Source organism: Boleophthalmus pectinirostris, unplaced genomic scaffold (genome assembly GCF_026225935.1).
Source record: "Boleophthalmus pectinirostris isolate CB_2022bp ecotype Guang Dong unplaced genomic scaffold, ASM2622593v1 HiC_scaffold_13, whole genome shotgun sequence".
In the NCBI taxonomy this organism is placed as follows: domain Eukaryota; kingdom Metazoa; phylum Chordata; class Actinopteri; order Gobiiformes; family Gobiidae; genus Boleophthalmus; species Boleophthalmus pectinirostris.
In genome coordinates, this window is record NW_026571036.1 from 18,765,220 (window position 1) to 18,837,308 (window position 72,089).

General features: G+C 38.4%; 2 protein-coding genes across 6 annotated transcripts in view; both read right to left on the reverse strand.

The window, feature by feature from the left end:
* The window catches only part of ylpm1 (YLP motif containing 1), a 21,131-nt gene extending 8,188 nt beyond the window's left edge, over window positions 1-12,943 (reverse strand). Inside the window, exons 1-19 of one of the 4 annotated variants that reach the window (XM_055149227.1) lie at window positions 12,099-12,943; window positions 11,720-11,917; window positions 8,513-8,551; window positions 7,720-7,908; window positions 7,104-7,474; window positions 4,356-7,013; window positions 4,149-4,278; window positions 3,943-4,069; window positions 3,770-3,859; window positions 3,505-3,661; window positions 3,405-3,428; window positions 3,143-3,318; window positions 2,699-2,850; window positions 2,545-2,607; window positions 2,353-2,472; window positions 2,092-2,268; window positions 1,936-2,019; window positions 1,775-1,858; window positions 1,631-1,705 (exon numbers count right to left, since the gene is read on the reverse strand). In XM_055149227.1, coding sequence (XP_055005202.1) covers window positions 1,631-1,705; window positions 1,775-1,858; window positions 1,936-2,019; window positions 2,092-2,268; window positions 2,353-2,472; window positions 2,545-2,607; window positions 2,699-2,850; window positions 3,143-3,318; window positions 3,405-3,428; window positions 3,505-3,661; window positions 3,770-3,859; window positions 3,943-4,069; window positions 4,149-4,278; window positions 4,356-7,013; window positions 7,104-7,474; window positions 7,720-7,908; window positions 8,513-8,551; window positions 11,720-11,917; window positions 12,099-12,677 — 5,493 coding nt within the window. In that variant the 5' untranslated portion in view covers window positions 12,678-12,943. The remainder of the gene's footprint in view (window positions 1-1,630; window positions 1,706-1,774; window positions 1,859-1,935; window positions 2,020-2,091; window positions 2,269-2,352; window positions 2,473-2,544; window positions 2,608-2,698; window positions 2,851-3,142; window positions 3,319-3,404; window positions 3,429-3,504; window positions 3,662-3,769; window positions 3,860-3,942; window positions 4,070-4,148; window positions 4,279-4,355; window positions 7,014-7,103; window positions 7,475-7,719; window positions 7,909-8,512; window positions 8,552-11,719; window positions 11,918-12,098) is intronic. The other 3 variants (XM_055149229.1, XM_055149228.1, XM_055149230.1) reach the window with 3 other exon arrangements.
* A 16,278-nt stretch (window positions 12,944-29,221) lies between these two features.
* On the reverse strand, window positions 29,222-58,407 carry LOC110153364 (estrogen-related receptor gamma-like). Of its 2 annotated transcripts, XM_020917247.2 has the most exons (7): window positions 58,349-58,407; window positions 51,022-51,437; window positions 48,482-48,598; window positions 40,447-40,557; window positions 40,107-40,268; window positions 33,510-33,779; window positions 29,222-30,621 (listed from the first exon to the last, which is right to left on the reverse strand). In XM_020917247.2, exons 1-7 carry the CDS (start codon window positions 58,396-58,398, stop codon window positions 30,377-30,379), a joined length of 1,371 nt encoding a protein of 456 aa, XP_020772906.2. In that variant the 5' UTR covers window positions 58,399-58,407; the 3' UTR covers window positions 29,222-30,376. The 2 variants fall into 2 exon arrangements, with proteins under 2 accessions (XP_020772906.2, XP_055005378.1); XM_055149403.1 differs by lacking the exons at window positions 48,482-48,598; window positions 51,022-51,437; window positions 58,349-58,407 and adding an exon at window positions 44,135-44,269.
* Window positions 58,408-72,089: the final 13,682 nt, after the last annotated feature.

Below are 72,089 nucleotides of genomic sequence, written 5' to 3' on the forward strand. Positions count from 1 at the left end.
AAGATTTTATGGAGCTAAATTATTCCCTGATTGTGGGAAAGATGGACTGGCGTGGGTAGTGTTGTGTTTTTGTTTTTCCTCAAGTGATGCAGAAAAGAGGGAGCCACTGTCTTTGTAAATGTTCATGTATGTTTGTTACATGAACATAAACACAGACATTGTGTGAATGACCTCCTTCATTTAGAGAAACGAAGGAGGTCATGTGCTTCTAGTCAAGTTATATTCAGGTTTGACATTATATGGGATGTGACATAAATTAAATTTATAGTTAGTATGATGCCTAAACACACATTATATTGTTACCATACTTGTACTTTAGCTCATTAAATATTTAAAAACTTTTGTAATTTCACACACCATAATTTGTGGTAGCACTTACTATTTGTATTTGTACTTCAAATATAGTAAGCATAAAACAGAATTTAACTTGACATTAAAATCAAACTGATAAAATTATTACCTTCACTTATTAAAACAGTTTTCTGTCAAGCAAATAGCTAATTAAGTCAGAAAGATATTGGGAGCACGGAGTAATTATGAAATGAAATAAAATGTATGAAAGAGGAAACTGAGCTGACTGTAAAAAATCCTCATCATTAATCATCATACTTCTGTAAATGAGGACATGAAATGTACAATCAGACTGCTCCCTCTGCAGGACCAGACTCTGATTAAACTCAGGGTTAGAGGAATAAAACCTGCTCTGAACCAGGTTAGGTTCACAGAGTTAGTTAAGGTCAGTGCACACCAATCCACTGGTTGCTCGAAGGAAGCCGGCGGAAGGTATGGCGCTGTCAGTAATAAAAGTCTTTGATCCGGTGAGTGTCATTGGCCCTTGAAGGACGCAGTCCTGTCTCGCACGAGGAATTTCTGAATGTAATCATAAGAGGACTTGGTGCAACAGATTGGAGCATACTGAGTTATACCATGATGAATATTGAATATTTAGATTAACTCTGTTTGAAACTGAAAACCTGAGTTATGGTCTATAGTAAATAAATGTTTTATTGATAAATCTACATGGTCCTTTTTCAAATATTCAAATATAATAATTCTGTTTTAATTGTTGTAGGGTAAGAAATGTTGTAGTTGTATAAAAAAAAAAAAAAAAAAATGTAAACAAAAAATGATTATGACTATCTCCAACTAGATGTTTTAGCTCTAACTATCAGAATTTTACACTCTCTACGTTCCATGTGTCAACTGGGTGGGTTAGCTAGCTTTCTATCAAGAAAACACATTGTGGAACATTCAATGTATTTCATAATCTTTATGTACTGTTCATACTGTAATAACTGTATGATCTGATATGATCAAAAGAATTTTCACTAAAAATGCAGACAAGAGGTTGTATTTTTTGCCTTGTATAATATAAATAGCCTAAGGAAATAGCTAATTTATAGCTGACCAAAATCCTTCAATCAATTTGATTATAAAAGCCAAGTTCATATTTCATCATATTTACATAATCCTGAGGGCACCACAGTGGATTATCTGATTGGCATGTCAGGTGTATTATTTCAGATGCCTTCTTTTATACACTTTTGCCTAAATTTTCTTTTTTCTTTTTCTATAATTACAACAGCAGTGTAATAAACAGCAGTAATTAAATAGAGGATGCAGGTCCTACCTGATCACTCTCCTCTTCCTCTTCCTTTTTGGGTTGCTTAACTTCATCATCAGGATTAAAATCTTCCATCTCCACCTGTAACAAATGACATAATCAGTACAAATACAAAAATTCTAAAAGGTCTTAAGATCTTGCAAAACTTGCCTCCTCTATAGCAGCATCCTGCAGAATGGAACGAATATCTAAACACACCATATGACCTGGAGATGGCTCCCAGTTGCTGGCCATCTGTAAAACAGAAAAGATTTTTTTAAGAGGTCATGAAAAAATATATTTTTTAAATACTGGGAACTCCTCAAACTTACCTTGGTTATATCCTTCAGTTTGCGTCCATGGACATTTCTCTTTGCACATGTCTGAACATCAGCAGTGATTTCAGCAAGATATACCTTTAAAACAAAGACTCAAATTGGCAAAAAAGACAAAAACTGAAAAAACAAGAATAAAAACACAAGTCACACCTCAAACCCTTTAGTCTTTGCTGCACTCCAGAACTGGTCAAAGTGCTTCACTCGGTCATTAATTGTGTCTAATATTATGAAAGGAAAAAATCCATCGTCTAAGGTTTTCTTGAAGGTTTTAAGCATGCTACTCCGATAAATTTCTTCCATCTCTGGCTCATACTCATATTCCAGAACCTAAAGATGAAAACAATCTCACAATAAATATTGTTTGTTCAAGTGTCAAAGCAGCCTCTCATTGAAACAATTTGCAGAACTTGCCTTAGTTTTAACTCTCCTCCCAGTATCAGGATCTTTTTCAACTTTTTCAACTTCCGTCATGAAATAATCATCCAAAACAATAACCCGTGGTGGTGCACCTCCACAATGGACTTCTTTGTCCTTAACACAGAAGAAATAAATTACTAAAAAGCATGAATGTTTACACATTTAAACATTAAATGTTTGACTTACTCTAATGAGCTTTGCAACATGACTTTTTCCACTACCCGGGAGACCTCTCATTATGATGACAATCTATCAAAGACAGAGCAAAATGATAAACAAAAGAATACTGTTTATATACAGATCAATACAATAATACATATTCGTAGCCACTTAGTATTACCCTGTCGGGTCGAGACAATCTCCCAGGCATTTTAAGAATATCATCAATGTTCTTTAATTCTGGTTTCTTTTCAAGTCGAGTTGAAGGCTGTGCTGGAGATGGCAACAATGGAGCAGGGGGAGGGACTCGATCTTCATAGCTTCTTCGTTCCACTAGAAAAGTCAATAAAATACTAAAATACTGTACATTTTACAAGTGAATACTGACTGTTAGACTTTTCACTCTGTATTTCCTTACTCTCTTAAGTGTACATATATTTATAGACATTTTTTATGCATTTTATAATCTCATATTTATTTATCTATAATTCTGTTGCATAGACACACAAATTAACATATGTCAAACTAACGCTTTCTAAGGACGGTCAAAAAAGAAATTAACACATACCATGGTATCACTATAATAGTCGGTTGAACTGTATTACAATAAACAAACTGAACATACACTGGGGAGAGGGTCCATGGCTATAGCGCTCCCGTTCCAGACTGGATTGCTTGTAAGGTGCTCTGTCGTAGTCAGATCTTCCATAATGTTCACGGTCGCGACTGCTACTATGGTCTCGATCTCGAACATCCCTCTCTCGCTCCCTCTCCCTGTATCCTGAGCGTGGCACTGCAGATCTTTAAAAAAGGTTTTATAGTAAATACTAAATTCTAACAACACACAGGTGATTTATTACAGTGCATTACATAATGTGATTCAATACCTTTCTTCAGTCAAACACTGTGTGCTTGAATAAAAAGCAAATAAGAAACAATATAACAGAAGTATAAAACAAAAGGGTTTTCCATTTGGCATAAAGTTACCTGTCATCTCTTGGTGTATACCGCTCTCTCTCATATTTCTCTCTTTCAGGTAACTTTTCTCTGTACTCTCTCTCTCTGCTGTACTCTCGCCGGTCCAAATAAGTGTCCCGTCTTTCATAGAGGTCTCTGCTGTAAGGATCTCTCAAACCAAGAGGTTCTAGAATCCAAAATGCACAGAAAATGATCAATCAATTAAAAAGGTAGTATAACAAAGTCATTTATTACTACTACTAACTACATTCAGTATTTATTTTGTCAAAAGTACCTTTTTCATAGCCTCTTTCAGATGGCAAAGGATCTGGTCTTAAAATTATCCTTTCACCATAAGATATTTTCTCAACAGTAGCCCCAGGTTCTAAAAGTATCAAACCAAGAAACAACATATTCACATTACAAAGACAGTGGTTCCAGTAAGTCATTATGTGTCATTAATCTTACCATGTCCATGTGCATAGTCCACAGTCTTTGGGAGAACTGGAGCTTGAAGCGATAGTTGGTAATCAGTGGTAGCAGGCATGCCATCTCCAGACAGAGATTCTTTAGTTGTAGTTTGTGAAGCTATACCCTGAGAGAGAGTGAAAAAATGTATCAGTTTAGTTGGACCATTTTAGTAAATTACCTTCTTACACAAACTTTAAAAATACCTTTAACACATTTTTAATATCTGGTGGAATCTCCAGACCAAGAAGACCAGCAGGAAGCTCAGGTAAACTCTCAGGAGCAATAGGAGCAGTTTGGGGTTCCACACTAGACGGCTTTATTTCTTGCAACTCCCTGGAGAAAAAAATGGCATGCAAATTCAAAAGCTTAGCTAAAAGTAGGATAAGAAATGAACAGACTAATATAGTTACCTAATCATTTTAAGTTCTTGAGCTGCTTTTAAGATGATCTCATGTTGCCTTTGAGAAAGAGCCAGCAGACCTCCAGCACTAGTTCCTTGTGTTGGCGGTTCAAGTGAGCTTTCTGGTAAGTTTGAAACTGCCTCAAGAACAGGTGCTGGTCTTTCTAAAGGCAAATCTCTGTTTTCCTGATAAGCAGGTCTAGGTTCATAGTCTGGATAATGTCTTTCTGGAAGAGGGGATAGTCGAGTGCGTGCAATAGAATAAGAGGGATCGTCCTGTCGATAACGAGGTTCTTCCCCATATTCCCTTATTCGAAGTTCTCCTCTTGGCCGGTCTCGCTCATCATGAGAATATGGGTAAGCTCTATCTCTCTCTTCAGCCCAGGGGTCATCCCTGTACAACTCTGGTGGTAGCAAACGAGATGGATATCTCCTCTCAGGCAGAGGGGCATCTCTTTCCCACTGTGATTCATACACATCTCGAGGATAATCAGATGCTCTGCGATATGGTTTCTCTCCATGCCCATAATCTGCAACAAACCCCTCTTTTAAATCTTGTTCATATTCTTTGTCTGGAGGATATGTGCCTCTACCCATTTCACGATCGACAGGCCGCCTCATTTCATCTCTATCCATAATCTCATGTGAAGTGGGAGGAGGGCCATGGCCATATGCCATTTGCCTTTCTGCCTCTTCATCATACCACTCCTCCTGATGATGACCAATTTCGTGAGGGGGTGGTGGTGGAGCCCTCCCTCTTCCTGCTTCAGGATGCATTGGACGTCCATGAGGGTCATTATACATGGAGCTGAATTCACTGTCATAATGCTCTGGAGCCACTGGTCTATGAGCTGGATGAGGTGGTCTGCCTTGTGTAAAGGGTGGATGTCCCCGAGGTGGGCGACCTCGCCCAGGTGGAAATGGCGGTCTCATACCTCTCGAACCCATAGGAGGTCCCCATTCATCCCAGTATTGGTCTTCTTCTGGTGAATACTCTGCAAACTCGGAATCCTCCCAAATGCTTTCTGTGTGGGCTGTTCCAGCTTGTTGGCCACCTCTACCTATTGGTTTCCCTCCTCTACTCAAAGGTGGACCCCCTCGACCACGTGGTGGGCCTGCCCGAACCATCGCTGGACCTCCCCTGGGCATGGGTGGACCCCCCCTACCCATGGGTGGTCCTCCTCTACCCATGGGTGGACCTCCTCTACCCATTGGTAGACCCCCTCTACCTCCCCTGCCCACAGGAGGGCCTCCCCTACCCATAGGGGGCCCTACTCTCATGAAAGGCGGATGTCCTCTGCCCATCGGAGGACCAGCCATCCCCATGGGAGGCCCCCCTCTCCCCATTGGCATTGGTGGTCTTCCCCTCATTTTTGGGTGCCCACCTCTTCCCATATAATGATCCGCTGGGTCTTCATAATATTCTTCTTCTGGTGGGTAGTATTGCTCATCGCGTATCCACAACTCTTCATTGCTTGGTTCTGAACTATCATGAAACTCCACGTGTGAAGGATCTTGCCAGTGATAGTCCTGTGGCTCCTCAGGCAAGGCCAATTCTGCATCAGATTGTCCATAATCATAAGGCTGATCATCCATGTCCCTTTCAAATGATGAACTGTTTGGTCCTCTTAACGTTCTATCCTCCATTTGCCCACGGCCTCGACCCCGAATGGGTACCTGGGGCTGTCCATGACCTCTTCCAACTGAAGGCATTGAAGAATCTGCTTTTGGTGTGGCTGGCTTGGGTAATTTGGAATCTTGTTGCGATATGGTTGATTGATTTGACTGCAATTCATCTTTATGAGCATTTTGTGCCACAGATTTAGGTGCCACATCTGAATGTTCTAATACAGGAGAATTGTCATCAGAAGGTTTGGGTTTTTCATCTGCGGACATATCATCTTTTTTCTGTGTCTGTGGTATTGGATCTTTTTGAACAAAAAAGCCTGCATTTCCAATCATGCTGTCATCTGTCAAGTCATTATCTGATTTTGATGCACTATCCTTGTCATCAGTCTTTGGTTCCTCAACGGGTGGTTTACTAGCAGGTCCAGGCTTTGTTTGAGGACCCAGTTGTTTTTCTTGCTGTGGTATGGGTAGACGAGGTGTAGGAGCAGGTGGTCTTTGTTGTGGACTAATTTGAGGTTGGGGGCCTCGTGGTGGCTGGTCAAATCTTGATGGGCCATCAAATCGTTGCCTTGGAGCCTCAAATCTTTGAGGACCATCAAATCGCTGCCGTAGCTGGTCCAACCTTTGAGGTCCATCAAAGCGCTGTGGCCCATCAAAGCGCTGTGGCCCATCAAATCTCTGAGGCCCATCAAATCTCTGAGGCCCATCAAATCTCTGTGGCCCATCAAATCTCTGAGGCCCATCAAATCGTTGCCGAGGACCATCGAAACGTTGCCGTGGACCATCAAAACGTTGTCGAGGACCATCGAAACGTTGCTGAGGCCCATCAAAACGTTGTCGAGGCCCATCAAAACGTTGCTGTGGTCCGTCAAACCGTTGTTGAGGACCATCAAAGCGTTGCCGTGGACCACCAAATCTTGGAGTACCATCAAAAGCTGGACTGCCAAATCTTGGGGGAGCATCAAATCGGGAAGGACCATCAAAACTTTGCTCTGGAGCATCATAGGCTTCTTCAAATCCCTGTTGTGCTTGGTCAAATCTAGAAAACAAAAATTGCGGTGTGGTGGTTCTAAATTATCATGGGTTGGAAGATTTTTAAAAGACAGTAAGGTAAATAATCAAGACTCACCTTGAACCTCCAGCACTTTTAAAAGTGGAAGGATAATCAGTGGCATTTTGGTTCACCGACTGCTGATTTGACTGATCATGTTCAGGCTCAGGGTTATACTGCCTGACAGTCCCACTATTGTACTGAGCTGAAGCATAGGGAACCATTGCAGTTAGGGTGGCTACACGTTCCTGAATGTGAGCGTTTGTGGCATTCATCTGCTGCTGCCATTGCTTCCATTGGCTTTCATAGTCCTGAAGCTGGTCTTTGTGGGGATAGCTTTGGAACTGTTCATACCACAATATGAAGGTTCGATCCCACTCTTGATACATTGGAACAAAATTCTGCTGCTGTGTTTTATAATGTCTCAACTGCATTTCAGCCGACATAGTCTAGTAAAATAAAAATACAAAAATTATTATTTGTTTATGAAAAACACCATTGTTTTATGAAGTACATTTTATATTAAAATGGTCTGCAATTCACATCTGCATTATATTTAAACAAGTGGTAATATAAGTAACGGAACAACCTTTGTGAGCTTACTAAGTAGAGCCATAAAGAACACATTCCCACATTAGCCTTTATAATGCATAGTGCGTTCTCTTCATTAGGTAAAAAAGACAATAATGCAAACCTGGAGGTTTGGAGGTTGTTGAATGAGTTGTTGATATTGTTCAAGGACCTTCTGAAGATTCTCATGTTGTTGCATGAGAGCCTGGTATTGTAAACCAGCCCTCTGCTGTTGCACGTGCTGCCACTGAGCTGCAGCAGCCTGGAGCTGCTGGAGGCGCGCGGTCTCCTCTGGATCCTGAGGAGTTTCAGGCTTTGAATGGAAACAAGGCAAAGATAAACTGAGCATCTTGTACATAACTGTGTTACAGAGACTAACGACATTACAGATATTATGAACTACAATTGACAAATTTGTTTTAAAAGGGACATTTTTCAAACAAAATCGAACTGAAAAAACTGGAACTGGAATAGAACATGAAGTTTATGAAGATTTATAAATTCTATAGTTTGGAGTGACGAAGGTGCTTCGGACAAGATGAAGTGCCACTTACTATATGTTCATTAGAGCCTTAAACATATTTTCAAATGTAACTATTATTTTCCTACTTGTACCTTGCAATCAGGGTATTGTGATATAGAGACAGCATTTAAAGTACAAAGGAAAACAGCATTATTAATCATTTGCATTTTCCATTCTATTGAATTTTCTTAAAAATATGAACAAATCCACAAATGCCAAACCTGATCAAAAATATTTTAGTGCCATCTTCTTAAATAAATAAATATTTAAGAAGAATTGATGTGTAGTCAGAAAACTAAGAATCACTTCAAACTGTATTGTGAAGCAAATATGGAAAAACAAATATCACATATGAGATGAGTTGTGAAGATGGGACAGGGTTGGTGGGACTTACTTTGTCTGTAAGTGTAGGTGTTTTTTTGACATTTTCACTCTGAAAATTCATGCAAATAATATATATATGTTTATAGGCAATCACAATCATACATTTATTTTTTTCCAGCAGATATACTTCTAAAAAGGTGTTATTTTCATTATATGACATTTTCACCAGATATTTCCAAGAAGACCCCTAGTAATTCACACATGTCAAATCATCAAACCACAGACTATGTAATAATGTAAAACACAAGAAGAAGGTGCTGGGCACCTTACTGAAAATGATTCATTCAATAATTTGCAAAAACAACCATTTACTGGTACTGATACTTTAGAAGGACCGGACCTGAAAGCTCTGAGGGCCTTATTTTCTGTATTTTCCATTGGATACACCTCAGGTTAATGAGGTCCCTCAGTCATCCAGGTAGAATCCATGGCGAGGAGAAAATTCTGTTTGTCGACTGGACAAAAGTTAGTTTGGCTGAAGACGTTTCGCAGCTCATCCAAGCTGCTTCTTCAGTTCAAATCAAAAACAAGAGAACAACAGGTGTAGCCAGTTCAAGTCCAGAGGTGAGGAAGCTCCATTATGGCCATGAATTGTTATGCTAATTAGACACCACACCCTGCACAGGTCAATAGGCCTAACTAAAAAACACAAACTGTAAACAAGTAGGTGTGTTAGTTTCAGTTAGTTAGCTCCTCCCTGCAGATATAAGGAAATGTTCACCAGCATTCTGACCAGAACTGAAGAAGCAGCTTGGATGAGCTGCGAAACGTCTTCAACCAAACTAACTTTATCCAGTCAACAAACTGAATTTTCTCCTCGCCTCAGGTTAATGAATTATTGAGAGCCATTCTAGCAACGTGACTTTCTTTCTCTCTATCTGTATGTTTTTTGTGTGCAGTGCAATTGGAACGCTAAGCTTAAGTAAAATGTCGGTCTTATTTGACCGAACAATTGTATTTTATAGTCTTGTTAGAAAAAGTTTCAGTTGCCCTGAAGTTCTACATTTCCTTGACTCCAGGACAGGAAGGAGTACCTAACCAAGGTCACATTTTAGTGAAATCGTTACAGCCTAAGTATTCAGACATTCAGAAGTTGACGATTTACTATTCAGATTCATGTTGATAACATCTTTTGAAATAAATTTACTGAGAAAAACAATGACTAGCCCAAAATCCTCAACTAAAATATTCTGAAATTGATATTTTACAACACTTAAGACCAAAAGATACGTCTCAATTGTAAGTAAACATTGAAAATCTGTTGATTGTTTGTTGTTTTGTTTTTTGCAGTAATTACATGTTCCGTGATTGCACCAACTCTGCCAATGTAATTTGGAAACACCTAACGCCGATGTGTACCTTTAAATGTTTTAAAAGAATTAATCTACCTGAATCAAAGCACTGTGATATATTGATTTGTTGAAAATAAGTCTATACAGCATACAGTATTAAGGGCTGGACTTTCAAGAAACTCAGCCCAGACTTGCTCAGTCCCTCTTGTATGTGACACAGTTACAGTCAGTCTTTTATCAGCAACAAGATAGAGATGCAACACTGACAAGCATAATGTTTCAAATGTAGTCATTTGGAGAATGTTCTTGAAATCAAGATGCTTCGGCTGCCTTCAAGAAGCTATTACTAATCAAGGTACTGGTCCAAGGTGCAAGAGTTTACACTGTATGTATGTATTTGATGTCTTAAATGAATGTGACTGTGTAACTTTTCTGGTGGAGAGTCCATCAAATACTCTTCTCTGTGGAAATTTCATTGCTTTGTCTGAAATGTTTCACAATATGGTATAAAACCTTTCTATCTTCATGGAGACCAAACCAAGTTATAGGTCAGATTTGTGGAAAGGCAACCCCATTCACAGTCAGAATGTCTGTTTTGTTTTTTGTTTTTTTTGTATTTTTGAGTTATAAAACCACATGTAATTGAATAAATGTAAGGTAGAGCTGTTTAATATTATACTGCAGAAAATTTCAGGCAGAGCAATGACATATCCATAGAAACAAGCAGGTGCAGTAGTTTAATTAGCAGGATGTATGTTGACCGTATTGTATTGTTGCTCTAAAGGAGGACTGACGCAGGAGCAACAGGACGGGAGTGCCACAAACAGCAACAACAACAACAACAACAAAAATACCATTTTCAAAACAACAAATAGTAACATAGTGACCTCAATATGTTATGTGTTAGCAGTTAATGCCCCATAGTAAAATACTACTCTTTAAGGATTTTGATTATTTTCCAAGGTATTGTTCCACATTTTCGTATTCATTATATTCACATTCCAATAAAAACTGTTCAGGATTATTCTTAATTAGTTAATAATAAAAACAGCGCTGTGACGTGTTTGCTGGAGGAGGGTTCAAAGTTTATGTATCTTTAGATGCATCCAAATACCACACTTGGATTGAGTTTGTTTGTAAATCCATAGTTTTATAATCTGTTGAGGTTTGTGAACTTTACAGTTTAGTGCAGTAAGGCTTTGTTAGGTAGAAAATCTTAAAATACAATTTACATTCCTTGTAATCCATAAAAATCCCCAGCAGCTGACAGTATTTTGAGACTTCATGACACTAATTGTAGTCTAGAGCCAACTCTCTCAGTAAAAGCAGAGGCAGTCTCTACAGTTTTGTGTTTAAAATGGCAACAAATAATGTCAATTAATGTAGAATGGAAACAAGTCCTCCATTGCTGAGACTCTTCTGCCAAAACGAGGAATTATTACAGAATTATTATTATAGAATTATTACAAGAAACAATTGCATGGCTTTGGAGTCTAAAGCATTACTTTTTTTTTATTGCATTGATTTAAATTTATCCATATTATCGCCATGCACAAGGCATACATGTGTCAGGACAACAGTAATGACTGATCTAAACAGCATTCAACAGCTCTTAAAAAGGAAAATAAAAAAACACAAATTCTTAAAAAGCACTCAGACAGCCCTAGTAGGAGAAAACTCTGGAAATCAAACTGAATTCAGTACAGACTTTTACTTGATGTTGATATGATAGAAATAATTTTATGAATAAATAAATAATTGTTACAGCTGTATTCATTCATTCATTTTTGAAATTAGCAGTTGAAAATGTGATTTCAAGAAAGTAATTGCAAATACTACATAAATAAACTGTGTGCACAAATCACATCATGACAAAACAATAAAAGACTGGATGATTTTTGCAGTGAAGTTTAAATGTTGCCTACCTCTGAAGGTGGTGGAGGTGGTGGGGCCGGTGGTTCCTCTTTAGGGGGAGGAGGGGGAGGTGCTCCTTTGGGGGGCTCCGAGGTTGGAGGTGGCGGTGGCACTGTAGTATTACCACCATCCTTCTGGTTTTGTTTGGCTCTGTCTTGCTTCATCTTCAGGTTCTGAAGATGTTGTTTGTACCACTGTTGTTGCTGATCCTGTGGGTCATGTAAAATTGTGTTAAACAATTATTATAATGTTATTGGTATTATTAACGTATATGATATGACATATGTACATATATGAACCAATCTGAATACATAACATGCCCAGGCAGGCGCCTCATTAAAAGGTAAAGAGTTAAATAACAGGTGGGATGTGCCCAAGACATTATTATACCTGTAGAGATGTAGCTTTATCGCTCGCGAGTTTGGGTGCAGGGGGAGCGGGCTTGGGTGCAGGGGGGGTGGGCTTGGGTGCAGGGGGGGCGGGCTTGGTTGCATTGTGGTCAGGAGCTTTAATTTTCACAGAAGGGGGTTCTGGAGGTGGAGGAGCGGGTTGAGACTCGGTTGGGTGCGGCTGAGACGGCGGCGGAGGCTGGATGTCTTGTGGCTGGACAGGGGGCCCTCTCATCGTCAGATTGGCTGAGTTACTCTGAGTATAGTAGGCCGAAGGCCCAGTGGCACTGTCTTGAATGTCAGTGTTAAGGGGTTTCCACGAAGAGCCTGAATATCCGACTGAGGGCGCAGGGTTGTAGGCGGAGGCAGCGCTGGGTGCTCCGTGGTGCAGCACTGACTGAAGCTGTTTCTGATGGAGCATCTGCAGCTGCTGCATTTGCTGGAGGTGCTGCTCCTGGAGGCTGGTGAAGATGGAGGCACCGCCTGAGCCTCCAAACCCAGCGGCATTCCCAGTGTTGATACCAGTTCCATAATTTTGGGTCTGTTGTGATCCACCGAAATTCCCCCACGAAGGATACATTATGCCAGTGACAACGCGGCCTTTGTGCTCGTTCACAACCGGTGTCTGGCAGTTAGCAAGGCTAACAGCTAATGTTGACCTACCTACCTGAATTACCTACATTTTAAGTCTCGGGTTACAAACCCCTTTATAACCGGCATCGTATTAAAACAATGTGTGTCTATATAAAATAAAATGTATATGCCTTTAAGTTAGCTAATAAGAAAAAATAAGGTGCGAATCCAAATGGAGCTGGTGCTGTTAGCAGGCTGCGGTAAGCACGCCTCCACCACGGAAACACGTCACGACTCTGTACCGTCACGATTCTGTCCCTCTTTGTTTTGATTCCCTAATCATCCTTTACCAAAACTGAAAATAAAGTAATTTATAACATATTTTATATGTATATGTTTATATGTATTTATGTATTTAAATAGGCATATGACACGGGCACAAGACCTATGCATTATAAGATCGAAAGACACAATAATTCATACACATCCATCAATGGCCTGTTGATATTAACTATAGGTTTAGATTAATGCTTTACAAAATTTTGTTTTGTATTGTATTGCATTTTGTAAAGTTATTTTGTTGTTACCGGTATCAAAAGTCGTAGGTCTATTTCGTCTAGCCATGTTGCCGACATTGACCACAAGGGGGAGTCATGGATACATACAAAAACATGCTTATGAGGAGAATAAACAAATCTGGCCCTGTAGGAACTTGCTTGTTTGTTCACGCTGTTATACGGACAAATGTGGATCTATGTAATTTAGAAGTAAACAAGCCAAATAAGTTAATATTGTAAAAACAAACAAACAAACAAATAAAAACTGTAGTTTAGTGTCCATCATTTACCAAAATCAAGATTTGAGTTTTAGGCTCACACTACTAAAAGAGTCTATATTTTTTTATTTCAAAGAAACTGTAGATGGGACTGTAGGTTGCCCAATTTGCCCTTGAGATATGATGCACATTAGAGTATTTTCTTCCTTAAGATCACCAGTAAATTGGTATTAATTTTGACCAGAACCACTTAAAAAGAATCGTTAAAGCGGATTAATCAAGCTCGTCCTGTTTAATGTGTGCCGTTAATTAGTTTGTCAGCAGTGTTTTAATATCGTCTAATGACTTCATATTTCATTGATGACATTAAAGGAGTGTTAAAAGAGGGGAAATGGCCCATTCAGGATTCCGTTCTTTCGCTTAAGACGCCCTCGATGAATAAGACAAGGTCATAGAGGCCTAGCCTTTAGGGAGAGATACATTATCAGGGGATGGGGGTGGAGGAATCCCATAGAGGAAGTGCTTCCCTCTCTAAAACAGCATGACGGGCACAATGTGATACAGTTATGGCTCAGAACAATACACAAGCAGAGTACTCTTCAACAGCCTCTTCAGGATTGCCCCATAGTGCACATATAGTTCTTTTAGATTTTATGGAGTGGACTGATTAGTGTCTTTTTGTTGTTAAAAACTAAGAACAAAAAAACAAAAATGAATCTCTAAATATATTTTGTGGCCTTTTCAGTCCTTATCAGCACTTTCTAAAGCTCTCAAAGCAAGAACAAAGAAATCGTAAAGTTGTGGCTCTCAGTATTGAGGACACTGCATTTTCTCTGTGATGAAAATCCTATGTTAAACAAAATGCTCAATGGAGGCTAATGGATCCCGAACAAGTCCATGCACTGCTTCCAAAATGCTTTGTTTGACAAATCAATTTTCCCATAACCCGGTGAGGAGAAAAGTGATGCGGATTGATCGCCCCCCTGACTTTGTTTCCAGAATATTGTTTGATGGCTGGATAGATTAATTGGTATGACATTTGAAAGCCTTCTCTTGACTGTCAGCATCCAAGCCTCGATACACCAATCGAAGTGCGCTCTAATTGTCTGCTCTATAATACCTCACTTCACAAATTAGAGACAGGCCTCCATAAACCTTTCCCAATGTAAGCCCTAAACAGAATCACACTGACAATCACACTTGAGTTTGAATAGGCCGATGCTGCTGATAAGATAGAGAGCATTAAAGGGCATCAAACAAACAGCTGCGCCAGCACATTCCATGTCAGCGAAGTGTGGGTCTGAAACATACAAATCAGACCACATCTTCAGAGAAAACAAGCTACAGACATTAGCTGAGTATTCATGTGTTTCAGAGGAGTTCAGGACAATTACAGTAAATGGGACAGTGTCTGGATCAATATATATATATATGTCTGTTTTAGTAAAAGCTTGATTTAGCTTGTGTGTGTAGAAGTGTATGTGGGTGAAAAAGAAATCATTATTAACATGTTATCTTTAATTCCATTGTTTTTCTTCTCTTCTGACTTATCAATGAGTCTTCAGTGAGATCACTAAAATCACTCTCAATGACTAATTGCCTGACTTGGCTTCAATTTTGGGGGCTGGGCTGAGCTCAGAGCAAGCTGCTCGGCTGCCCACCTCCCTATCACACCAACACACCCACTCGCCTTTGAAAAAGTGTAATTGAATGAGTTTATGTCGTCAAATTGATTAATCATATTAATTTGTACTTATTAGCGGGGTGGTTGAAAGCCATGACAATTAGATTAATGAAATTAGTTAATTCTTCTACCCACACCACACCTCCAACTATATAACAGAAAACTGAGGCAGAGAATGGAAGAGTGTTATGACAAAATTGGCAATCAAGATTTGGTTGCTAATTGAATGTCTACTTTTATTAATGATGAGGTTTATAAAAAGACCTTGAGAAAAGGGGTATTAATTGATTAATCAAAGTTCTATAGGCTTCATGAAGCACAAGCCCAGACATGAAGACAAAAGTGAGGAGTTTCATTGCACCTGCATGAAAAAGTAAAATATTATTTAATAATATTTCAATATATGCATGTAAGCACAGCTAGGAGTCTCTCTTAAAATTTAATGTGCACAAGTAAATTTATGTGTTATTATAAATTATATAACAAAAAAACACCTCTGTTTTATTCACTAGATAACACTATAATAACACAAGATGAGAAGAAAAGTTCCAGGTTTTGACCACTGAACTGACCACAAAGCAATGATATTCAGTGGATCAGGTGTCACTGCGGGGCCATAATCCCACATTCATCATGCCTGTGCACCTCTGTGTAAAGTAACATTCACATAAATATATGTAAATACTGGTAAACAGAGAGAGAGATCCTTGCACAGATAGACTGCTTTGAATTTCATTACGCAACACACTGTCTGCTGGTTATAAACGAGGCTCATGAAAAGGAGGTGATTGTTGGCCATGATAAAGATGAAATGTAATAGTTTATGCCACCGTGAATCTGATTGTAACATCCACACTATTAGAGCGCCCGATAAGAGCATTTATGACTATTTGCTTTGTGTCATAAATGGAAGTGGGCTCTTTGATTAATTTGAGCAGCTGGCCAGTGCGCCTCTGCAGACTGTGATGTTGCATATAACTTACGGGGGCAGTAATGGCTGGCTTTACACTCAGCTGTGTCCTGTCACGCATGTGCGATAAGCAGAATTATGATGCCCTCCGCATTCACAAAGCGCCATTTGATATGCATGCTGTGTAAATGCAGGTGAGTAATGCTTTTGTTTTCTCAACCAGAATATTCACTTATGGCTGCTGATACTATCAGCTGGGCTATACATAAATATCAAATAGGTTCCTTTCCACATTCAAAAAACATATAAATCTTGTGTGTAGTTATGGATTACACCCCTGTTGCAGCTATTCAATCAAGCCAAGGGGTCAGTGGCTGTTTCACCCATAATACAGTATTTCTACACACTTTTATATGAATTTGAATCAATTTCAGTGGCTGAGAAAACATATTTGACAAACAATCTTCTATTTCATGAAAAATGTAACATAAAAGGTTTTCAGTTGTTACTGGTGAATTTTATTGTACACCCAACAGCAGTCGGCATAAATAAAATATGTGTATTTTGTGTAAGCTTCTAAACATTACTTGTAACTGTTAAAGCTCCTATATTTCACATAATTTACTCTTCTGAGCTTTAAGTTGTTATGTTAATATCACACATCTTTGAGTAATCCTTTATTATTAGCCTGTTTACATCATCAGTGCGCAAAATGTTCTGTTCCACCTTCTGATGCCACGAAGTAGTATTCTTCAAGTTAACTGCTCCCTGTTTACATTTTGTTCAGTAGAGATTGTCAATTCTAGGGCTGAAATTATCCAAATGAAAAACATTAGAACATAGACCAGAAAACTGTGGCCCTAAGTAAATGTGACAAGGCCGACACTAGTACAAATATAACAGAAATGCTGAATACTCAAAAAGACAAATTTGGTAGAACATACCTTACTTGTCCCCTTGACCATATCTGCCCCACTGATGTTCTATGTATTGACAGGCTTCAGTGATGGACTTGATCACATGCCCCACACAGTCAGGTCCCATCACTGGTCCCATGCAGGCCTCCTCATCGGCACCTCCTGTCTCCTCTATTTACACACTCTTAAACACAACTATTGATCCAGGCCTAGGTCACGGAGCTTTGGCATCCTGCAGAGAAGACACATGAAGAGAAGGATGCACTAGTTAGATGAGAGGTCTCCCTTGGGTGCCTCTTTTGCCCATTTTTCCTTATTTGGCATTTGACCCTGGTCTTGGCTCTACTACTCAATGCACAGGGCTCAGTTTCAGCACATAGTCAATGGTTGCCAATAGTTTGAATGTGGACTTGTCTTCTTTGTTCAACAGAGGCTTAAAAGAAAAAATACAAAGCAGATCGGATTGGAGGTCAAAGGTTAACTGTTATATAGACTTTTCTTTACAGTGTTGTCCATTTGATTTAAATTTGTTAAACATAAAACACTGCTCTGGATACTTTAAAGATGATATTTCATTGTTTATCAATTTTAAAATAATCAGCAAATGTCTTCTTTTGGTGCCCTTAGTTATTTTATTTTGGCACTTGTATCATGTGCTTGTGACCCTCCACTCGCAACTAAGGGAAGTGAAGAATGCTGAAATGGTTAATTAGCAGAAATAGAAACATGACAACAGAGTATGTAGTTGAGAAGTAATTCCAAAATGAATCAAGGTGAAGCTCTGAAACAGCAGGAAAAACAGAAGACTTCAAAAAGCTGATCTGAGAAATGTTGTTAGCTCATGAGGATGGAAGCATAATGAGTAGGGATGTAACAATAACCCAAATATCATGATATTGTATCGTCAAAGTTCTCACAATAATATCGTGGATCATCACAATATATCGAATTACAAGTTTCTTTGCTTAAATTAAGAGTTATGGTGCAGCAATAGCTAAAAAAAGACAGAGGGAACTAAATAGACCATTATCCTTTGCTCCATATCAGTGTAGACTAAAAGAAGAAATAACAGTTCTCAGCACTTTTAAGTCTTAGTTCTTTGGATTAAGTCTTGTCAAGGCATTTTAAGAGGAAAAACTAACATATTCACAGTTTTAGCTGTTTAGTCTCCACAAAATATTGCAATAAATATCGGACCGTGAGATGTACTGGTATGTTGTGAAAATATTGTACCGAGATATTTGGATATTGTTACATCCCTAATCGTCAGCCACCCCACAATATTACAGTAAATATCGTATCGTGAGGTTCATACCTTGACGATATTGTATTGTGAGACTTGGATATCATTACACCCATAATAATGAGGAAATTAAAAATATGCCTAAATGTGTGACATGATATTAAAGATGCGCTATGTAACTTTTCTGGTGGCAAAGCAATCTCCATTTCCACAGAGACAAGAAGGTAACACAGCTCTGACCAGAAAAGTTACATTTAAGCTCTATGTAAATGTTTTTCCCAATGTAACATGCAGATAATGACTCAGCGTTCACAGTAGAAGGACTAGGTGACTGTGGCCAGCCTGTTGCTCTCTCTGTTTCACAGCTCTGCGCTCCCCCCATTACAGTCAGTGCCCGAGCGGAGCCGATAAACCATCTGCTGCAGCTCCTGAAACAGATGAAACAGAGAGCAGCTTCTTAATGGAGTGAAAAAGTAAAAGCAATTAATGTCACATTAGCACATCACTAATAAGGCCTGCCCACACCGGGCTATAGAGAAGAATCATTTGGTTCACACGTTCACACTGACTCTGACATGGAATAGATTATGGTTTAGGGAATTCCTTATGCCTCATTTGACACCAGGCTTTTTTTTGCTACTTATTTTGAATGTATTATTGCCATTTATATTTTTTTCTCTTTGTTAGCTTTAACAATTTATAATTTATTTAATGAGACAGCACAATGTGCAGTTTACATTAACTTTAACAGGAGAGATGCATTGTACCAGGTTGTAGTACCAGTAGTCCCTGGGCAGGTTAATTGATTAATTGTATTTAATTGACTTTAACTATTCAGCTAAAGACCTATGTAGCATGTTATTATAATATGTTGTGATGTGTGAGCTACTGTGTCCAAATAATTTTGTTTGTGGATCAATAAAGTTTGTCTAAGTCCAATAATTCATATAAAAGATTACAGCAGAATTCCAGCGCAAGTGGATTTCGTTTGGATGTTAAAGCAAATACAACACAGATTTTTTTACAGTTGCAATTCAGAACACTCTTGTCTGCAATGAATGAATGAAATGAAAACTGAATATTAAAACATTTTTAAATAAAGTTACCGGTACAGTTTACATGTTTGTTATATAAACATACAAATGTGTTGAGATATTATCAACAGATTTTTGTGCTATAACTTTGTCTATAACTCAGCTCTCTAAGTTTACAACTCAAAATCTTAGGGGAACACAGTATTTTCAACTGTTTGCTTTCTGAAGTCGTTATGACCTACCTCACTTTTAGCCTTGCCTTTGAACTTCTATCCAAGTTCATCACAACAGCAGCCTCATCTCCAGAGCTTTACTCCAACAATGCATGCCCTTTATGGCTCTAAAGGCTTCAAATCTGCTTAACTGTTGTCATTTACGCTATTTAATTGCTTACAAAAACCCAAAGCTTTGTCATTGCGGGCTAATTTGACTGTGTTGTGCTAATTATGTTGTGTTAATAGGGCTCTTTCTGTTATGGCGTTACACTCATTAACTCACTGTGACACTGCCCTTAATTGGATAAGAGGCCATTAAGTTAGCCTGCTTTGATTGAAATTATAGCTTCCTTACAACCATCAAAACACATACAAACATGTATGTTTCATATGGCAGATATTTTATATAATGTATAGGTATACAGTATACTACTAACAGTTTTGAATTTGATATCAGTAACTATCAGCCATCAACAAAAGTGATATAAACAAAATAGACATATAGACACAAGAAATATCACCTGGTTTGTTTATTTATTGTTTATTTGAGAAGGGAAAGATACACAAATGAACAATTCTGTAATCTGATGCAGCTATCATTGTTTAGGTTAAATTGAAACACCATTCCCCAGAAGGGCTTTTAAACCGTTTACTAAAAAGCAGTCTGATTAATTGATAGAAAAAGTAATAAATACAATGAATGTGTCAAGAGAATCAAATATCACAATATCACAAACTCACACTTATTTTTCACTTTAAAGTACAGCCTTTTGTTGTTTATTTTTAACATGCTCACTCCACAGTTTTATGCAAGATTGTGAAATATATAACACAGTAAGGGTATTTTAGATTTATTGGCTAAAAAGTTACACAGCTGGGCTTTGAATAAATCTATTGCCACCTTTTCCTGTTTAACAATTTTACATTCAAATAAATTTTAAGTGAATTCATCTAAATGACAAAGGATGACATTTCATTTTTTGAGTTATCCTTTTTATCATTTTATTGTGATATTTGCAGCTTAATGCTTATTCTCACTTTTTCCACACTGTTTGTATTCAATCAAGTCATAACTACACGCTCATATATGAAAACACATATTCTGCTGGCCTTCAGTCTTGTATACGGCAGATCTCAAGTCAATAATACAGTGGATCACATCAAACAGTGCACAAATAACTCCACCACAACAGCGCTGTCCTGTCTGAATTCCTCTTAAAGGTACACGCAGATTTAATAAGGATTTGTGTGGAGAGAGGAGCTGTACGGCTCTGAACTAAAATGTCAGACACTGCAGTATCATCACTCACAGTAACTAGGCTTCTGTATTTGTTTCTTTGTTTCTATTTCTTTATTTCAAATGCTCCAGAGACCTACGCAGTGATGTTGTTCCACTGTGGTTCCAAAAATATACATTGTGTAAATTCAAAATGCATTCTTAAATATGTGCTTTTCTAATCATTACGATAAATAATTTGTTAATGACTGTTTCCATTTCAGCCATAATGTCTAAACCCCCTCTGTATCCAGCTGGTAAGACACTTCAACCCCATTGTTCAGTTCAGTTTCTATAACATCACTGGTTGGGATGGGCAAGGCACTCGGCTCAAATCACCAGTCAAGTTTTGCAGAGGTAACACTTGATGAAAAAACGAGCTACAAACGCTAAAAGTTACAGTAAAATGTTAGTAAATAATGTATTACCTCATATACCAAACTTTCAAATGCAGACTACATTTCCAAATGATTTTAGAGATACTATAAAAAAAAAAAATACTGAATTCTAACATTGTTGGGTTTCACATGACAATATTATATAGTTCAGTAATATTTCAGTCAATTTTCTTCACATGTAGATGTTTGTTGTAACACACTGAGTTCATGGGTCTAGTTACTAATAGAAATGATCAGGTTCAACATTTGTAAATTTACCTTTTGGACATTTCATGGGAAAATCAATAGCTTAAAACTGGCCTCTCATATGGGAGTGTGACATTATCATTGGGCTTCATGTGACAACACACCATTCTCTGGGGCAGTAATATTTAATGAAGATCTGAGGCATCTAAAATGAATACCAGTACTGTAGAACAACATTTCTGAATTATTCTTATCAATATTTCACATATAAATTGAACTTAATCAGTAGAGAAAACAGACTGACATCGTTACATTCTATACACAGCAAAAACTCAAATCTAGCCAAATTAAAATTACTCTTGACAAGTAAAATTAAGTATCTATGGAACAAAACTTTTTGTACTTAAGATAAAAAAAAAAAATCTTGCTACACTTACTACAAGATAAGAAAAACAACAACTCTTTGCACTTAAATAAGAAACAAAATCTAGTGTTGCTTGAAATAAGAAAAACACACTTATTCCGCTGGTAGTAAAGTAAAATGTTGACTGTTCTTAATTTAAATCATATTAACTTGCTTAGATCTTGCTTTTTGCAGTGTAGAATTTGAAAACCACCAGTATGGACCTCCTAAAAACGAACACTCCACACCTTATTTTAAAAACAGACCCAAGTGCATGTAGCGCTGTAGAGAAAGCAGCCTGACACAGCTCTGCCTCTCCAATCCCCAGTCCCCCTGTCCCCAAACCCACGCATGCCCTCAATTACCCTGTGAGAGCCGCATATGCAACATCATTAAGACCGTCCAATAATATAATGCCGCTTGCCACGTCCACCAACAGTGAGATTTGACTAATTACTGTAATTGTATTGGCGTCATGCTCATTAAATATGAAAATTGTGTTCTGTGAAATGAATGGGGCGTCATGATCACTCTTCTACACCGACTCACCAGAAATAAATTAAGAATTGGTTTCCGCGTTAGTACAATTAACTTGAGCACACACAGACTGCTGCCACACCCACCCTGGTTCAGCAATGGTAAATATATGGTTGGGTTTTGAGGGTGGGGGGGGTAAACTTGTTGCATATCATTCTTTATATTGTATGGAGGCATTCGTCTCTGTAAAATACAAATGTTATTACTGCACTGAGCATGAAATTGCGTTTGTGAGTATGTTTCAGTTTTCATTAATGAATAAGTCTTTAGGCTATATTTGGTTCATTTCGACAGTTTTTATTTTTTATTTTTTTCTTTAAAGGCGCATTGTGTAACTTTTCTACTGGAGGGTCAGTTATGGAGATGTTATGCTTTGTCTGGAATGTTTCACACTGTGGTATTAAACCTTTCTATCTTCGAGGAGACCAAACCAGACCAAGTTACAGATCAGATCTGTGGAGAGGTGACCCCGCTCACAGTTAGAATGCCTGTTTTTCAAGCTATAAAACCACATGTAATTTAATAAATGTAAGATAGAGCTGTTTATTGTCATATTGTGGAACATTCGCAGAGCAATGACATATCCATAGAAACAAACAGAACCCCCAAACCAAAAAGTTACATAGTGCACCTTTAATTGTGTAGTCATGTAGTACGGTTGTGCCCAAAATGCAGATGTATATTTATCTGTTATGAAAATGAGATTTATCATTTCAAACCAGACTGTTTCAAACACTACGATCTGACCTTTGACCTTGTAAAATGAGACGTGAATGTTGTGTATGCTCCCACACTGAATAAGCAATTGGGTAAAAAACGTAAATCAGCTCTCCACATTTACATACAATTCAATCCCTTAACCCTCTGCTGCAATCCCAGAATTACTTTTCTCAGATACTCCAAAAATTAGATATTGTAAAAACCCAGAACATATTTTATCCTTTTAAACCTGCTTTGTTATCAACACTATAGTGAGTAAACCGACCCTCAAGGAAAACACAACCTTAATTTTCATAAAACAACAAAAAATAAATAAGGCTTTACTGAGCTGTTGTCCTGTGTGAATGAACCAGAGCATATGAATGGACTAATGAGTCAGATCTTGTCATAGATTTGGACCAATCAGAGTCCAGAGAGTCTTTTTCTATGGGGCCTTCCGCACATCACAATCAACTCATCAGATCATCAATATCAGTCCGCACTTACGGCCTAAATAACGACACATTTTATGAATAAAACAAATATAAAACAAATAAAATAGACTACTTTACTGTCATCACTGATGTCAACACAGCGTTACAGGAAAGGAAGGGGCAAGAAACATCTGCAATTAAATAACAGATGATGATATACACAAATACTGGATGCACAAAATCTTAAAATCTGCATCATGTTCTCCAATTTCCTTCAAGGCATGTTAAAAACTAAAAACACAGTCAAATATTGACTGCTGTGACTGCCAGACTTTTACAGTATAGGCTACACAGTAGGTTAAATGACAGTAGCTTATAGATCTCTTTGATAAAACAGAGATTGCAAAGTGATGAGGTAGCCTTCAAGTAGCAGGTAAAAGGAAAACGATGTGAAGTATTTATTTTCATTTTAATAAGTGGAAACAGATTTTAGGATAGAATTCTACATTCCACAGTAAAATTTGTGCTGATTTGTTCTGTGTGTTTTCAGTGTGCACACATGAGAGAAAGATGAACAGTTTTAGTCCAACTCTGTGCTCCTAAACAGCGCCCTGACTCTAACTTGCCTCTCCTCCTCTCCCGCGGTCCTCCGGGGAGCGCAGCAGCTGTCAGGACTCCGGAGCCTAGACGACAGCGTCTGGGAGTGGCTCTGTCCCCAAGGACCCGCGGTGCTTTTCCTCCTCTCCGTATTTTTTAGTACTCAAGTTATGTGAGAAATCTTGCAATGCAAATGTGGTACTTACCTTTGCCGCCCAGTAACAAAACTGTGTCACGGGGAGAGGCCTGATTTAGACTGAGCAGATATGGAGGTAAAGAAAGGCAGGTAAACAAAGCATAATGCAGAGGTCAAATGGTAATGCGCACTGCGTTTGTTCTGTCTCTAAATACACAGACGCAGCTTCTGACGTTCCTAAACGCAATAAATCATCCAAATAAATACAGACTGTGCACCAATAAGAATATCAGGCTACAACCCTTTCATGTGACCTTATAGTCTAAAATATTTGTGTGTCCGAGTCCATTTTGAGCTCGGATCTGCTAAGTGGGTAATGAAAACCAGTAGCATAACGTAGCTTCTAGTGAATGCCCAACTTTTTCCCTTTTAGGTCAGATCCGAGTTTGCAGCTGTCGCGAGGCCTTCCCAAACCACAGCTGTCCCGTCCCTGTCTGTGCGTAAGAGAACACCCAGGCGCGCAAGTGACTGATGAGATGCTGAAAACAATAGATGAGATGTAGGCTTACAGTTTTTTTTTTTTATTACGTTGAGTCTGTGAACGTCTTCTCCAGTCAGCCTCTTTCAGTCACAGTTTTGGCCTATAGATGGCGCGCTGCTCATTGTAAAGTCCCCATGTCTGGCTGTCCATCACCAAAGTGCCACAGACCCGGGATGAGCTGCGCAGAAAAGGCACCCTTACCTGTCCTTGAGCCAGACGACAGGGGGAAAGTAGATTCAGTGCCTGTGTGTGTGTATGTGTGTATGTGTGTGTGTGTGTGTGTGTGTGTGTGTGCGCGCGTGGTCGCCGGGAGCCATAAATCATGACCTTCTTCAATTTACACAGCGAGCATATTGATGGTTTCCTATCTCCTTCGCTCACTTTCACCTAGTTACATGCGCTAAGACAACAGCACTCTAGGTAACCGTGACTGACACTTTACAATCTATTCTCAGTGGACTCTAGCCGCTGAATAATACAGACTATTCATGTACAGGCCAAAGCATAAGAAGGAGCAAAGGTGGTCAGTAGTTCTTGGCTATAGGAAACTTTTTCAGGAAAATTATTTATGTTTTTTATTAGCCCTATATAAAAATACATGTATCACATGTTATTATTATTATTATTATTATTATTATTATTATTATTATTATTATTATTATTATTATTATTATTATTATTATTATTATTATTATCTTATCTTGAAATGATTGAAAGTGCACTTAAAGGCCTAATTTTTAAAACTTGCTGATACTAAACTTAGATGGGATCTTATTCACTCATTTATAAATGTTTTGAAAATAATGATGTGTTAAACTAATAAAATTAAATGTATTAAAAATTAATTCTGACAAAGATACTCATATAGCCATAATAACCAACTGTTGATATTAATGGTGAGAAAATGTGTTCTTTTAGACTACACGCTACACCACACACCTATATACACACACATTAATAACTAACTAAAGTTTCTTCATGAAGTAATAGGCTATTACTGCTAATATTAAAATAAATAAAATCTACAGCAATAACAACAATAATTATTAACAATAATTAATATTTTCATGCTTATGTGGTTTAGAAAATTGTTGCATGAAAAAAATAAATAAAACAACTGTTTTGCAAGTCAATTCATTTGCCAACTGAATTCCATCATTCAGAGATGTTTTTGCATCATAAGTGATTTGGTTATGTGGCAGCCTGATTAAACACAGACCACCTCCCCAGCCCCCCTTGTATTGGTTGAAGTTGAAAGGGCAGTAAATGAAATGACTTCCACAGGATTGCTCCACAAAGAGAGGAGTGTGTCAGATGTGCATTCAGCCAGTGATGTAGACAACACAAGGTCAAATGGGACGCAGAGTAGACGGCGGACCAGCTGACAGCCGCGGGACAGGGGATGCCGTTACACGGCACGAGCAACGTCATGGCAACGAACACACGCACATGTGGACAGTCACAGCCACACAAAGGGTCACGTCATCCAGACTACATTCGGATAGATGATTCCATGTGTGACTGGTTTTCAGTTGATAGGAGTAATAGCGGAGAGTTGTGTGCACTTTTATGAAGTTTTTTCCCAATTCATACCATACTCCCTGCAACTGTACAGCAACTGATCCTTATGTAATGGATAACTCTATGCAGTGGCGTATTGTAGTTGTGCAAGGCCTCGGTGCAAATCTGGCAAGTCTAGTGATGGGGGGTGCGATGAGCCCCTCAAAGTGCCGTGGGCCCCAGTGCATTGCACCGGGTGCACCACCGAAAGCTACGCCACTGACTCTATGTCATGTCAGTCACTATTTCATCTATGCACTGTTTCTTCTTACACACATCTTGTAGCTCAGATATATTTTGTATTACTATAGTTCTATATTTTGTTTTTACTTACATATATTTACGTACATATATACAGTAATTGTTAATTACGCCTTATTTTACACCAGTCTCTTGCTATTTTTGCCACTTACTATGAATGCATTACTTTTATATTTTCGCTATTTGTTATTATATTATATTATATCATATTGTGATGTGTGAAATACTGTGTCCAAAAAATTGATCAATAAAATTTGTCTAAGTCCAAGTCTAATTCATTTTGTCAAACCAGGGTTAAACTGAAAATTTGCTTCAAATTCCAAAATATAACAAGGAGGTTGTTTTTGTTCATGATCAAGCTTGTTGAGGAATAACTGAATACATGTAATGAGAATACAGATTCTAAATACCAATTCTGAGTAACTGTATTCCAGTTCAGAATACAGTCACGGTTTTAAAATCAAAGTGTGTGTGTGTGTGTGTGTGTGTGGGGCGGTATGTGATCAGACAATTTACACATTAGACATCAAATTGCACATACCTAGTGAGAAAAATATAAAACACAGCTCTTGTGGTGAGGGTGTGCATCATTTTTCCTTCTCTGAACCATGAAAAAGAATGCAGAACAAACAATGAAATAAAACATGTTTTTTTTTTTTTTTTTTTTTTTTTAAATTCTACTGTATGTTGTGTGTTTACACTATAATTTAAATGCTACTTGGTAAAAGTATTCAAAGTATTCAGAAAACTCTGACTGGACATGTAACAGAATATGTTACAAAACAGATTTTAATGTAGGTATTCAGTATTCAATAACTAAATATATTTATCTATATAAGTATTATTATTTTTTTTTACATGTTATCAAGTCCACATTGCATAACATGGCACTTATTTAAATACATATAAAATTCTTACTGCCACTAGTGAAATCAATTTTTGCTAATTTTAGAATAAAGTCTGAACACGACAAGCTCCAGTCCTCCAAAACCCTATTTAAAAGCTTCTGTTGTGCATCACATTATAATAACACACCATTTTTCTTGCTTGTTTAGTAAAAAAATACACTGAAAAGATCCACACAGATTACATAAACCATGTGATTTTATTGTCACTGTACATTCAGTGCACTGTTAGGACAGACTCACTCAAAAAAGCATATTTACATTACAGATGAGTACAACAGTTTAGGCATGAACACAACAAACCAAACACAAATAATGCCACAAGTTAGCTCTCAACCCTCCAAACAAAGATCACAGGGCAAGCTTACAATTCAGATGGACCAAAGTATTCTTTTAAAGGTGATTCATACAAGACAATATTGCTTCTGAGGTGTAGAAAATCTGTTCACATGTCTATGGTACATACAGCAGGGTCAGCCGGGGAAGGGTCCTGCACGTTTTATGTAAATCTCGTCAAGTCCCACAAATGGAACAGCGAATAAGCAGCTTTCTCCTCCGAGGAATGTGATCCCCAATTGCAGGAAAAGGTTCATCTACATTTTTTTAATACCCAGTCAGTGATGTCGCTTTATTTCTGTGCCAACTACTCCCAGGAGACACCCGTGGCCCGCTTCCAAACCCGCTGTAATTTTGAAAAAGAAGAAGAAAAAATACAAATTGAGGTATAGGGTCTAGACTGCCGCGCCCTGCTGTGTTGATATAAGCAAAATCGATGAGGATACAAAAGTGGATAAAAATAAAAGGATATCTTGGTTTATTAGTTTTTCATAATGAGTGTATCTTCAGTGCAAATGAATTCCTATGGGAGTAACAATACGCACGTTGACGCCATAATAACTGCATAAAACAGACTATGATTCGCTTTTGTTGCAAACTGAAAAAAAAAAGATAAGGTAATTGTACAGGTACACCATTCAGCCATAACATTATGACCAACTGTTTAATTTCTTGGACAATATTATAAAATACATAGGCGTACTTTTGGAGATTCTCTTGCTCAATTATTTGGTCTAATAATAATAATCTCTCTAAATGTGAGCAAATCTATATTTCTGGTTAAAAAAATCTTGCTGACTAGACTAAATGATCAGTTACAATGCTTTGGCTGAATGATGTGTAACAGTTACCAAAAGAAACATAGGTGGCCAAATTTGCCTTGCATAGTGAAGTGATCGTTCTGGTATGAAACTATTACCAAGGCCCATGAAATCGCCTTTGTGGAGTCTTAGACAAAACCTCCCCACTGCCAGCTCAAAATTTCCCCTCCCAGAGGTAACAACCAAAGCATAATTTTAATTGCTCCATTTCTATTGAGAATTTCAGCTTTGGAGACTATTAGGATTAATTGGATGAATTAGAGACGTTTATAATAAATTAAGCGTTTTCTAATTTGAGAGAAGGAGATTGACTTGTTCTTGTGACGTTTGCGGATTCACTACATTTTGGCAAGCTTCACATCTCATGTGGGAGTACCATAGAGATATAGGTATAATATCCCCTATAGAGTTTATGGTAAATGTATAGAGTTACTGTGGATTACCTGTTTGAGAAGCAGCTAATGGCACTTCACACTGCCTCAAAGTGGTCATAAGGGACAGTCTCTTTAAGTAGCTTACTGTATTGTCTATATATACTGCTATTGCATTATTTAGGTCAAGTAATAACATTGTCTTTAAAGATTTGGCAACTTGTTTAGCAGCACATAAACTCAGTGAAAACTCAGTGCATGTTTTAATACTAATACACAGAAATGGCTAGAATAGCATGTAAAGTTGAAAATAAATTGAAGATAATTCTAAACAAGGATTAAATGTATACCACTGTATTAAAGATCCAAATAAATAATAATAATAAATAGTCAATAGTTATAAATAGCCATATCATAAATAAAATGTGAGGAAAAGAAACATTACGGGTCAAAATACAATGTGTATGTGACATTTTTTGACAATTAAAACTTTTTCTATGTGAATAATTACAACAAGGCAAAATTTTAAATTGTGAATCAAAGAAATCCAGAATTGCCATAGTGCACAAATATACTGGCAAATTAGAAGAATTTGTCCTCAGCAAAGTCTAACCATTAATGTTAAACCTTTAAATAATCTAATGCAACAGTGCTTTAAATATGAAACAATATGAAGCTGCCCTGACAAACTTCGCACATTTTCACAGTTGCTACATTTATTTATTGCAGATTATTGCATTGGATTTTGGGGAAATCAATACAATATAATATTCAATAGGATTTACGGTGACTGTTTATAGGTAAATGTTGACCCAGCTGAGTAAAATGTATCACTTCCACAGTTTGTGTTACCCAGTGTCCAGGAGTCAAAAAGAAAACTTCCTCATTATTGCCATGTTATTTATAGATTTCCAGTGCAAACTCTGATCACTAGCCAACCACTTCCCATCTGTAAGCACCAAGTTGACTACAACCGCTGAGTTGGTGAAGCTACAGTGAGGTAAATATCATGAGGAAATTGAGATGACAAACAGAAGAATATGTCAGTAACACTTTCCTCCCAAACTCAGTGCAATTTCACACAATATACAGTACACCTATTATGACCAGTTAGAGACTATTGCTTCAACGACTGAGATTAAAACATTATGAAACAAGGGTTACCAAATGTTTACATTAATATTAACACATATTGTGTTGGAGATGAAAATAAGATAAGAAAATTCAAGCTGATATAGAGCGAAGGGCCATTAGTTATAATAGGACCACAGTCGCTGGATTTCTGTACACAGCATTTTATTTACACATTACCCTTGATATTTATTTAGTCCCTTTATGTTTTCAATAATCCCCAAACTTTAAACTTTCATTGTGAATTGGCACACCAGCTCTTTTTTCCTGTTTGCTGTCTCTTGCCTCTGATTGGCCGATGCAGCTGTCCGTCAAACTCTTGTTGCTCAGTGCATGTCAGGCCTTGGCCTCCAGCATCTCCAGGAAGAGTTTGTGCATGGGGACTTTGCCCTGCATTTTGATGCTGTAAAAGTGCTGCACGGCCTTGGTGGCGGTCTGCCGGAGCAGGGGCAGGGTCATTAGAAGCTTGCCCGCCCGTCGAGGGTCCTCTGGGTGCTGTGATGCCTCCAGGTCCTGGAGGGCCTCATGGAGGGAGTCCTGCAGCCTCTGTACAGCCTCAATGTTCTCTATGTGCATGGAGTCTGCAGAAACACATGGCACTCAGGTTAGCATCATAACACTGTACACACCGCTAACCACTCTGCCACCACACATACCACATGCAGTTTCCAAGTGGTTTTCTCTTGTTAGTGGTTAATGATGCTCTTTAAATAAATGCCTATGCGTGGCCTGGACCCCTGGGACAGTGAGGAAGAGGCTAGTCCATATAAATATACGGACAGGAAAAAGATTCATTTCTTTTGGTATCATGGAGCACATACATCCCCTGCTAATGAATTCAGATGGCTGCATTACTGGATATGGTTTGTCTGAATGATGGCGGCAGATGGCCTTCATTTCCATAAGAAAGAGCAGTTGGCCCCCTTATGTATAGGCACTAAAATAAAACCAGTTGAGACTTATTAAAAACTGCTCCATGTACAAGTCCACAAGTGAGAAAAAATGTCCTCCGGAGGGTGGGCTGACAGCGAGCTGTGTATGAACAACAGTGGTTTAGCGTCTACAATGGGAAAGTCAGCACCCACTGTCAGCTCACAACTACGCACAATATTATGACAACAAAAACTCATTAATACTTAATCCTTAAAGTGGCCCGCAAACATACATGGCATAACACACTATAATTAATAAGTTAGCCATTCTGTAAACTGTAAATAGAACATATTTATTGAAAAAAATCTGGTGTAAACAAGACTGACAAAAAAACAAATAAAAGCAATACACACATACAAAATACTAAATTTGTTAAATAAATAAATATGCTGAAAATAAAATTAAATAAGCAATTATAATAATTAAATAAAATATTCCATGTCTCATTTGTACATTTTTTTTTGTTTTTGTTTTGTGTGTGTGTGTGTGTGTGTGCGTACTTAGTAATATTTAGTTTTACTCTATACAATGCTTCAACCTATTTGGAAGAAAAACTGTATAGGATTTGACAAGAATATGTAAATAAGTGACAAAGGAACCAGTAGAACCAATCATAAAATACTTGTTGTCTGAAGGGAGTGAGCTAAGTAGGCTCTTTTAAGTGTCATGAAAGTTGTGGTTTGAAGTGCTCCTGTGTATGATGCATGCAAATGAAGCAGAAAAAAGCAAAGTACAAGGCTAATTATGTTCCTAACTGACTGATTAAGTCTCTTTTACCAGTCGCCTTCTGTGTAAATTGTGTTTCTATCTTGGGAAATTAACTAGGCTACGTGGACCGCACATGTGTTCCTCACTCTCATTTGAATCCTTCATGTTAAGACTGATCTGATCCGGGCTGGGCAGTGTGTGTGTATGTGTGTGTGTGTGCGCGCGCGTCGCTAACTCTGTGCCTCTGAGTGTCTGTGTGGTCAAAGCTTAAAACTAACTTTGAAGAAACAATTTCCATGTAATCCGTCAGCAGCCTGGCGTCAATCCCGTCGATACTCTGCTAATTACAAAATCAATGCCCATGAATTTCCACAGCTGTCCGGCCCACAGAACCCCAGTGTTCAAACGCGCCGAAATCTGCCCCCATGCCCCCCTTGAATCCCTCTCTGACCCCCCCGTCTTCCTCTCTCACACTTCTCCCTTACCTAGCCCGTCCCGTGGAGAGTTTGTCATCCCCAGGACCCAAAGCTACGGGCTCAGCATTTTTCATTTTCAGTCAGGCAGGAGAAAGAGTCCTAACAGGCATTGATTAGTGGGGGACAGGCTCAGCGGCATGAAAAGCAAACTGTCGATACGGTTGCTGCTTCTTCACATTGGGACAAACGAGGCCCTGGCGCTCTCCAACGCTCATTCCACTCCACTTAACACATTTTATTGACAGCCAGTGTTTTCCTAATGAAATGCTAAATATATCTCCGTCTGCTGCGCTGTGCTGGCAGCTACTGTTATGGAGATGGAGAGAATGAGAGCGCCGTGTGACAAGAGTTACACGCACGCACACACGGACACGCAGTTGAATTAAAAAATACATGCACGTGCGCACATAAAGGCTACGTTAAATTAAAACTGCCTCCTCGTGACCTTTTTGTCCCTTTTTATCAGCAATTTATTTGGTGTGGATAAGATCTGCTAACTGATATGAACCTGCACTTGACGGTTTTAAGTGTTTGTTGTGATTGCTATTTAAACAGGAGATCTTGATGCTTTTGTAGGACAATTCCTTTTATAGGAACTTTTAACTAGGTGCACATGTCTTAACAAGCTGTGTATAGAGATAGAAATTATTCCAACAACCAATAGTAGAGCTGAGCATGAGTATATTGTTATAGGCTACTTTTTCTGTCAGTCCCAGCCAGTGATAAATGGAGTGGATTGAATCAGGAAGGGCATCTGACATAACATCTAGGCAAATCAGAGCCCATAAGTAGGAAGATACATGTGCTGTGATAACATTGGAAACTTAAATAGGACAAATAGATAAATAGGAAAATCTAACATGTGATTTGTAATGTAACTTCTTATTATTGTTGAAATGTAAAGCAGCCTAATAACTGAACTTCCAAATGGAGATGTCAAGATTATTGGGTTAGGTGATAATTCTGGTTACAATGCATTTGTAAGAATGAGAAAAATAAAAAGTTGAGATAATTTTAGAAATTTAAATTGTGCCTATTTCAAATCAATCTTTGTGCGAAACAGCATAAGCAGCGCCTACACATAAACCTTTTTTATCATGCTGTTTATTTTACTTTATCATTCAGAAAGTTTAAAGATGGCAAAAAGGGAATGATAATCTTTCAGATGAATTTGAATTTAAAAAAGTCTATTGTTTTGGTCAAAGTGTCAGTAATGGTGAATAATCATAAAATGATTATGATATTTCTTCTCCTAATAATCACAAGACCAAAATATGACATTGTGACATGCCTACTTCCAAACAATGTGTTAAAAATATACAGTGAACAGAAATTACCATAAGGCATAGTACCTGAGTTAGCGAGCGCGATGGCTTTGAGTGTGACAAACTCCTCCTTCTCCATGCGTAGCTTCTTGTAGCGTCTGACCAGTGGCAAGATGGCGACGTGAAGATCCAGCAAACCGGAGATCCTGGCCTGTTCCTCATCCACCACATAGTCCTCTGCGTAGACTATCTCCTCCTCACACTGGAGCGACCGAAACACGATACTCAAAACCAAGATCTCCATCCAGGCACTCTGCAAAAGGCTCATCTGATCAGCCAAGGACAATGTGGAAAACCCTACAGAAGATAGAAAAATACAACATGTTTTTAAAGGGAATATACTGAGTGAAATCAACATTTATGAGCTTTTCAGTATGTTACAATGTTCCCTCATCAACTTACTCATTGTTGTGTTTCAATTGATTCAAGCATGTTTGAGTAATCCTGTATTGCCCTGCATGTGAGTAGTCTAAAAATGTCTGTTTTCACCTACCCTCTATCACAGCTCACATCCCAATACTAACTTGTAATTCCTCAAAAAATTCTAACTCTGGGTTGTGCAAAACAAGTAAATACAAATAAATGTTAACAGGAAGTTAACCAAAACTTTAAGCATTATGTTGCTGTTATTTCATCAAAAACATAACCAGAGTTGTGTTTTGTTTCATTCACACGTTTGAGTAAACCCCCATTATTACGTCTATGTCTCCAATGCTCAAAATACTCCAATTTGTGATGTTATGAAGCGGTTTTCAAGTTGACAGCTACCTCTTGCCTTTGGCTTAGTAGAGATTGGCAATTCCAGGGCTGAAATTATCCAAATGATTCTAGAGAAGGTGTAAGGAATTTTAAAAACACAGTGGAGCACTTCCTGTATTGCCACATGACATAAGTTAGAACAGTGTGTTTTCTGTTTGAGAGAATAACTCCCTTAATATGCAGGGTTTGTGTGTTTAAAATGTACGAATGAAACAAAACACAACTCCAGATATGTTTGTCAAGAGGAAACAACATTAAACAAATAGATCAGAAAATAGTATAATATTACCACTTTAAGCCATGTTAGATCAACATTGCTATTTAAAATGCACAAAATGTTATAGTTTTATAATAAATACACAGAAACAGCATACAATGTCTTCTTTAAACATTTGTAGTGTGTTCACAATGTAAACACTTGATGGGGTATTAGCGTAGCCCATTAGCTTCAGTGTGCTGTAATTGGCACTCCCAGGTCCTCCATGTGTTTTATGGGCTCACTATATTATACTGTAGAATCTCCACAGTCCCACATGAAACACAGGCTGACAACTGCATATGCACCGGCTTAAGGGGAGAATATAAATCTGTCATGTGGATAGGCCTTTGAAACATGAGCCAAGCAACTCCACTATGATAAACAGTGCCCAACAGAAAAGGTTAGGTCATGTGTAAAAACAGACCTAAAACACATACAGGTATTATATGATATTACTGCACTTATGTACTACTATAGACAAATCACTGGTAATTGGTGTGTTGTTGTTGTGACTGACTGCTTTATAAATTAGTGTAATACTCTTTGTAATTAGGGAACACACTTATAACTTTATTTATAGCAAAGCAATTCAATTTATCTTACAAACTTAAACCTATTTTTAGATAATAGCAATTGTAGTTGTAAGTGTACTGTAGACTCCAGTTGCTACAGTGTCCATTTTATAAAGTTAGCGGAGCAACCACAGGGCGTGAGAAGAGGTTTAAGATGTTAGGGTCAAAGGTGATGTTTTGGGCCAGTAAAAATACATTCTATTAAACTGGTCAACTGGTCAAACATCTATTTTGAGGTGTAAAGAGAAGCAGAAACTAGAATACATTAATGATACTATGGCTTTACGTATTTGCCGATACCCCATATCAACAGTTACCAGTGCAGGAACTAAAATCCTTTCCTTAAAACAACAAATACTGTATGACAAAATGTGTTATGTCTTATTTATCTCTCATGTAACTACAGAGCAACCTTGTACTAAAAGCTCAAACAATACAAATTTACTGCCAATAAATATAGTCTTATTAAAAAAAGGCCCAACCAGGATATTGATGGGACTGATATTTTTGGATATTTGATACCAGTATTGGTACTGGTGCCTAATCTAGATCAATTCATTAGGTTTTTTTATGCCACATTATCCAACAATGTATGAAAAAATTAGTTGTCCTATTTATATTCTTATTTAAACTAAATTATCTTGTAATATTGCACTTCATATAAACTATCTCGTCAATAGGCTCAAATCCTGATTAAAGTCATTTTAAGCAAGGCTAGATAGTATAATATTTTTGCAGTGTAGGGCACCTTGCATAAAATCTATGCCAAATTAATCTGCAGATCTGATTTAAGGAATATAAAAACAAATAATATAAATGAACTTGCACATAATACGGTAGTATATTCTGAATATGATCTGTGAAGTATTTAACCTTGTGAACTCCTGGATTCATCCCGGACGTCCCGGAGAGGTCGGTCCCCATCAAACAGACAGACACCTGAAAGGGCTTCACCTGCACAATGCCCCTGCCCCTCTGTGGTGAATAATAGCTCCGTGACTGGACGCTATTGACCAGTGCCTTGAACCTAGGGCTGTGCGTACTTAAATCTGAGCTTGTTTGGATGGGAATGGGGCAGCTTGACTTAAAAGGGGCCCTTTCCAACAGTTCTTATCAAGCAAATGGAGGGGCAAGGGGGGTGAGAGAATAAGGTGGAGAGAAAGGAGGGCTGGGGGTGTCATTGATTAGTAGATTGTAATCACTCCACCAAATGCGAACAGGGCATCGATCCAAGCCTCAGATCTGACAAACAGACAGTTGATGGAGGACATCCGGTACATGCCTAGTCGGGGGATGGGAGGACTACGGGATAACAAAATGTAGATACTGTAAGCTGCATCAAAATGTAATCCAATCATGTTCAAATAATCAATATAGTCTAATCTTATAATGAATAAATATTTTGTGTGGGCATATGTAGTTGTCAGAAATCTGTGACAAAAATATATATTCAATTGTGAACTGAGCTCTACAATAAAGCTACAGTAACATGCCACAGAGGAGCACACACACAGAAGGAATTTCAGATTTCAACATTCATTTGTGAAGGAAAAATGGTGCCATAGGCTATACAAGGAAACTCAGCAGAAAAAGTACTGCCAAAGGTTTGCTCAACATGACTAAGTGTGAGATTTGCTAGATTAAAGAATGAAATATTCTCTAGGTTTCACATTTGGTATTAAAAAGCATATTCCCAGATACATTTACAACATTTTAAATTCCTCAAGACATTGCACAGTAGTTGTTCTTATATAAATAAAGTCAGGTAACTGTAATTGAGAAGATAGATTTTTAGAGTACTAAATATTTTGTCAGTGCTATTGTAAGTGAACAGGGAGGCTATTGCATTGTATTATTTGTATCAGTCCATATGTTCTTATAGCAATTGCTTTTAAAATACTTTGAAAGTCTTGAGTGAGGCCAGTGCATTTGCAGAAGACAGAAAAAACAGCTGGAGGAGTGGAGAGTACAGTATAGGTACAAATCAGATAAGTAATTGAATCCCTATTCAGTGGCATGAAGAGACTGAGTGGCTGGCAGTGAAGCTTGAAGCTGTCATTGAGAGCTGGGTCTAAAACAGACAGCAGTTCACTCTCTATTCATTTAGTATCATTACAGGCCTCCTAAGAGCCCTAATGGGCCTAATAAAAAGACAGAGGTAATAATGAGACTAGAGGGCCTAGGAGTGCAGCAGCAGCAGGAGGGGCAGTCTGGGGAGAACAAGACCGGGATTGAGATGGAAAGACAGCCGCGAAGAGAAAGTGTAGCATTAAAATGAATGGGATCCTTCAGCTATGTCTGTAAATACTTTTAGTTAGTGCTTAAACTTAATGGTTCACTTTTACCCCTCAAAGTGAACAACATATATAACATATATTTCACCAAAACAAAAACCGTAGGCACTTCCTGTTTCGCGACGGCTCTCACGTCTGAAGGACTTTTGCATTAATGGAGCGATAAGCAGTAAGGACTCTTATTACCTCATCGTTAAGGCCATTTGTGCAGCGGGCGAAGGGTGGAATGGTGGGAGGGGACGCTTAAACTGTAGGGACCCCTTTTGTCTTAATCGTTTCGGGGTGACACTGTGACCCTCTGGCCTCAGGTAAAATGTCCCCCGAGTGTTACCAGGATCTGTAACTACTCAATATGCCAGGCAGGGACTTAGCTTAGCGTCCAATACATCAATGTGGATCAATACCCAGACATGGGAAATGGAACAGAGGTTGAGACGGGGAAATATAATAGTGAGATTCTTTTTATCGCATGGGCTAATGAACTCAAGATAAATATGACAAAAGAACAGGAACAATCCATATAATGTTGATCTCTTAAACAAGATACTTTTGATACTAAGGAATAGGCTTGGTTCTTGATTTCAATACCACAGTAAACACACAAAATAATAGTAGTGTCTTTAATATTATCATGTGGTCTTATACTAGTTCTGACAGAGGCTAGATTAAGATATTTACTTTCTTTTTTTTCCTGTTTATGTGACTTTTTTTTAGCACTGATGAATATCTGATGATTGCGTAAGTGGGAACCAGTCTATTTATCAGCTACAAAGAGCAGTGTGTCTTTATACCTGTCCAAAGCCCAGATAAAAAGGGAAATCTTACAATCTAAAATTGTTCTGAAAAAATGTCATTACAACAAAATCAAGTTATGTAATAAGTATGGGTGGGCAATGAATATCTGGGTTAAAAAAAGTTAGGGTTTTGTGTTTAGTGTTAAATTTCAAAGCAAACTTGATTTCAAATGATATCCTGTTCTGAGTCCATGATGTGCAAAGCTGTGAAAAGTGCAGCCGCAGCTCACATAGAGTCATGTTGTTGAATGAAAACAGGTCAGAGCAGAAAGTGTGCATTTGGGTCAGGGATGCTCCTTTTGTCCATGTTTCAGCTGTTTCTCAGAATGATGACACAGCACCTCACACTATAACATTAGGCCAATACCAGATTCTCCACTGGTCTGAGATATTAAGAAAAAACATTCTAACTGTGAGCAGGTCGCTTCTCCACAGATCTGACCTGTAACTTGGCCTGCTTGTCTCCTTGGATGTGACATGACACAACAAGTCTAACGCCATATGGAGCATTCCAGGTAAAGCAATATCATCTCCACAAAGACAAGCAGGTGGTGAATTCTCAACCAGAAAAGTTACTTAAAACACTTTAAATTTGACTAAGGTTTCCATGTCCATAATATAATGTAGTTTAAAAAGAATCATTTATATTATAATGCTTAGATTGATATCTTGGTAATATAGTATACGCATTTGACATGTTTTTTTAATATATATATGTATTTATTTGTTTGGTTTAAATGCTGCTAAAATGTTGCATGAGACTGTTAAATTAAATAATTAAATGTAAACACTACACACTGACTGATATTTTAAACTGGTGTCAGCATGCATTTTCTAGACTGATTACTTCATTGATTAATGAATGAATATTTAATATATTAATCAATGGCAAAATTAAAAATCAATTGAATTAAAAAGTCCTAAACTAATGTAATTAAATTAATTATCAACATTTTGTACACACCAAATTGGATCAATAGAGTGCATACATTTGAGCTGAATCAGACTTCACACTCTTCATTTACTTGGATCTAAAATGTCTGTTTCAGCAAATTAGGGCAGAAAGGAGCTTTGAATGCATTTACATAACAAGTCTTAGTCAAGAATTTGTTAACAAGACCTAAGAAAAGCTGTCAGTGTTTCCCTAAATAAATCAATTTCGCCCACAGGCCCTTTGTAGTGTCCTTAAGTAAGTAAGAGGATCGCTTTCTTTAAGTCTGGGATTGAAATGGAATACATTGACATAGGGGCGGACCCGGGCCCCCAGACTTTGCCACCCCAGCCAGTCAAATCAAAGTCTTCAGATGCTCTTTATTGATTAGATTTCAGAATATGGGACTGGCTTCTCCCCCAGGTGTAGATGAGTAGCAGATGTTAATTATCTTGTGTGTGAGCATGAATCTGTGAGGGGGCTGTTTATGCAAGCTACCAATACTCTATAATCCCCTTACTGTATCACTGAGGCAAATTAGGGGAGGGGGGCAACCAGGAGTCATGATTGGAAGAAAAGCTAAGAACATTAATTATAACAAATTACTGATTAATCTGTGTTCATTTTCTTGTAAAACACACAATAAATACTTAGAGGTTAGAATTAGATTATTTAGAGTGTTCACTTTCTTAAATTTTATTAATTCTTCAGTTCCCATATACTCTATATTTCAGTGCACAATGTATTTTATTTTTTTGTAGTTTTTCTTATTATAAAACTGATGTTATTTAAATAATTTAATTGTCATTACTACTTGTATGAGTTTATGGATAGACCATTGTTATAGATCTGCATAACAAATACAACAAATCTTACCAACCTTGCAAACATGTACAATTTCTAACAGGTAAGATATAATTAGCATTTAAAACATACTATATACCTAATACAATAGTACCAAACAGTATGTGTAAGTGTACAGTCTATACCAGATTCATTTAGCATGCCTCCATACCTGGGATATGTTTAGCCCAGCCGATGATGACCACCAGCTCGCGGTCGGCCAGGTCACACAGAGTGGTCAGAGCTTTGATGTCTCCGTCGGGCATGGTGGGGTCTGGCATAGCGTAGATTTTCTCCGGCTCCACCACCAAAAGATGAGACACGATCTTTGTCACTGAGAAGAGATACATCACAGCTTTACTTGATCAAAAAGATTAAATCAAAAAATGCAAAGTACAGTAGATGAAGTGAACAAGGAATAAATCTGATGAAGGTGAAGCAAGGTGAAAACAGAGTCTGTGTGGAAAATGTTTTAAAGCAAAACTGTGAAATAAAATCTTACTTTGACTTACATGGTTTTTTAGCAGGAGGGGGGATATTGAGACCGAGGTAGGTGCCATTCTCTGCGTCCAGTCTTCTTTTGTACTTCTGTCGCCCTCCTCGTACCCGATCCAAGCGAACCCCTGCAGAAATAATACATCACAAATAATAAAATTGAACATAAGATCAGATTCTGTTTGCATTTTCACATATTCACATATTAAAATGAGTGAATGATTCAAATGTAATATTTTTTGGACTGCCATTGGTCTGAAGTTGGACAGAGGACTCTGGAGATATGTGTCACCTTTTAAAGGCAGGACAACGTCTAGATGTGAGTGCACACGCCTAAGTATCTCGTTAGGATACAAACGGGACATATGTGGGATTATCGGAGTGCGCCCTAGAGGACATAGACCACATCATGTCCTGTGCGCTGCCTTCACACGGCCGTATTAAAACTTGTTTGAGCTCCGAGGGAGAGCAAACAGACTTTACATGGTCAAGTGGAATTGAGTCGTGTGAGATTTCCCAGTGACTCATATAAATTCCTTTGATTCCCCTGGAAACAAAAGAATCCGATTAGGATGGTCTTTCAATTTCCTGACACTGACTATCCACTAACCTAATTACCCAGCATGCCCAGAGGGAGCTCATTCTTCCCAGCAAACACACTGAGATCATTTTATGCCTGGCAGATTGAAGCTAAATCGAGAGCCCCTCTCCTAACACTGCTTTCCATTTGTACGCCTTAAAGTAATCAATAAGCTTTGCAAATAGACTTCTTGTTCTCCGAACACATGTGGTCGTTGTTTTAATTAGTCAGTTAGGCAGCAAGGACCACTTTGTGAAAGATGGAGCCTCACTTGTTTTTACCATTACTCTTGGTTAAGGTAAATTTAAAATTATAAATTATGCGTCAGGAAACTGTGCATGTACTCTCAATATTAAATCTGTTCAGTGGCTCCTCTATTTAATGGCACACAAAGGCCTAATAAAGCGGTGCAGAGTGAGTAAATGCAAAACTATACAAAGCAGGTGTTGCCTTGCATTCATACTTGTCAGACTAAGTGACAGTGAATTGTGGGAGCGCTGTGCTCACACACACTGGACTCATGTGGTGCGACGAGCGACAAGTGACCCAACCGCCAGAGCACGGAATCCAGGGTCTGAGGCCGTTTGAACGCAACATCCAACTGGCCCATAATTAATAAGCGCTGACAAGAATTAAGAGCTCTGTAGCAGCCAGGCTCAGTTTACAGTTCCCCTGAGCGGAGCACACGGAGACTGAGACGAACAAGGAAGAGGATAAGACTGCCGTTTTTGGGATAAAAGGATCGTTTTCTGCAACATCTCAGTTTTCTTCCTGTCACTTTCTGTTCTTTCAGTCTCTTTTTCCTTATCTGAGTGTGGAGCATTGGGTATAGCGCTCCTTCCTGGGAGGCTGTGTCCCGGGCCAGTCACTGATCCCCGTGTGGGATTATCCCCTCCCCATGTGATACGGAGCACTACTCAGAATCTGACCACAACAAGACAGCTGGACTAGGCCCCTCGGAGAGGGAGGCCATGGGACAGAGGGGGGAGAAGGGCTTGTGTCATTGTCAGCAACACATTCCACACCTCAGGACCAAACCACAGCGGCATGTTCAACCATGACAGAGAGCAGCGGTGACATGGGAGCCAGCGGCCGCTCAGATCTCAAAAACATTTATGTTTTACGGGTGTTGGCTGCTACAGCGCGGCACAGGCTGCAGGAATGTGCAGCAGTGAACGTTATGAGGTTCAGATCTCACAGCACAGTTCAGGGTGAAGCTGAGATTTGTGTCAGAGACTTATCTGTGTGTGTGTGTCCACATGTGTGTTCAACAGTGTGTGGAAAAACTGTGAGTCTTGTTTTCTCAGAGTGATCATTGCAACCAAAGCCTCACTTTCACATTCAAAATGTTCACAACTCTTCAGCCCCTTCACCTGTCAGAGGCACTTCTTTCTACAGAATCTTTTAGGCCTGACTTCGGTGCCAAAGGAAGATTAGCAACATCCTATTTTAAATGGAATAATAACAGTGATCCAGCATGTACCAGCAGACATCTAGTCCACTTGTAGTGGTGTAACATTATGATACAAGTGTAAAGCTAAAGGCATTGGGCTGCAGATCGTGGGTGGGCTGTTTGAGTAGATGGAAGCATTTGGAGTTGTACAAGGATGCCCTCCCTGAAAGATCTGCACATCGGCTTTCTGCTCTTTATCTTGTATTAAATGTTTCATAACTTTCATGACTAAAATGGCATCTCCACATGGGGCCTTACTTATGACCACAACTGTGTGCATATAAAACCATCTGCACAGCTGGGACTTCCTTCTACAATATTTCAAATTGGCCAAACGCATCCATTTGTCTTGCATGATCATAAAATATGTTGGCAGTGGATATCATAGCATTGCTTTGCAGACTGCTAAATCCCCATCTTGAGTGGAACATATGTTAGCGTCCCTGTCACCTGCCAGACAGTGAGGACAGCCACAGTGGTGGATCTGGGTGGGCAGGGGTCAGCTGTAGCCGTGGTTTCTTTTACACACTAAAAAGCAAACAAGGCCCTCACATGAGCCGCTACATGCAGTAGTTTACTCTACATGCAAGAATCAAGTTGCAAAGGGTCAAAGAGCAAGTCACTTTTGGATAAACAACAGTCAGGCCTAAACTAACTATAACTGTACGACTTTATTTCTATTGCGATGACGTAATGTAGTGTATGGATTGGTTTCTGATCTGAGCCTATTGATTTGAGAGGGGACCTGACAGTCTGTGATATTGGATATGGCTTTACTAATCTTTTGTGTATGTGGCCGGAGGAAAATAAGGCTGTAACGTTACCCCGGTAGCCACGTTCTCTCAGGAAAGACTGCTGATCCCTATCTGTGGTCGGGCCAGGGCGAGACACTGGTGTAGGTTGCCAAAATAGTCTGGCAGCTTGTATTCATCCCACCACATTATAGCAGTGTCAGAAAAAGCCCACAAGAAAAGAAGATATGTTTAACTGGCAACATGCAAACACTGGAGCTTGCAATAAACAAATATGTTAAATAAATAATATGTTAATACAAATCTGGAAAAAATCTATTAAGATGATTGATGTTGCTATTATCTAAAAACAAGTATTTCTGAAAATATCCAAACTCGTAACAGTTTTCAAAATTCTTGCATCACTTATGAGATTATGATGTTCATTGATTGCTAGTTAGTGACATGGAGCAATTAGCAACAAGGTAATATATATCAAACATTGACTAAGCCTAAAAATATTTTTATAAATCCAAAAGCCATTTTGAAGATCTTATCAAAATCCTTTCTAAATCATTGCATCATTTGTGTGAACACTGCCAGTGGATAACAGCTGAGGGCTATTGTGGCACTGGAATAAAAACTAACTGCTAATTATTTATTGAAAAAGGGAATAGGCTTTCATAATAACACAATAATGCAATAACAAAACTCTTCAAGTAAACTTCAAATATAAAACAAAACAATTAACTAATCGTACCACTACATTTGAGTGGCATGCAGAATTAAAATGCTAAATGAGACAATTTTATAAAAGTAAAATCGCTAATCACTTTCTAAATTCTTGCATCATTTAGCAGTGTGTGGAGTGATGCTAGGGGCTATTAGCGCTGCTATTAGCCGCGGGCGCAGGCTCCTGGCACTAGCGGCTGACACCATACCTTCCGCGGGCTGTAATTACGAGGGAGTTTTTCCGCCGGACTCGTGACCTTTTATCGGTCTCAGCTGGACTTTTAAGGGGTCACCAAGCAGGCCCCTGCTCCTCAACAGCAACCGTCTGTCAACCCATCCCTAACCACCACTGAGCACAGTAGTTAAAGCGAGCTGTCAGACTCAATATGCTCCACCCACATTTGATTTAACACAGCAATATGACAATTCTAAGGTAGGCCTGTCACGATAATTACTATATTGACTTATTGTTCAATACATGACAGATGAAAGAGTCAGTTTTAGGGGTACTTTTTCTTTTAGTCCATGAGCCAGACTAAAATTGGACTCATTCAAGGTGGCATGGGCTATCAGTGATCTTTGAAAAGTTCCACATCTAAGCTTTATATTTCAGTGTGATAGACGTTTTTGAGTTTCAGTGGTATCATCAGCCTCTGAAGTGCACAAACCCTGTGTCGAAAATTGCACTTTAGACACAGGTTCATATGCATTTATCTCTATTTGGTCAATTTTCTGTACCATGATGAGATTTGAGCTGTAGATGATTGAATTCTGAACTTCTATTACTCATTATAGACACAAACTAATTACTAAAGTGTTGCATTCATGTTATGTTATGTTATTTATTTATTGCAGTTCACTTTTTTTTTTTTAATCAATTTTGTACATTTAGAATACTTTTTGATGGATAATGCTGCTTTATGGTTTGATTTCCATAATATCACTATATTTACTTCAGCAATACATCACACTGCAAAAATCTGTTATCGTGACAGGTCTATTCTAAAGTGAATATTTGGTGTTTTTACAGAGACTGAAGCAGCTTAAATGTGGTCGTGCAGTTCAGCTGATGAGCAGCAGGTGTTAAGGCCTCGGTCGAGCGATGGCAGGTGGCACTTTATAATTTTATATTTCAGAGTAGCATGCTCCGCCTAAATGGCCTCGGAGGTGATCTTACATGCTTTCACTTAAGACTCATCACTTCTCACAGCCACAGACAGAAAAAACACAGTCAACACAGCCCGAGATGGTGTCACATCCCACATCCAAGAATTAAAATCTATAAATTTATAGTTTAAATCTCTGTAAACATGTTCTGAAATGCTGTGTTGGTGATTTTTGCTTTAGTTAGCAGTTTATATTTCTGTGCTTTTTCAAAAGAAAATGCTCCAGGATGTGTTTAAAATAAGCACAGCAAACTGAATAACAAAAGAAATCACCTTTGCTCAATGTGGTGAAAAATAATAAAACAATGAAAATATTCTCCAACTCAAAATGCCAACAAAACTTGGTTCTTACAAAGCAAAAGAATTATACAACTCGTCATTTTATCACAGTTCAACACAGTGTTTAACAGATTAATTAAGACATTAGTTTGTAAAATATCTTCGCTGGAGCAGAGTGGATATCCAGTACAGATAACATCAGATCAGATCCCACTTTGCTTCTTTATTTCCATACTCAGGCATCTCGTCCCTCATCCAAAAGACTAATCGTTACCTCTTATCATTTCATACAGTGAGTAACAGACATCTTATTTTAGGAGAGCTACATTTAAGACTGAGCTTTACATGACACCTGCATTCATTTTTCAGCAGCGATGATTTCTTTTCCAGGAGAGGCTTTCGGACACTTGTTCTACTGCGATCTCATTACACGAATTGGGGCAAGCCTGAGTCCCCCACTGCTCCTCCGATCAAAGAGCCAGCCAGGCCACGGCGCGGGACTATGCAACGATTAAATGTCCCTTTTCCCTTTAATTGAATGCCATCACTTTTGGAGAAGGGCCTACTGTGCGGTGAGCAGCAGGTGGTGGAGGCAGCCATGTTGAAATCTGCCTCTGTCTCGCGATGATGGGTCTGTGGCTAAAGCCGGGCACACCACGCACACAATGTCACGCTGTTTTCCCTTAATAGTTGCAACTTATTTTTTGTCTGGCCACAAGTCAAAACCTCAGTGTGGAGTATGTGGGGCAGGATGAAGATGTCAAGACGAGACGCTTGTAAAAAAATAGTGTCAAAAAGGGACGCAAGAGCTGAGCTTTTATTGTCAGAGATACATTAGCATGCGGTGAATGTTGGGAATTCTATTAGCAATCGTGTTCCTATATTGTGTTACTACCACACACTGCATTTAATTGCCCCTTGCTTCTATTACAAGATGTGTTGGGTTTAGAGCTGGCAGAAGATGACAAAACGACACGACCGCAGTTTATATAAAGTATATTGTGAGTGTTTGCGTTTCTATGGAGGCCTATAAACAAGTTCTCAGAATGCAAGGATCCTCTTTCAGATACAACGTATATGTACTTTAACCTTATGTGATAGTCTATTCCAAAGATGAGACACTGAAATCTCCACATATGAGTTTTAGTATAAAAAAATTGTGAATATACAAGGAGAATACACATTGAGTACAATGTTTAAAGAAGACATTTAGTGTTTGTCTGCTATATCATTTATTTTTGACATTTTGATTGCAATATTCAGGAGACACTATCGGTTAAAAACTGCATTGCTAATTTCCGCCTGCCCTTTTATGGTATGTGAACAAATTTTCCAAGCAGAGCAAGAGAATAAAGATTACTCCAACCTGCATGAACCACTCTAAATACAACTTGAAATGGGTAAATAAGAAGGGAAACAATTACATGGCTAAAAGCTCTTAAAAGCTGTTTATGCATAATATCTCTTCTTTATCAATATTTAAAAATGTTTATAAATATTTTTACTTCTAATAAAAGTTTGATGAGTTTACTGCTATGGTAACTGGCCAAACATGCTAGAATTAAGATAAACACTGAAACAAAAGTATTGCAACTTCATCTGTAATATAAAATGATAAATGCATTGAGAATCTGGGTTGTAAACAAATTGTAACTAATAATAATTGTTTTGTTTTCTTACGCTGCGAATACCCCTGTCTGCTGTACACATTCACGAGGCTAAAAAAAATACTTCCTTTGAAAAATAAGACAAAAATCTATCTTTGAGAGTACTCCCCGAGGTCTCAGAGGAGGAGGAGAAACAACACGTGCAGGAAGTGAGGTGGTGTGTTCGGAAAGCATTTAGCGGATCAATATGGCCGACTGGAGCGGGCCAGGGAGATAGATAGAGTGAGCGTGCGAAGCTAGAGGCACCCAGCTCACAGGGGACACAGGAGTCTAGGGGAAAAACAGCCAGGGCTTTTTAGAGTACAGTTACAGATCTGGGACGGGCTACGGGGGAACAGCCAACTCAGCAACTTTCTGCCCCGTTGGCTGAGGTAAAAGCCTCCCGCGCTGACCAATGTGTGAGGGGTAAGAGAAGATGTGGTGATGTCATTATGTGTTTCCCTCAAGCCAATAGTAACTCCCATCACTGACCAATGAAACCCACAGTCACACTTAGGCAAAACAACCATTTAAATACAGTATTGCTTAATAGATAGTAAAAAGACAGTTTTTAGAGTGAATATGCTTTGAAACTGAAGGAGATTCTTCAAACTGAACTGAAGGCCCTAACTAAATAGGTAGATAGTATAATAATAACACTGGTGGAACAAGATCTCATGCCACAATAACTCGTGAGATAAAACTGCCAAGATTGTGTACACATGAGAAAAATTATCTTGTGAGAGTATTTTCCTCATATTTTTACATTTGCCTTGGATAAAAAAGGGTTAACTTTGCTGAGTAACTCCTCTTGAGAAGCTGTAATACCAAAACAAACAGTGCTTCAATGACAGCAATTAAATAAATCCAAAATTGTGAAGCCAAAATTGTGATCTGAACAATTTATTAAAAATGTTATCAAAATCTCAACTTGTCTCATTCTCATGGACTGAATCTTGTGACATGTCTCATCTTGTAGAAACGGACCCGTCGCACCCCTAGTAGACAGCATATTACTATTCCGACTAAGAATGAAAACTGGAAAAAAATCTACAAATTAATACTTGAGGCATCCACACAACCTTTGTAATCCATCATAGATATTTTCTAAAAGATTCATTTGCAGCGATAAAAATACTAATGGTGAAGGACATTGTTGGCAATATATGATAATTTGCAAAGGAATTCAACAATGTTGCCATAGTGCTTGACCATGTATTTTACATGGATAAAAGTGTATTTAAATTAATAATGTATTCAGTAGGATAGTGACTTTGTTTACTTGAATCACATTGTACAGCTAAAGATTTAGGTATTTTTGTGGTAATTTTCAAGTTTCGCCATCACCAGTGCTTTTGCAAAGTGGTTTATTATTATAGTTAAGTGCCCTGAAACGATGTTGTAAATTTGTTCTCAATAAATAAATACAGAAATAAAAGGGACATCAGTGGAATTGGACCCTCACCTTCTTTGAGCATGCCAACTTTGAGGCACTTCATGAAGCGACAGGCCTGGCACGACTTGCGTCTCCTCTTGGTGATCTCGCACTCGTTGGTGGCCGGACAGCTGTACTCGATATTCCCTGTAGAAACCGAATAAAAACAATGTCATTTGTTTAACAGTCTAAAATAAAGAAAAGAAGACATTTGCTTTAATGGAAAGAGGCGGTAAATGAAATGCCACACACAGACACCTGTCCCAAGGTGACCCCACATGACTCTGCTGAAGGAGAGGGGGGTTTAGTGGCATTTTGATGGGACATGTAAAAAGCAGCTCCCCGCTCGCCTGTCCCACCCCCACTTTGATTCACAGACAAATTAGCTTCATTAATGCAGCACGTCCTCTCCCAGAGCGCACCGCGACCCCTCTACGACTCATCCTTCTTCACCTAAAGCATGATGGGAAAGCTGCCCTCCCTCAACAACACAGCGGCTATAAGATGGACATATAGCCCCCACTCTGCATAATGCTCTCCTGCTGTAGACCATGGGAGGCTGCCCTATCATGTAGCAAAGCCCGATGTATTATTCAAGTGTGTCTCACCGCTCCTCGGCTCGATTGGGAAATATTTGGTCCTATGGAATTTAATCACTCAGCTCCAAAAACAGAAAAGCAGACATATTGAGTCTGCTGCCACTAAAACCCAGCCCCAAGTTCCGGTTAACATTTTTGTTTCGGATCATTACGCGCTCACTTCAAAAGTTAATATGACCCTGAGAATCCAATGACAAATCCCTGCTCCCAAGCATCCAAATCCCTTGATTGAATGTTTAAACAATGTGCTGTTCCAGAGAAGTATTAATGGGACCTAAAAACAGAAAACCAGGTGTTGTGTGTTGCGAAGCTGCCAGCGCTGCCTGCACACACATACAACCTGGTGTTGGTCAAGGAGAAGGTGCCAACATTTGTCAGGATCCCTGGCATCAGTGGTGCCAGCGGGGTCACATGCACAGCGAGGGGCAGAGGCACCATGCCAGCAGGCTGGCAGAGCGAGAGAGAGAGAGAGTGAGAGTGAGAGAGAGAGAGAGGGCAGTGAACGCAGAGAGCTGCAGCAATGCATTAAAAGAGTTTTGGATGATATATAAATACGAAAACTACTTTCAGAAAATCTAAAATCTATAATCCAAGATGAGCACAAAACATCATTAAATGCTGAATACTGACATAATTTCTCCTTCTATTACTTTTTAAATTAGGCTTCATTTCTATATAATCAATAATAACAGGAGTAGATAGATGTTCGTTTTCGCTTTCAACAATGTTAAAAGAATGTCTAAATAAAAGTGTATTAGAGTCGACACAGTTCTAATCTACAATACAAACGACTTGATGACAACTGACATAGCGCACACACTGCCTACTTTTGGAGATGTCTCTTTAAACATTTGGATCACCAGGGAAATAGATTGATTGCAAATTTTCTACTCAACTCAATAAGACTGTTGCTCTTGGTCTTCATAGCAAACATGTCAAAATATCAAACTAAACATTGTGTGTGTCATGTGTGTATTTGTGGTGAATAGGAGCTTCCTGGTCACAATAGTCTTAAATTGCCTGCCTCTAAAAGCTCACTGTCGGTATAGCCTCTTAGTTAATCAGGTCTTGTGTCCACCTTTATTCCTCAAAGGACATTTCAACCACTCTAATATCCGTCCTTAACCTCTCTTATTTTCCCTCTAAATTTTGATATATTATTATGCCATGCTATTATCCACGCGCACCCCTCCACTCAAGCCGGACCTCTCCTTGTCCTCCTCCTTTAGCGGGGCCGGGACCCCCTCCCTGATTACCATTCCATTAAAGCTCCTTCTCCTTTCAGTGAATGACCACGTCCTGTCCCTCGCCCACTGCCTTTTATTTAGAGGAGTCCTCTGCGTCTCCCCGTGCTGTTCCGGCCCCGAACACACGTGCCTGAGCTTCTAATTGGCCCCTGTCCTGCCTCTGGAGGGGGGGTGTTGTCAGGGCCCTGGGGCACAGCACAGATCCACACCTCCCACTTTTCTTGACTTTCTCCCAATGAAATGCTGGCTCTTAATTACAGTTACCCAACACTGATTGTTATTGACTGAAACTCCCGAGGCTCGGGACGAATGACGGACAGATTAGGTTCATTATGGGCCTGTCCTCTGTGAAAGAGCGAAGGCATGTGTGTGGGACAATGCAAAGTCACACACTGCTGTTTACTGTACAAGGTGGAAACAATTATATGCTGCAAACAAACACCTTTCAATCTGGGGTTTTCCCTTAAATAATAAGAGCATGGTTATATCCTTAACTCTGCTGTAGACCTGAACTCTGCTGTAGACCTTTCTACACACACAGCAGTGCATGACTGACCATAAAATGAGGATAAAAAGTTTTCACCTTGCTTTCAAATATTCATGTATGTAGCTGTGTTTTTCATAGCAGCAATGGTGACTGGTGCAGTTTTACATAGATACTGACAGCACCATCACATTACTATGCTGATGCGCACAGAGTCGCTCAGGTGAGTAAAGGAAATACCTTGTATTGTTCTTTTGAAGAAAGCTTTGCAGGCCTCACAGGAGGCCACGCCGTAGTGGTAGCCCGAGGCGATGTCCCCACACACCAGGCACAGCCTCTTGGGGATGGCATTGAGCATGTACTCGCACTTTATGGGTGAGTCGTCCACCACGCCCACCGCACACTCCTCATAGCGGCGTAGACAGGCCCCCCCAGCTCCCAGCATGCCCGGGTTGAACATGGGCGGAGAATCCAGCGCATGGGAGCGCCCGCTGCTACCGTTGATGTAGCCTCCGCTGGCGTCCGAGTTTCCGCTGGGACTGTGGTGACTGCCCGTGTCAACAAGAGAAGAAGACGGGCTGGAGGGCTCTGTTTTTACATAGGACCCACAGCTGGAGGTGAGGTGCCGTTCTTCTGCAGGCATTCTGTTTAACAACCTGGATACACACAAACATATCAGGCATGTCAAGAGCTGCACTCAGGACATCAAAACCAACACTACTTTAAAAGATCTGATGTCCAACAGTTAACTCATATATTCAGTCTAACAAAGTCTTACCTAATTAGAAACACATCAGAGAAAGAAAAGTAGAATATAATAAAAGTTGAGAACTGCTCCTGCCCTGACACGACCGCTTGTTCACAGTGCGAGGCTGTGATGAAGTGCAGTCGTCGCGCACATAACTGGTTTATCTGAGTTTGATAGATTATGTTACACACTCACAACCATTAATGTGCTGGAATGCCAAGTGATATACTGCAGTGGCTTCTTTCTCCCAGGCAAAATGGTAACTAACGAGCTTGTCAACAGATGCCCTATACATCTTGCAAACAATGGCCACAATTGGTCGTGTGCCAGAAGTAAATGAATGATTGAAACTGCAGAAGGCGGTTAATGGACAGAGAGGTGTTACACTCAGCAGCATATGGAAGATCATGGGTAATACATGACCCAATCGATAGTCCTGGGTGCTCTGTCTGTGCACGGTGCTGGGTTACACTGGATTTAAAGCAGAGGTTGTGGAGGAAGGGGTGCTGACCTAGGATTAAGTTCTCTAATCCCACATTTCATTATAAACTTCACGAATATGTAATGGAAGATGTGAGTTATGGATGAAAACCACCCGCTCCAGTATTAGCAGTTATAAAACCAAACCAAAACAAAAGTCTTTTATTTCTCTTGATGTGATTACAAGGAGTCTCCTACATGATCTCAATGCTTGAAAACTATACATGAATAAAATCTTAAACACAAAACCATTACACTTTAATTTGTAATTCTGCCATTGTACTTAGTGAGGAAGGAATAAAGGATGGTGTAACATAAAGCCTTTCACATAACACAATACATATGGTGGACATTAAAATATTACATATAACATCTGTAACATTGGTTCAGGTCTGTCAGTATACTCCTGACAAATTTTTGAAATTAATAACATAAAAATACAATACATTTCTTGCCTATTTTGCAAATAAGTTTGTTCTAAGGCTCAAAAATATTGCAATCAAATCAAAATTGCAATTTGAGTTGGTATAACTGAAATTGCAAAAGCTGTAATTATTCAGATCATTGAATGTCTACTGTAAAGAACAAAATTTTGTCTTCTTTAAAAGTAAAGTCTTGTTTAGACCTCAACAAATGTTTCATTCATGGAATTCTTGTATTAATTTATTTATCAGTTTCTACTCTACAAAATTAATCCTTCTGTAGTTGTTTACCATGCGCACAATGAACAGGAATCTACTTTTTAAACATAGCGGTAAATGCAATACTTGTCAGAAAAAAAAAACTGGTTGCATTTATGGTGACAGTTACGCTCCCATTTGTAGATTCTTTGGTGCTTAAATAACCATACACTCTACAATATCTACACACTCCACAACACACAAATAAAATCAAAATCTTGCTATTTCTGTTACTTCTGCCTGGAAATATGCTTGAGAAATCATCATAGGAATCATAGGTCGTGGTGTGATGGGACCCTGTGAACTGCAAACGGACAGTGATGGTGCTTAGAGGAGCAGGAGATAGCCTCTACCCCTGGGCCCAGATCACATCTATTGATCCCCTGCTTCCTTCCTGTTCCAGATGAGGCATGAAAAAATAAACCAGACGCCCCTTATGCATTTTTAATCAGCCAGCACTGTTAACATAGTTGAGATGGCGAGATACAACGTTATGTTCATTTGGGGGGTATTGTGGCTTATGACAGATGCAGTGGGTCTGTATTAAATCTTGTTACGGTGCACCTATAGTCTGTTGTAACATATATTTCCTTTCATCTGAGGGAATTGGCGAGAGCGGCGTGCCAACAGTTAATACATCATTGCAGCCAGAGAGTGGGGATTCCCTGAGGACCTCTACATCGTCGCATATGTAAAAAGTAGTTCATTCCACACTTAGCACACACTAACGCTGGGGACATGTTTTTTGTTACATCTAATGGAAATTTCTAATGGGTGCTTTCGGATCTGTCCAAATAAAATAATAGTACAAAAACACCAATTTGCACAGACAGAAATAGCTTCATAGTTTCATAATGTTGAATATAAGATGTTGTGATTGGTTGTTTTGCCACACATCCTGTACACACACACACACACGCGCACACACACACGAAGTGAAAGCAATGCACCCAGGATCTAATGGGCCAGTGCTTGCTCCGCTGTGCAGAAAAATTGAACAAAGTCGACTCATCAGGCAGACGTGAAGGTCACCTGGCTTCTCTGTTTGGGACGCTCCTCTGTGTATGGAGCAACAGATTTCAGTCCAGTACATTAGAATACTGAATGAATAAAAATGTGCGACCACATACTAGGCCACTGCTTCATTAAGAAAGAGGGCTGAAGGATTTTGGAGAAATATGTAATTGTGATTTTTCTGCCAAGCGATTTGTAATTTTGTTTTTAATAATAAGATCCTGTTCTTATTTTAAAGACGTCCAGAAGAATTAACAAAAAGTGACAATGAAATACAAACTAATACAAGAATTCAGAACTCGTTTGAACAGATCTAAACTACAGGGTTAGCGTTTTCTATGGAGAGAATAAAACACAATACTTTGATTGTGGAAAGAAATTATTCACTTCCAAAACTGTACCCTTTGCAATTTGCAAATTGTGTCTTTTCATATTGTGATTTCGATTTGATAAGTAGAGAAAGAGTAATTGCACAGCCCTACAAACAAAGCTCTACACTTACATTTATTTATTTATTTATTTTCATACCAAAGTGTGATGGCGGTGGGAGTGTCCTGCCAACAGCTTCAAAATCCCAAATGTTTGTGAGCGCATGTGTATTTTGGCACCTGTCCTGTAGCTGGCACACAGCACATCCCCCTGTGTTCCCAACATAAATCCCAAATACACCTCCTCCTAAACCATGAAATATGCCTCCCTGTCTGCGCATTTTCATCGCCATAAATTAGCCGAAAAAGCCAGACCGCACGCATATTTGTTTTTGTGAGCGATCACTATGACCTCATGGTATCCTTGGCTGGGGACATGAAGGGTTAACGTTCCTCTTTATACTTTACTATGCATTTTCCCACTGAGGGGAAATATTATTGTTAAGCATGAGGTTAAGCTCGTAGCAATGAGCGCGGCGTAAATCATGTTGCTGAGCTCACAGTTGAACATGGAAGCAGCCGCAGAAGGACAGAGCCAAGGAGCCATGCATGAAATTAGTTCATTAATCTTTCTATGATAGGCTGTCCTTGTTTGGGGCAAACTCTATCAGCTTTAAACTGAGTGGCCCTTACCGCCTGACACATAGATTATACTGTTAGTGTGCAGCCGGGGTGTCTGGGAAATGAATGCCCACGCCAGCCGCAAAATGGGGCGAGCGAGTGTCGCCCCAGTGTTAAGTAGCACCCAAGACGTGAGCAAATGAAGGTCATCAAAAAGTGCATTGGAAACATTTAAAAGCATGATTTATGCTGTGAGCGAGAATATATATTCACTAGTGTGAGAACAGCCAATAGGAAACATGGATTCATATATTACTCTAGAAAACAAACGCCCAAGTTTTATATAATCATTTCTATAATCTGAATTTGATATAATCCATCTTTTACAGAACTATTATGTCCTTAAATAAGACATTTTTGGGCAAAAGTCCCTGTCACATTCTTATATATCACATTTACATATTTGCTTGTGACAAATGACAATGAAGTTTCTGGATGTTAAATGAGCAAGTGGTCCATCAGGTTAATCAATAATGTGCCCTATTTATTTATTTTTTTTAGTTTATGGGAATTTGTTTAACATTTAAGTAAAATAGTGATCCTTAAATAAGCCATGACATTATATTCACTCCTATCTTTAATTTCCATTTTTCCTCACATAACATATACCAGGGCAATCACATTTCTCTGATTCCTCTCACAGTCAAAAGCTCCAGAGTTGACAGAGTTGGAGTGCACACATCCCCTTGGCGCAGTCCCCCTCTCACCGCACAACTTTCAGCATATGGCCTCTTCAATGTCATGGCTCGGAGGGGGAAAAAACGGCACCGATTTCCCACATGGAGGATGTCTGCGTACCTGGAGTATCAACCCCCATCTACATACACTGTCCTGCACCTCGAGGAAATTGCTCTCTGCTGCAAAGTCAAACACACCCCTAACTGCCTTTTAAAGAGAGCCACAGGAGCGAGGCTGAGGCACAGGGAATAAATGAGGACAGACTTAAGCCGTCATTGGGAATCACAGGCGGACTCATGAGGGACAGTTTCGATATTGATTTCATAAATAAACAGAGATGGCCATCGATCCTAATGTTATTTTGCATTTCAATTACTGGCCAGAAACATAACCTTCAAATGTCTGCTTCACCACAGTAATAACGTCCACTGATAATCACGAGCCGCTCTTGTCCTGTGCAAATTGGCTTTTCTCCCTCTGCTCTTCCAAATGTGTAAATGACACAACTTTGCATTTGCCTAATGGTATTAGGGCATGGGCTGAATTTCAAGTGCGACTCAAGATGATACAGTAAGCACTCCGGTCAATTGACACAATGCAAATGAAGGTGGTGAAGAGGAATTAAGTTCACAATGTGAGACCTCGCGCTGCTATGATGAGGCCCATTAAATTAAGCCTGCCACTGACCCACGCTCTGCTTAGACACTCTGCATCTCTTCATTTTATTTGATCAATAAAACAAACTCATTGGGAGTCATCCTGGGACTGTCCTGTGAATGCCATATTCACACTGAGCAGCCCGTCCACAGGCAGAGCAGCCCCTCTCACATATCTCTGTATCACAGGCTGTTATAATGGCCACACATGGAGTCATGCTACTGTGGACTGTTGGCAGCTTTGGTCATCAATAACAGTGACTACTAGCATCACTAGCACTGTATAGTCCACAACACTTCACAAGAGTTAAATAAAAAACTCAAAAACTTTGTCACAACTATTAGCACTAATATTGAATTCCCAACATAAAGCCTTCATAGACTCCTCTGGAGTAGCCAAAAAACTATTTTACATGTTTTAAAAAACAATATTTTTATGATAAGTCTAATTTAAATACAAAATTAAAAACAAATGTATGACCAAATGTTTAAATAACATTCATTATTATAGAGTGTTTAAGAAATATATGTGTAAATTATGACATAAAATGTGCATGCGTGTTGAAACAATGCTCAGTGTTTGGTGACAGACACAGTCAGGTGCAGCACTAAGTTTAGATCTCAGGTCGCTCTCATCTGTACGTCCAGTGTCCTGTGTGTGTTGAGTGTGGACAGAGCTCTGCTCTGGCAACAACACAACAACAAAGAGAAAAAAAAATAAAAATTGCCTATGACTGATGAAGATAACTAAACCATGTGTGAGGAATATTTGTTTTTAAATGTTTTACTTAAATTCATGACCTATTTTAATGTAATGACTTAAGTCTGAAATATTAAGAAACAATTTCTTAAATTAAAGTTTTCCCTATTGTTGATATTTACTTTTTGAGCAAAATTGTAAAATGTATGTATAAACTGAATTGATAAATCCTTAAATGTACAATAGATGAATGTGTGTGGGCTCTTCGTGCAGGGTGTCCCTGAGGGTTCAGAGCTCATCGGCCACTGCAGCCACTACTACAGGTGTCAGCAGATCTGCCTCACGTGGAAATATCAAATATTAATTTAAAATAATACTTCTCCTGCAAATAAATGTACTGAAATGCATGTGGACATTTAATTATTGTCACAGAATGTTAAAGTATTTTTATGTTTGTTAAAATTGTCCATAAAAGTGTGTTCTTACATTATGTTAAACAAAATTTTATAAAAGTGCTAAAGTTTGAGTCAGAATTGTTTATATTTTATGCATGTCAGCACAGTAACCCATTTTATACAAGAACATATTAAAACAATAATTTATGCCTGCTGTCACTGTTTAACCCTTATATTTTAAACAATTAGTACAAGAAATACAGTGAAAAGTATATATAATGTACTGCAATGGTTTTCCCCCATCCGTTTAACATTTTAAAACATACAACCAAATGACTAAACAACTATATGAAAAACATAAAATGTGGAATAAAAAAGTGGCAGAATTTACATGTTCACTAAAAAAGTTGAAAAGAAAATAAGTAACAGATTTATTGCATGTGTGTATTCTTTTATTTTCTACCTTACAATTAGTTATATTAAAAAAAAAATAGTTAGACTTTTTAATCTGCCTGCTGTGCCATGATATCTCTACTTGAAGCACTTTTTCAAATGTAAACGCTGGCCCTGCTGCTGTAAAGGTGCTAAGCAGGTTAAACCTCTCCAATCCTATCGAGGGCTTTACATTAAGAGGATCCCAGTAAAACCAGTCCAGTCATATTGGGTTTAAGTAAAAAAGCAGCTTTCTAGGCATGCAAAGAGCAAGACACTAAAGACATCTTCTTTTTATAGATGGTAGACATATGGCCCCTTTCACCTCATGTCAACTCTGTGTTCAGAACATAATCGCGATATCATGTTTGAGGACTTTGAAATAAATAAAATAAATGTCATTGTGTGTTTTCCTTTGGCAAATCTCTGTTAAACTGTCCTGTCAATCTCACTTAATTAGACTGCAATAGAAAGTAAAAAGTACTAAGATTATCTATGGAGTTTTATCTGTATAATCCTCTGTCTTTTGTGGCAGGGGCTAAACCTATTGCACAGATAGACAACTATGGGACGGCGCTTTACGACCTCAACTACCCTGCACTGTACTGGGACAGAGGGGCTCCACTCTCACTACGAGCTCTGCTGCTGTCCCATTTGTGGATCACAGAAATAAGTGAAAAAATCAATCTATACACACATTTTTTTGTCAGATAAAATAATCAGAATTGTACTTACTGGTTGTGGTAGCAGAGGGGGTCAGGGATGCACAGTTCGGAAACATCCATCAGTCCACCTTTGTCATTCCAGGGGAGGAGAAAAAAGCTGGAAAACAGGGCGTTTAACAGTTCAGTTCCTGGGAATCCACATATCTTGAAAAGAATAGTTGCTTGGGAGTTCTTGAGTGTTGCCTCCTTCTCTCTCTCCTTTCTTCCACAAAATTAAGAGTGCGTCTGCCTGGACAACTCCAGTCTGCACAGGTGCTCAGAATAAACTCACAAAAATCTGTACAAAAAATATTAGTTTGAGTATTGAGCAGGAGAATAAATAGACGCTAAGAAGAATTGGAAAGAAAAATGGTTGTGTTAGATGTGTGGAAGCGATTGGGACAGCTGGATAAGAGAGAGACGGAGGTGGAGCGATGCGCACACGGGCTGCCAGTGACGGGACTGGGGCTCCATTGAAACCACGGGGGCTCTTTAAGAAGAAGAGGGCGGGGCTTGGAGCATATGGAGAAGACAGGATTGGTCAGGATTATGGAGGATGTCCTGAAAGCAGCCAATGAGCGCGAAGGATTAGAGTGAGGAGGAGGGGCTTTCATTGAGAACGCTGGGGAACACAGACGCACACACTAGATGAACATAGAGCTAATTAGACAGTATAGAAGGTGGATAAGGCATTAATGTTAGCAACATATTTGAAAAGATTTATAGAAATACATTTTATTTTTTTGACAGGGCTAACTGAACATCAATCATTAGTAAGTGCCACTACCCAGACCAAATCTTTTTAGTATTTTGAAGCTCTCAGTGACACATTACGTAGATCCTTTTGCCTTCACTATATCCTTTTGACAAATGGCTTCCCAATAACGCACAGAAAACACGACACCCAATATCGAAGTAAAATGTGTGATGACTTGTTGACAGAAAAAAGCGTCTGTCTGTGGATTTACATTGGGGTAGTCATGAGAGAGGAAAAGCCCCCCTCTCCTCTCATCCACCCGCCCCATTCAGCCTACTTCATCAACCCACATTTTGCTAATCAATACAAAAGCCATCACAGGGTGGTATTGATCAGGGCAGTGCTGCTGTGTCGCCACAAGCCCTAGGACAGACCGCGCTTTCCCAACCATCTTTGCAAATCAAAGGAATTAGACATTTTGGAGTTTTTTCCCCCTTTCATGTCACAGCCTATCAGAATCAGACGCGCACTGGCCGATTGCTTTAATAATAGAGCGATGCAACCTCAATTAAATTTCTGATCAATATTTCGGCATTTAGTGTACTTTCCCGACGAGGAAAAACCAGGATTTCCGCTGATCTGATTAAGACATCCAGACACAATCAATATGGGAGATATGTTTATGTTTTAATGAAGCCGAGAAAAGGAGGCTAATGCTCGGATGACATATATAATTTCATACTGGGACTTAATATGGAAGCGGAAAGGCAGTGAATGCTAAAATTATTGTAATAACATGTTTCGTCATTACTTTTCCCTAGCAACCCAGACTGTATAAGCATAATGTTGTGGTCAGTTGTGTTTTGAGTTAGTCATGGTTAAACAAATTGGCTGAATTGAGGTAAGTGATCCAAACATTTTAAGTACAAGAAGTCACTCTTGTTGGCTGAAACTACATTGAGGAATTTTGTGTTTTTGCCTTAAATGACAAATGTATGACAGATAATTTGTTCATTAAATTTATTTCCTAATAAAGTAGAAATTTTGTGAATTCAGCTTACTAATACTTCTACTTGAGGCCAGATTAGATTAGTTTATTTGATAGGGGGCAGTGCAATTTCATAAAACACATGAATAAACATGAGTAAAAAAGACAGAATTATTGGGACTTGTAGTCCTCTGGTCATGACATTAAAGAGGCAATAAGTCTGATTTGAGCATGTTTTTAAAAATTATCAATATTTGTGGTCAAAAGAATCTTTTTTTTTTTTTTTTTACAAATTTTGCCTTATATTAGTTTAATTATTATTATTATTATTTTGTTTATTTACATTTAGTTCACATGACATGAGTACATAGAAGCATAAACAGCCCAAATTATGTTTTACTCTTTCCTGTTATCTGTTTACAAAAGACCAAAGCACAATTTTGTGAACCATGCATTAACAAAGACAAGAACTGTTCTATTCAATTGCAGAAATACTCAGATTCAGCACCTCATCTAACCCACTAAACAATTCAGTTATGATAAATGATGGCAAAGCAGAGACAGCTATTGTCTATAGTGAGTTGGACCATATATTAAGTCCAGGCTCATATGTTTTTCCTCCTTTTAGCTTTGGCCGGGGAGGGGAGGCATCATGACATCTGACTGGAAATCTATGAGAGCTCCGGCTGTAATCCCACTATCACGCTGCATCCAAACCCAGGAACAGTAATCCAATCATTAGGTCTGTGTTTAGGCAAAACAGATTTCCAGCTCCGCAGCCACCTCCAGTGCCACCCATAAGCAGATAAGGGGCCGTCAGTCTGGGAGCGTCACCCCATTTTGAGAAACATGCAATTTGTCCACTCCTTTGTTTACCACATGTAATATATGGAGATTAAAGCCAGTAATTCTCAGACAAAAGTAGGCCTGAATAAAAGCCACAATGTTACAATGAGTGAAAACGCACATGATGGAAAAACTGAGGATTTTTAATTAAAGTATGAATCAAGACATTAAGCTATAAAATGGAACCATCAAATATTTCATCAAACTTTAAATTTGACTTAATACATACAATATTTCTATTATCAACACTTAAGATATTCAATAAAAAGCAGTATAGAAACTAATCATTTTAGCTGTATCACTACAAAACAAAACAAAACAAAAACAGGGACATTTTTACTTTTCCTAATCTTAAGATTTATGAAGGAAAAAAGATCACATGGGAACATAAAGAAAGCGCTATCATTATTTTGCTGAAATTACACCGTAAAAAATGTTAATTCCTCAAATTTTCATTGTGGTATCAAAATTGGTATTGGGTATCGAGCTTGTTCCTGAGTACTGAAATTGAGTTTAACATTTCAGTAATGTGACAACACTATAGCGATGACAAATGTGGGTCAGGGAAGCTGTGATGTAACTGCCTGATCAATTAGCAGCTTGTTTCTGAAAAATGTCAATAAATACTCATCACATATTGTGGAGATTGGCCAGGCCAACACACTGCCATGTCACAGTGGCTTTGTTTGTAATTACAACTCTGATTCATGGGAAACCTGGGCCTCACACGTGACCTCATGACCCCAGCACTATACACATCATTTTGGTTTTGATATATTCCTCCAACAATCGTTTAAATACAGGCTCAAATGCAATCCACATTACACATGAATTATTCACCGCTGCTGATCAAGGCGACTTCATTATTTTAGTTACCACAGTACACAAAGCTGCCACAGGAGAAAGTGAATTATTAATTAGCTGAATGGTTTGTGACGCTCACGATGGCTGTAAAGTTTTATTTGGGCCGTATTTCACTGCAGCCAAACACTGGGGCTGTCACTGATTTGTTTGTAATGGCTCATTATAAGATCTCTAATCAATGGTTTTTAAATTGCTAATAGATGCTCATTGCAATACACTGAAGCCAAGACAATGTGGGGTAAGTGTAGTTTATAATTTAATCAGGATCTGTTAGAAATACAAAAAAATGCCTTTTGCTTTCATTAGGATCATCTACACCATTTTATTTCAAACCTCTATCAGCTGTGGGTTCACTTGTCCACAGGAGGGCGAGGGGCAGCCTTTTCAGTCTGACTGAATGATTGCTTTAAATGGTTTTCCTTTATTTCTATTTTCTTCACAACATCATGGTTGGCTTAAAAGGTAGAAGTATTTTCCAAGTCCAATATGTCTGTTTTTTTAGTTTACTTTTAAGCCTGTAGGTTCTTAATAACTCTTTATGGTATTTTTTTTTTGCCATTGATAAAAATTTTAGAGGCCCATATAATCCACTAACAAAACAAACAAACTAACAAAAATGTAAAACATATATATGGATGCACATTCCAGAGCACTTTATCAAAACTATACCTTAATAAGCCCTATTTATTAAGTTCTATATTCTACTTAGATAGCATGAACAAAGACTTAATTCATAGTGAGCAGTTAATTAACAATTTTAGGGTTAGAGTCAGGGTTAGGAGTTAGGATTAAGGTAAGTAGTTATAGCCAGAAACATTCTCTATTTCTTTATTATGTATTAAGTCTCTGTTGATGCTTTATCGAAGGCCCTGATACTTTTTCTTAATTAATTTTTGTTTGTGAAACTTCTGGTAAAAGGGAACTATCAAACTCAAGGACATGCAAAACATTAAGGGAAATCTGTAACCCTCTTATTTTCAGTCAAATTAACCATTCTGAAAAAAATCTGGACCAGTTTGCACTCGAAACCCGAAACGAAAAAATATATACATTAAAAAAATTACCAAAAAATAATATGACTTTTATACTGACTCCTCCTGAATGTTTTTTTTTTGGCCTAATTATAAGTCTTTAAATCTATTTTTTGTGCGATATGCTTCAGCTTTGACATGGGAATTGTCAAGAATGAACACATGCTCAATCTGCTGTCTATTAGATCATCCCCAAGGACAGCAGCTATACCTATTCTAATATTTACCCCAAATAATTCAGGTGGAATTTGAAATATGGCTTTCAAATTCCACCCCCACTTAAAATTAGGGTAGATCCAACCACGGAGGCCAAAACTACAGAGCCTCAGCTTCACAAAGAGTCCAGCCATTTGTTTGTGCTCCAAAGGGTTAAAGGGGTAAATAGTCCGGATTTGTAAGGGATTAAAAGAGTAGCTATTCTTTGTAAATATATAATATACTAAAATAGAGACACATAGAAGTCCACTAGTTTTCCTCTCCTTGAGTCAGTGGTCTCCATGACGACCAGCCTCTAACAGGGAGCTGAGTTTGGGTGTCTTCTCTTCGGCGGTGCACTTGTTTGGGCCACGTGCCGGAGCGCTGTGGAGAGGGATAATTACAATAGCCACAGGGCTGCATTAATCAGCTGGGTGCTTTGCTGTGTTTTTATGATGTTCCCACTCCCCTCTCCACACCACCTCACCGGACCACTGCTGCCCCTCCACGCTGGGTTAATAAATGCTATTAGCCTCTATCTTTTGCCTCTTAATTTCTCATTTAACCACGGAGCGCTAAAACAAACGACAAAGCGTGGTTTTAATCAGAGGGACTTAGCGGGGCTTGGAGATCTTGATTGAGAGAACTGGACTCACACAATGAAGCACAGAGGAAGTGCTGAGAGACTGGACTTGTTTATATCAGAACAAGGATGCACTGGGAGGGGTTTTATTGTTGGACATTGATGCTATTTTAGTTCATGTCAAAAGAAATCTAGTTTATTTGGCAGACTTTGATAATGCTCTAAACTTTATCGGATGTACAGTTGTTTAAACATACAAACATTTATCATTGCAGATTTCTTTATTCTTCCAATTAAAACAGTAATATCATATTATTGCAGCTAATTAGAAATGCTCTAAAAAGTGCCAGTAAATGACTTGATTGTCCAGAAAAAACAACCTGGTTTGGATGATTGCAGATTTCTTTAGTTGTAGTATTTTATGGGCAATACTTTGTTTACTCAACTTCAAGTCTATATCATCTTATCATCTTCTCAACAACAGCTTTAAGTGGGCCAGTATGCACAGGTATTCAGCTCTACTTCTAACTACCACTTATACAAATCCCCTTTTTGAGTACCAGCACTCCTTAGACCCATCAGTATGTTCTCTGCTAAAACTTAACCAAATGACCAAACAAAAAGTGCAGTTGCCAAGACACAAAAATTAGCTATTTACTAAAGCCACAAATCCATATTTTTATTAGATAAAATTCCAGCTAAAACTATGATGACCTAAGTCTAAGTTTATCCTGCTCTTAGTCATCAGTAAAATGTGCAGCCGCTGTGGACGTCACCCAGGGAACGGCGGGGGGCCTCCACAGTCACCTCCAACAAAACGAGTCATGTCATTGGAATCCACAACAGGATCAATACATTCATCTCAAGTTCATTTCAATACGGCCGCAGCAAACAGGCCTGGTGCCATACCACTATTTATGAAGTGTCTTTAAGTCTGAACCAATCAAAATATACAAAGCAATATATAAAAAAGTACAATAACATAAGATATGATTTATTTATGCCAGATTAAGGAAGTTTAGTTTAGTTTGCAATGTTGCAGCAGCAAAGTACAGGAAAGCAGCAGTACATTCACACAGCCACAGTCACCCTGAGGTAGATTGACGCATCCAAGTCTGCTAATCGGCTCCTCAGACAATTACATTAAATCACTCACACACACCACTTAAATACTAAGCAAGGTGAGTGAAGTGTCTTGCCCAAGGTCTGAGCAGGGTTCAAAATGCCTGTTGCTCTAAATCATAATATTGAAGATTAATACAGATAAAAAAAATAATCTAATGATGTATAAAATAAGAATGTGTTTAACCTATCAACAATATCGTATTTAAAGGGCCCATATTACTCTATGTTATAATATTGTTTTCACATCAAAACATACCTGGAGTTGTGTTTTGTTTCATTCAAACATGTTTAACACACAAACCAAGAAAATACTCTGTTCCACCTTGTGATGTCATGTGGTAACACAGGAAGTGCTCCACTGTGTTTTTAACTCCGTACACCTTCACTAGAATCATTTCTATTTCTATGATTTCAGCCCTGGAATTTTCAATCTCTACTGAACTAAAGGTAAAAAGAGCTGTTAACTTCAAAACTATATACATGACATCAAGGTGAAATTGAGTATTTTGAGCTTTGGAGTGTGTTGAAGTGTGAATGAAACAAAACACAACTCCAGGTATATTTTTAATAAGCATTATAACATGGCTTAAAGTTCATAAGAATCCATTTTGCGAAATATAGGACTTTTAAATAGAATAATATAAAAACAGATTAGCCCAATTAAGTAGTTAAGTCAGAGTAAACAGAGTAAAAAGGCAACAAAACTACTATGTTGAGTATATGGCCGACAGTATTCATAAATCGTGTATATCAGTGTAAGTGGAGAGGGCTTTACTAAAAACACTATCATTCAGATCACGCACCTGCTGCTATCTGCGCTTGTACAAACTTCCAACACAGTGAACACCCACAGGGCATCTGGAACTCTTCAATTACAAACTTCACCCGGAGGATCGCTTAACTTAAGTACAAAACTTCTGTTTCAAATGACTTGGTGCACGTTTGATAAGGAAATTATCCTCTTAGTTTGTCCCTTTCCAAGAATAAAAGACACAGTTTCAACCTAAATTTTCCTCTGTGGGCTCCAGATTTGTCAAAACTCCTCACAGAGATCGGGAGTTCCTGAAAAAAGGAAGAAATGGAAGTAGACATATTCACTGACTTTTTAATGTTGTGGAGACATCCTGGACTCCTGGATTCATGTTTTTGTAAAGCGCAGGTTTAAAGGCACTGTAACAGATTTTTTTTCTCTTAAAATGTAAAAAGCAAAACTATTTCAGACGCACTTCAAACTTATACAACACTTTCCTAACACATTACAAGCATCCTAATTATTCACTGCTACTAGTTCATAAGGGTGTGTTGTTAATAGAAAACAACCATTAAATTCTGATTTGTAGTAAAACTAATTTTACTTAATTATATGAAAAATTGGCTACTGGTGCTTTCTGGTCAGTTATTCCATGGTTTGGGAATAGCTCAATGTACGGCAAGGATCAAATGCTGAAAATGAATTTCCATAGTTTATTAAAAAAACAAAACTTGAGGGTCAATTTATACGCTAGTGAACAATTCAGTGGCAGAATTATGACCATATGTCTACAAAACATGTGATTTACCAAACAACCAGCACCTTCATACACAACTTCACCTACTTGTACAATGTAAAAAGTGTGTGTGTGATTAAAACTATGTTATAATGTTGTTACCTCATCAAAAATACCTGGAGTTGTGCTTTGTTTCATTCACACATGTTTGAGTAACCCTTTATTATAAGCCGGTCTACATGTCCAAATTTCAAAATGCTCTTACTTGTGATTTCATGAAAGGGTAGCTTTTAAAGTTAACAGGTACTTTTTACTTTTAGTTTAGTATAGAGATTGAGAATTCCAGGGCTGAAATTATTATTATTTACAAATCAAAAAAATTATCATAAAACAGCGAATATGAGCCTTTTAATAAACAAACACGCTAAAGGCTGAAGATATTAATATGAGAGGTTTCTGTCTCCCACAAGCTCACTGTTAAAACTACTATTCTAATAAGCTCAGCATATGTACATGAGTCTGTGTTGGCAGTCTATCTCATTTCTATGGGAGCTCGTGGGTCCAGACTCTAAGATGGGGGCTTGACTTTGAGTGCGCCTCCCCTCTCCCTCCAGCCGGGGTCACCCTGTTGTATAGCAAGCACAGCAGTCACATTGCTCCTCCATGCGCGCAGATTGCTTACTAGAACTGCCTGAACCTTTCATTTTTCCCAGTCAGCATTTTTACAGGATAATTTTGGCAGCCTTTAAGGATATCACTGCCTTAATAGGGATAAAAATAAACGGGTGGTGGAAGGGCTATATCAGGCAGGTATAATCTTGTATTCGACACTGTGCGCTGCTAAACGTCTGCCTTTGGATCCATTCAATGAGATTAAACTTCTCCCGGGTTGATTCCAAAAGAGCATTTGTCCTATTTTAAAATGAGAGAAGAGTGGTCAGTGCCAACCACATCCAAAGAGGATGCTTAAATGAATTACAATATAAAGGTGTAAATGACGTTACAGCTTCTAAGAATGTCTTTGTGGTGTCCTGGAGAGATAGCGAGCAGCACATTCAGAGATGCTCTGCAGATAGACACACACATGTGGATCTGACTGTCTGCATATATGTTTATCATATGGGCTACAGCTAAACCTGGCACACTAATATACAACTATACGACTCATGCAGAAAATATTGTAATATGAGATAAATACTGAAGACCATTTTATTGTCAATCCATGATATTTTAAACACATATCTTTAAATAAATCTAAAGTCCATTATGTTACTTTTCTGTTTGGAGGTCCATTATTGCTGATTGTGCTGTTATTGAAATGCTACACAATATGGCATTAAACTTGCATTCTTACGATTGTCTCTCCACAGATTTGACCTATAACTTCATCTTGTGGTGTCACCCACTTGTCTCCATAGTGATAGATAAGTTACTGATATACTGTGGAATATTTTAGGCATAGGAATAACATCTCTATGGATACAATCAAGTAAATCAGAAAAGTTAAAGTGCACATTTTACCATATCTTAATATGCTAATGGTTTGGCGGCCGAAGTTATGTTAGGAAATCTATAGAGTAAATAAAGAGAATTCAGTATTTTTACTTATTACATATTATCCTTGTAAATGTATCTGGTTTTGTTACTATGTGCACTTATTGAGTATTAAGAGCAGCTTTGACAAGTGAATCTCTCCACTTTGAGATCGATAAAATCTAGTATCTTAAAGGATTATACAGAGAGCCTTTATACTGCTGTTATACTCACTGTGAGAGACATATAGCTGTAGCTGTCTGCAGTCTTTATGCAGCAGTGCCTGACTTATGTGTAAAAACTTGTTGAAATGTGTAAAAGAAGCAAACAGCTTAATTCAATCAGCTTCACTCCTTTCAAGACCACAAGGGAGCGGGCTAATGGTGTTAGCCACTTGAAAAGTTAGAAAAATAAGCTTGAGGAAGTTCTCAGTACCTGTGAAAGAACTGTGTTCCTTGCGGCTTTCCTTCCGCCGTATGATAGTAAAAGCTCCACTCTTCTGGGCCTTGTTGCTTCTGTGAGCTCAAATGCAGGATTTTAGTTTGTGCTCCTCCCATGAGGCACGGGGCTTTTGCAGAAGTTAGACAAGGGTTATATGAAGTTCAGTAGAAATGTTTTTTGAGTGCTCAGCTAACTTTTTAAATAAAGGAATATAGATCGAGATGTTCTGCTGGAGCACGTTTGGAAGTAAGAGCGGAGGGAGTTGGAAAATATACAGACAGTGCTCTTCTAAATAGCGGTCCTATGGGCATTGGCTTTCGGGATTGTCAGACGGTGTTATGACTCCAAGTGTGTCCGTGTGTCTTTGGTGAGGCACCCCCCACCCCCCCGACATTCACCCACATTAACGCTTTGATTGTGTCTTCTTCTCATTTTCCCCCTCGTTATGCATTTAATGTTTCCAATTTGCCGTCATCACAGGAAAACGCCACAAGAAGCTATAAATTCTTTTCTAATTCCAAATAATTAGGATTACACGGACCAGTGGTTTTCAATCAGCGAGATCATCTCAGTGATAGATGGCGGGATAACTGGTCATTGCCGAGACATAAATATTGTGTCGTTCAATTAATCTGGTCTAATGAGGTGTCAGAGCTGCCAGTCATCCATCAAATACAATTAGAAATAAACACATATGCATGGAGAGGGCTAATTAATAATTAGCAAAGCAAAGAAAACACTATTGGTTTCAGCAGCCTTATTCACACAGCAATTTAGTACAGCCCGCGTTTATTTGATTTATCAAGTCACTGAAACAATAATGCAGTAAAGGAATTTGAATCCATTTTCACAAACTTTCTTGTCTAGGGTCACACTTTGGGCAAACAGCTAAAACAAAACCACTTGTAGTGGTGTCTCTAAATGTTCTGATGCTTTGACTTCCACAGCATGATATTAAGCATATCTATCTAGTATTTATTTCATTAAATGTGTTTTATTTCTCCAAAATACCTTAGGAAAAAAAATCCTTCCTACACTGAGCAGGCTCACCTCTCCACAGATCTGTAATTTGGCCTAGCAGCATTGCTTGTTTTATGTAGAGGTGAGTTTAATGCCATATTGGTGAGTTTAACACTTACAAAGTGACTATATAACTAACATCCATAATTATACTTTGTATGCAACTGTAAGTTCCTCAGTATTTGATAGTGACCTTAACTTTACTAAACAACTCTGATGTAAAGTTGTTTAGTCCATGCAGGAGCATTGAGTGTCTACAACTTAATGATGGATACCTCTATTTTAGGGACTTAAAGCATAAAAGTCTTTTACATTTTGGGAATTGGGACAGGCAGAATCACTTTGTCTTATTGTCTCACTAAAGCCCACAAGGCTAATTGTGTAAGACTTTTTACACAGAACATTTATTTTTCACAATAATTAAAACCAAATACGGCATTTAGTTGCACTTGTTAACATTCTTTTATAGCTTCACTGCACTCATTTCAGAAAATAAAACTTTTGAATTGATAACTGTTGCATACAAACTACTGAAGCAAAAGATACACTAACAGCATACAGTGATTTGAACAAAACCACTTACGTATATGGCTTTCATGATTTGTGTGTGTAGAGACGGGCATCATGTGGTCCAAAAGAAAATACCACATCCACATTCACAGAATATTAACTAGAGGTGGGTGATACAGCAAATAAGTAACAATACTGTGAATGTTCTTTTAAAGATATGAACAAACTGATATTGGGTACATTAATTATAGCTAAAAAAAATCTGCTGCTAAGAGAAGTGATTAAAGGGTATCAAGTGATATCTGACCTCAACAAACAAGGCCATGTTTTGTCATATACTTCTGTTAAACTGCAAGAATATCATCTGAATATTGCTATCAGGATACTCTAAAAATAGAATTATACATTTATTGTTATTCTAGTATTGACAATATTGTCTGTAATAAGAGAAAAAGGTCAAAATCCTGCAAAAGATGAAGACTTGCAGTGTAACTTTCCAAACAAGATTATAAAGTAATAATTTAAGGCAGCACAAAGCGCTACTTTTCTCCATAAAGATTTTATTGCTTGGCCTGAAATGTTCCATGGTATGACATTAAACTTATACATCTAGCATTTATTCATTACGGGTGTTTTCCTCAAAAATACAATAATTCCTTCACTGAAAAGGGGCGACTCTCCACAGATCTGAAAACTAAAAATCCATTCACTTTGTGCAAAACTTGAACTCAAACAAAGACAATAAAGACACATTTCTGGTGCATCGCAAATTATATGTTCTGATTATTGTTATCAATTAAACATATTAAATGACAAAATAGAAACAAAGATTATTTACATAAAATTTTGTCCCATAATTGTGTGTACATTTAGTTTAACCTGATGCTAGTTATTGTCCAGTCCATTGTCTAACCCCGGGCACACGCGGAGGAGGTTGTAGTGTCTAAATAAGAGCCAGAGTCACTGAAACAGCTCAGTGCTCCAGCAGCAATGAAGAGGCAATTATCCAGAGGCATGGGCCCGGACAACACAAGGAAAATCAATACATAATTTCAGCATTTTAGAGGGTGTTTCCTTCCACTGAGTCAATGTCTCAATTCACCACTGACAGTTGTTCTAAGTGAATGTGCTTTTTTATCTAATATAGTGGAACAAACGTCATCATTTAGAATAATTTTATAACAACAACAGAAGGGTGCACGGGAATTTACCATGTCTTACAATAGGTTTTGGACAACAATGTGTTTAGGTTCTGATCATAATTTCAGAAGGGGTCTATAATTCTATGCACAATTCACTGTTTTTGAAAGAATTATTCAAACCAAATCTTTTTATGTCAGTACAATTTGATCCAAAAGGTGTGTTTAAAATTTAAAAATTATGCTAAGCCAATCAACATTTTCCATCACTGAATATATAATACTGACTTTAACTTTTGATAAATATTTAAACCACATGACACAATTTCAATTCAATCTTTCTCACTTTAGTTATTACACATCTCACCAAAACTTGCTGTTCTTGTCAATGCACAAACTGCACAAACATTTTGCACATTAAAGTTAGAGCTAGATATATTAAAGTTAAAGTTAGAGATAAATACATTAAAGTTAAAGTTAGAAATAGGGTTGATATTTGGACATTTTAGGGAATCGACAATCTGTCTTAAATCTCCAATATAGCCCGATATTTTCTTTTGGTCAATCTGCTGCCTACAAACACGCAGAAAGCTTTATTCTAACACTCTAATAAAAATATATAATTGCAAAAAATTAGAGCAGCTTTCTTAAACGTTTGTGGTAAAAAAAGCCTGTGGTGAGTGTGTACTAAATTTAAATAGCATAATTTAAGGCAAAATGATTAAAACTGCGTATATATTGGCCCCAAAATATAAGGAAAGCTAAGTGGCCACCGGGTTCTCTGGATCATTTGATCTCAAATTAAAGTACAGCCTCCTGCATTAGTGAATGAAACAAAACCACAGCCCTCCCTTCTTCTAGCAGTAAGTTCACTCAAAGTTTAGCCCAAACACACGTCCCGTTGTGAGTTATTTGTTGAACTGTAACAGAATGCATCGGAAGCACAGCCCCTGTCCGAGTGGGGCGATGATGGCATGGCTAAGTGACAGCAGCCAGACACAAAAAAATGAAACAAATCAATAGAAGCGTCTCTTATGGAGAAGACCCAACCACAGCAACACGATAATGACCACAGAAGCACTGGAGCGTTGAGGCTGCCCCCAGAGAGGCGCTGGTTTAAATGAATGTAGGTTAGTATGATTGACTAATGGCCTACCAAATTAGAAAAGACCCAAACTCACAGCTTTGAGCCAGCTTCAAATCTCAAAAGTCTCAACACCGAATATATTAATAATGCTTGAAGTTCCGCAGACAATTTCACTACAATTTTACTTTTAACAGCTTCAATTCCAACTACAGAGACAAACATATCA

What these genes read in the sequence shown, in the direction of transcription:
- LOC110153364 (XM_020917247.2), bottom strand. Translation starts at nt 58,398, where the DNA reads ATGGATGTTTCCGAACTGTGCATCCCTGACCCCCTCTGCTACCACAAC. An exon ending in CCCCTCTGCTACCACAACCA is followed by an intron (nt 51,438 to 58,348) that starts GTAAGTACAATT and finishes GTGTGTATCCAG; the next exon opens with GTTGTTAAACAGAATGCCTG. An exon ending in CTGGGCTAAACATATCCCAG is followed by an intron (nt 33,780 to 40,106) that starts GTATGGAGGCAT and finishes TATCTTCTGTAG; the next exon opens with GGTTTTCCACATTGTCCTTG.